Here is a 62972-nt window from a genome sequence, read left to right on the forward strand (position 1 = left end):
TAAAAACCATGTCCATGGTGCATGTTGAAACTCTTCTTGACTTCATAAGGAGTAATATTTTTTGGTTTTTTATCTGTTAAATTACGCTCTTTACTGATATTCAAGTGTAACTGCCCGTTGAAGCTGCAGTTCTGTGTAGCAGCCTGGTAAAACCTGGATTTTGACTGCATGGGCTGGACAAATCCCAGTCTGTAGGATAATTTGGCAATGAATTTTATGTGGCAGTCTTGTAGTATTATAATGTGACTCCTTATTTTCTATTGTCAGAAAGAAAAGATGTACAGCTTGTAGTGCACTACTCTGAGTATTAAATTAGCTTTTTTGTATCTATTTAGCAGTGGAATTAAAGTAAGTTGTGCATTTGAAAAAAAACTATTTTCAATCTGACTTTTAAATACTGGCTCAAGTTAATAATAAAAAGTATTTTAGATGTACTCTTAGCTCATTGAAAAAAAAAAAGTGCTGATGCTTGTGGATTAAAAAAACAAAAACAACAAAAAAACCCCAACAAAACAAAAAAACCCAACCACATGAGGGGGTTGTGCTTTTGGTGATTGTGATTACAATAGAAAAATAAATACTTGGAAAACTTAGGCTGAAGTTCTTTTCCTGACATTTATTCTTATTGGGCATTGGTGTAAGTAATTTTTATTCCACTTGACGTGTGTTTTTTTGGGCTGAATTGTAAAACCTGTGTGCATCCTGAGTCTCAGTGAAATGAGGGTGATAAAAAGATGCTGGCGTGGCAGTTTTCCCTCCGCCTGCTTTTCATCTGGAGGGGAACGAGGCGTAAATGTGGCGTGGAACCGTCTCTGCTTATCTCGATGCAGGAGCTGTCCCACCGAGGGTCTGCCTTTGATATTTTTCCTCTCCTGGGCAGAAGCTCTCTCTGCAGCGGGGGTTGTCCTCTCCTGGGCAGAAGCTCTCTCTGCAGCGGGGCAGCCCCTGCTGTCTGACCAGGCTCAGTCTGGGGCAGAGCCAAGCTGTGCCTTCGCTTTGTGCTTATGAAGGTTAAATCATTTGAGGATTGGCTATGCTCCAGCATCTTTGCATAATTTGAACCCTTCTCTGTCCAGAAAGAAACATGCAAGTTATTTCAAGTCGCTGGGATAGAAGCAAAAGCTCCACCTACCAGGTTGTGGAGCAATGTGGGATATGTTGCCCTTACCTGCGAGTTCCCACATGGTGCATGTGTGGCTCAGGTCAAGGCGCAGCTCGGAGTAGGGCTGGTGGCTTCCTCTTTGTCAAATGTGGCACAGCTCGGTCTTTCCTCCACCTCTGTTCTCCTGGATCCTGCCCCTTGGCTTTTCTTGCTGGGACTCTGCGCTGCTTAGAAATTCTCAAACAGCTCCTTGGCTCTGCTTTCGCTATCTCTCTTACCCTCCTCCGAGCTGGTTGTCAGTTAGGCCTTTACAAATGTGCCAGAAATGCCACGTAGACAATTTTGTGTGTTTGTGGACCCGGCATGTCTGCATCAGCCTTTAGTAGAGAATAATCTAAATGAGTAACGTGTTCCAACTTGCCTAAACAATAGGGTTTTTTCTGTCTTTGTGTAGGCATTTTACACATTTATAAGACTCATGTCCATACCTCTGAAGCAAACTTGTGCATAATTGTTCTGCAAAACCTGTTCTAGAATCTGAAGCTATTTAGACTCTTCCCTCCAAACATGTTCCTTACAACACAAATAATATATTGAAGAGTGAGTGTATCGGTATGGCTGTTCCTAAGTTATGGAAAGAAAAACCTAAGCACCATTAAAATACTGCTCAAAAGAAATACGGTATTTCCATGCCTTGTGCAAAAGTGGCATTTTTTTAATGAGTGGAAAAGTCTTTTTAGTTGGGATTTGATCCTGGATATTGGTTAGACATTCAAATAAAACACTTACTGCTCTGTACAGCAACGTCCAGGATTTTGAGGGAACTTTGTCTTGTTTCTCCATTAGGAAGGCCAAAACGAGAGGCAGTGCTGAGCCAGAAGAACCAAACCAGCTTTTAGACGCTGTCATTTTTCTCGCGCAGTTACTGGGGTCTCTGGTGAGAAATGGGTGGTTCTGAGCCTGCAATGCAGTTTTATGCCTTCCTTAACAAAGGGTCTGCTGGGAGCAAAACTTGCTTTATTCCCAGTCTGGGGATTTGTAGGACTTTGACGTGTAGCCCAATTATAATTATGTTGGTTTAGTTCCCAAAGTGGATGCTCTTTATTCTCAAAGAGGCCCTACTGCATGCAAACAGAGTACTGAAGGCTCTGAAATGTTAGCATTTGAATGGGTTTGGCTTAGCTTTAAAATAAATATCTAGTGGATATAGAGCTCTGGGGAGTGGACTAAAGCAAATGGAAAAGGTGAATTAACTGGAAGTTGTTCCGCAAGGCTGGGTTAATAGAGCCCCAGCACATCAACACAGCGGCGGATGAAGTCAAAAGAAAGGGATTTTGATAGTTTGTTTGTATTTTGAGGCTGTTGGAAGTGAAGTAGATGAGCTTTGGAGGCTGCTATTCCTCCACAGAGTCCCCTTCTCACTGATCTGGCTCTGCAGCATCAGTCCTTGTATGGCCTTGGTGAGTCTCCTGTGGGCACGGGCACTGCTCCCCCAGAGAGTAGGGAAAACCATTCCTGGCCATTTGCTGGTGTAGGGCAGCCTTTAACTTGCAGATTTTGAAAGTCTGTGATGTTTGTCTCATGGTACCTGATGGTTCTTCTGAGACCTGGTCGAAGAAATTGCCAGATTCACCCTTTATAGAGGAAGACTTACAGCTTTTCCTGGCCATGATGGACAATCTGGAAGGAGAAGCAAGTGCGCTTCTTCAGGCCTGTGTGTGCCACAAGATGACTGAAAGCAAAGAAAATGGGCAACCCCTGCTTTTTCTGGGGGGGGAGGGAGCCCAGCTCACAGCTTTCGACTGCCTTCTGGTTGGAATGCTGGGGTTTGGTCGGTCAGGGTGAGTGGAGAAGGCTCTTTGCTTCTTGGTGCTGCCTCCTTGAGAGTAGCACATGGTCCTTTCCCTCTGTGCTCTTTCTGCTCCTGAAAGATTCATAACAGGATGGACTTTGTGGGATTATGTGGTTGTGGGACTTCACAGCAGTTGGGGAAATGGGAGGACTTTGTGGAGCATCTGGGAGAGCAAAGGAACCTCTTTCAACAAGCTTTGGAGGACGCCTGAAGGAATACTAGGCAAAGAGAACCACAGAATTGGAGTGTAGGTAACTGCCTGTAGAAGTGAGACTGGAACCAGCCTGGAACTTGGAGAACTGCCATGACTGCCTTTGGGTAGGGTCTGCAGCTTGGAATTCAGATGCCTGCGAACTGGAAGCGGCACTGGGCTTGACAAAGCTTGATGGGTGAAGAACCCATGTGCTGGTAGTGAAGGTCTCCTCTTCTGTCAGGCCTCTCAAAGGAGAGTCTGGAGAACCCAGACGGATGAGTATCCGTCACAAAATAAGTTATTGCTTATCAGCTGTTAATTGGTGCTGTTCTGCTCTATGTGTCCACTTAGTGTTTCGTGAGTATGGGTAAAGCAGTAGCTGAAAACACCTCACTGGGATCTCGGGTGGTGTGTGGTGGTATGTCTGTGCTCTGGTTGACGTGCTGGCTGGTACCCTGTAGTGCTGTGGCACTGTGATGAGGTTCTTAGAAGGGTCAGCTCAGAAGAACTGATGGAATCTGATTGTGTGTTTGACATGGGACTGTCCTACCTGAAGAGTTCCTGGTAGCACAGGTACCCTCTGGCAGGGTGAGGAGTCGGGGTTTTGTTGGTGGGAGGTGTGAAGGCTGGGGGGGGCCTTGCAGCCTCCCCCGTGACCCTCTGCAAGATCAACTTTGAGGTCTCTCAAAGGAGTAGGGCTTGGTGAGCGTCTGCAAATTCTTGCATGAGGATTAAGCATGCACAGAAGAGGTTTCTTTCTAAAATGCTGAGCAATGTTAACATGAAGGAAAAACCCCCACCCCACATCTGCAAACAGAAGGGGATGATTAGCTGAGGGTTTGGTGTGCCAAGACCATGGAAGGATATGAAATGTATTTCTCTGTTCCTCGAAGTTCTGAAATATTTTTCCAAAGATGTTAAGGCTTTTTTGAGAGGATTGGTCTTGTTTCAGCCCCACAGGTGTGTTTGGCTGTATGCAAAGTGAGGGATTCCTCTGAAAACCAGCACGTTGCAGGGTAAAGCTGGTGTGTGAGCACGGGGTGTAAGGGAGGTGGGCCCTTGTCCTTGGCTCTGGAAGGTGCTTTGGGCAGTGCTTCCAGCTTCTCTGGGGCTCAGCTTTTGGAGTTAGAGCCTTCCTGTAACAAGTGCAGAAATAACTGTTCATTTTTTAGTTTTATGTTCGCCCTAGCTTTCTGCTGAAGGTTTGTGTGTCCTTTGTGTGGTGCAGAGAGATGTGGCAGTGGCTCAGGGCAGCTTGTCACATAGAACACTCTCAAAGTACGTACCTCCATTGGATGGAGATGTCTCTGAAATGTGTTAGTTGGGGTCTTGGTGCAGCTTAGAGTTCTTACCATAATGGTTGTTGGGATTATGCTGATACGCAGTCATCTCCGGCTCTAACAACCAGAGAGAAAAGCATGCTTAATATGTTCTTTCTGGGTAATAACTCTTGGTCGAGAAGGCTATGGTAGCCTGTGTCAGGAAGCAAACCAACACCAAAGGAAAAAAATGAGAGTTATATGGGCCAACTGTGAGTTACAGTTTAGTAGGGAAGTAGGTTTTCTCACCTGGTAAGAAAAAAAAGTGCAGTGGGTTTTCTGACATAGTATTGGGTCAGTTTCTTGAGACATTGAGGAAATATTTAAGTATCTAAACCTTAAAAGGAGATTCTGTTGATTCTCTGATCTTGAAAGGCCACTTTTCCTATAAAAAACAAACAAACCTGCAAAAACATGTTTTCTCTGTTGCAAGTAATTTAAAATGTTAAAATAAATTAACATAGTAAAGATTTTCCATGTAAAACATAAAAAGAAAAAAAGGCATCTGATTTTACTATGAATTGAGTTAAAATCTAGAAAGCTAAAACTTAGACCTCTGTGGAAGAATTTGAGGAAATAATGAGATTTTAATCTCTGAGCTGACCCAGCCCTGAAGCGATGCTGAGATCCTGAAGAAACAGGCTTCACCTCTGCTGTTGTGCATTTGAAGTATAAAAGTTAAAATTAACCTAAATGGATGAACTGTTTTGGGTTTAGTTTAGTTTAATTTGTGTTTTTGTTTGCTTGTTGTTTATTGTAAAGGAGCACAGTAAATGCTAAGTAAAGTTAATTAAACACTCAGCCCAGCTGTGTAATGAAGGTGATTTAGAGGTGATTAAACCCTCCCTCCCAATCCAGGACATTTCAGAGATTCCTACAAAGTTCTTCAAATCCATCTCTCCCAGTTGGTGGGGACTGGTGGGTGGCTGTGACTCACGGCTGTTCCCCCTCCGTCCCTCCCAGCCTGCCTGCCCCATTGCTCTCCGCTCTGTTACTCCATGACTTTTTGTGTCTTTTGCCTGAATTCTTGGGGGGGGAAGCAGAGATTTGCAGCGGTAGCTCTGGGACTGTCCTTCCCTGTCACTGCAAGCCAGCACAGCACGCTCCTCACACAGCAAAAAGGCATCTTCATCCCTTCCACCCCCAGTTTTCTGAACAAAACTGCCTTTTTTCTGCCTCTTCCTGTTAATCTTAACAACATGTTCATTTATGTTGGACAACAATTAACCTTTTCTTTGGAAAAGAACAAAAAATAAGTGCAAAATCAGGTGTGAAATTGGTTATTTAAATTGTGACTCAACTCAGTAGTTTAAGTCACTTTGATCAACTTGGAAGGATTTAAATGTGTACCAAAACCTGAAATGAATATTCCACCTGTGCAAATATAAAATGCTGTTTAGAAAATTTCAGAAAACCAGGTAAAATTCCAAATGGTGTGGGTGTGTGGTTGTTTTTTTTGTTTGTTTTAACCTTGAATTTTGCTTAGCTTTTTTTTTTTTTGAATCGTTATGCTCACACAATTACTCAGTAGGGTTTATTTTGCATTTCTGTTGCTATTTTTTTCCTGGTAGAGATCCAAAGAAACTTGCATCCCGAGTAAGGAATTCCCTGTTCAAGTGGCTGCGGCAGAAGGGGGGTGTTGGATATTCCTTCTGTGGATTTATCCAACGTGAGCTGAGAAGGGTTGGGGGTACGAAGTGCTTTGAAATGATGTCAGTGTCATTTTATGCATTTCTAATATTAAGGTTTTGAATTAGAGGGAGGAGACAGGAGGAAGGCGGTGAAGATGGAGCGAAGCCTTAAAACAAGTATAGAAGGTCCAAAGAAACCTTTACCCTTCTATAAGAAAGCTTCTCTGGTGCCAGTGTGGGATGAGACAGCCCCTGGAGCTGTGGTGGGGGGAACTGGAGCAGTCTGGGCAGGGTGGAAATACTCTCTGTGGTGCTAAAACAGTTCTGGGCAGCGTTACCCGCCTGGAGCGGGTTGTGCAGACGGGCTGGATTTTCAGGTGGCCGGGGCTGGCTGTCTCCGGGGAGCGGTGCAGACCTGCACACATCCCTGGCTCCTGCTGCCCTCCCCAGAGCTGCTGCTTTGGCAGCCCTGCCCCGGGAGCTTTACCACAAAACCATTTTGAAGCTGTTTGATTTTTTTTTGCAGTCCGGCTGGTGGACAATTACTCAGTAGGGTTTATTTTGCATTTCTGTTGCTATTTTTTTCCTGGTAGAGATCCAAAGAAACTTGCATCCCGAGTAAGGAATTCCCTGTTCAAGTGGCTGCGGCAGAAGGGGGGTGTTGGATATTCCTTCTGTGGATTTATCCAACGTGAGCTGAGAAGGGTTGGGGGTACGAAGTGCTTTGAAATGATGTCAGTGTCATTTTATGCATTTCTAATATTAAGGTTTTGAATTAGAGGGAGGAGACAGGAGGAAGGCGGTGAAGATGGAGCGAAGCCTTAAAACAAGTATAGAAGGTCCAAAGAAACCTTTACCCTTCTATAAGAAAGCTTCTCTGGTGCCAGTGTGGGATGAGACAGCCCCTGGAGCTGTGGTGGGGGGAACTGGAGCAGTCTGGGCAGGGTGGAAATACTCTCTGTGGTGCTAAAACAGTTCTGGGCAGCGTTACCCGCCTGGAGCGGGTTGTGCAGACGGGCTGGATTTTCAGGTGGCCGGGGCTGGCTGTCTCCGGGGAGCGGTGCAGACCTGCACACATCCCTGGCTCCTGCTGCCCTCCCCAGAGCTGCTGCTTTGGCAGCCCTGCCCCGGGAGCTTTACCACAAAACCATTTTGAAGCTGTTTGATTTTTTTTTGCAGTCCGGCTGGTGGGAAGCTGGGCGTTTCGGGCTGTGTACTGGGGGTGGTGGTGTGATGCTGGTGCCGTGAGGGGAGCTGAGGCCGCGGTGAGATGCCGAGCACAGGCCATGGAGCACAGCCTTTGCTCAGGACTCACCTTCCCAGCGGTTCCTAGCCCAGAGCTGCCTGATGCTCCCTGGCTTGCGTGAGGCTGTCTGCCCCTGGCCGTGCGGGGCTGTGATGGTGGCAGGACTTTGGAGACCAGAGGGGTGGGTGCAGCGGTGAGATGTGCAGTCCCATCCCTGCTGCAGGAGAGCTGGAAGGGAACACACAGCTGCAGGTCCAGAAATACATGGCCCTCGTAGCAGCTGCAGGTAAGAAGACATCCCTTACAAGGGCTGCTATTCGAGGATCTGCTGTCAGTAGTCATTTATGTCCGTGGATCAGTGTGAACTTGTGTCCAGCAGCACTTGTCTTCCCCAAACCCAGCTGCTGTGGCATTGAATGGTCGGTGTCGTTGTGAGAGGTCCCAGCCCACTGGCACCCGCTGTGCCCTTCTGAACCAGGCAGGAAAAAAGAGAACAAAAAAAGGTGTTGATCCCAGCTAGAAAAAAGTAGTTTGAGATCGTGCACTGCACTCACTTATAAAAGCTACTTTAAAAAGAAATAAAGAAGTGAGAGTGGGAGAGGCCGTGGGTTGCTGAGACTGACCCCAGGCTCCACATTCCTTCAGCTGCAGGGTAGAAGGAGGAGATATTTCAGGCACTGGCCAGTATCACCTCAGTTAACTTCTCTGACATTAGTACAAGTTCAGTGTGATCCTTCTGTAAGCAAGGTGCTGATGTCTGAAAATCCTCTGCCATGTAGTGTACGGGGAGTTCTAGTGCAGGAGGGGTGGTGACCAAAAGGAGAGAGCGTGGACGGGAAGGCGGATGCACAAGCGAAGGATGAGGGAGGCTCCAGAAAAGGAGTGAAAATAATCACTTTGAAGGATGTGGAGTGAGTGAAAAGGATCATGGTGTTAGCAAGGGAAGAGAAAAAGAGGAGAAATCTAAGGGCTTTTTTTTACTTAAATGATTTCTGCCATGTAACTTTGGCAGGTAGCTAAATATCAGTTTAATGAGTTGTTGTGAACTAGGTATTAAGAAAATGCTGTGTTACTCTTCTAATTCAGGAACATTCTGGGCAGAGAGATCTTGTTTGATTGTATAAATGGCTCTTCATGAAAAACCAACCTGACCAGCAAGCACCTTCCCGCAGTAGCACCTCTCTGGTTGGAGAGTTTCAAACTGTACTACCCTGTCTTCATCAGCTGTGCCCTGGGAATCCCCGAGGTGCATTAGATGGTCTTTTCTGGAAACTGGGAGCAGGACAAGAAGGAAGTCCCTTCCATGAGACAGCAGTAGGACAGTTTGAGCCCAAAGCTCTCGTACACATGAATGCCACCTTACCTGTGTCCATGGGGAACGTTACACCAACAAAAGGCAAACGGCTGTTGCACAAATCACAGGGATGACTTTTATTTGTACTAGCTCCAGCTGTCAAGTCAGTTGGTATTATTCAGTCAATTCTGGGAGTTTTGGAGATGTTTTGGTAACTTCTGTGTTTATACAGCCAACTGACAGGAAAGTAATGTATTAAAAGCATTGATAAAGAATTCATTTATTTGTCTCTCACGTGCTGGCAGGCGCCTGGCTCTCTGGCGTGGTGGGCTGCTGCCGTGGGGACTGGGCACGGGCGGTGGCAGGGGCAGTCCTGCTGGCAGCACAGCTGGGTCTGTTGCTGGGTGCTGTGGCTTTTAGTCCTCCTTCCTTTTCAGAAGGGAAATGGCTTGTGAGGTAGTAGGTGCCTCTGCAATAGGCAGCAGCTGGGTGCGAGCAAAAATCTGTGAAAGCAGCGGTGATTTCTAAAGTGCTACCTGGAGGGTTTTTGTACGAATTCAAATCGCCGTTTGAGCGTCTGCTGTCGCTGCTTCCCCAAAGCTGGCTGGGGCTGTTGGCATGAGGTCCCTGCGAGAAGCTGATGGTCAGTGCTGTGGACTCTGTTACACGTCTGTACGGTGCAGGGGCTGGCACTCCCTCTGCTCGCAGCGCGGTGGGTTCTGTTCAGCAGCAGCTATTCCAGCGGGCATCCTTCCTCTGTCACATCCACGCTCTGCTGCTGTAGGGACCTGGGATGTGTGTGTTGGTTGCTCCTGAAAACACACACTTTATTCTGCATTGGTCATTCACATTCGTTCTTCTGCATTGGTCATTCGCATTCATGCTGTGGGATGCTATGCTGAAATAACCCTTGTGTTTGGCAGCACTGCAGCAGCTCCCTGCGGCCCGGGACTGCACACTGTGTAACCTGTCCGGGGGGGCCGTGCCTTACACAAGTGGGAATTGCTCCTCTGACAGCACTCATCGCTTAGCGCATCGCTTGGCGTGGCTGGCACTGCAGGGAGGGACAGGGGGATGCTTCAGGGACCCAGGATGAGGGTCACAGGCAGCCCCCCGCTCCAGGAGCCCTGGGTGGTGGGTGGAAAACATCTCTGCTGTCCTGCAGCCCCCATTACACTGAAGGTGTGCCTGCCTGGGGGGCTGGGGGCTTCCTCAGTGGGGGGAGAAGGTTGGCAAATGAGTGGGAGAGCAGTTCTTTGGTGGTAAGATGTTAATTTGTTGTTCTCTCCAGTGTGATAGCTGGTTAGAAAATAACCAGTAGTTGTGACTTCTGTTAATTAACTACTAAGAGTTAAGTAAGTGGTGTTGGGAAAACCGGCCTGTGTTTGTTTGGCATGTCTTTCCCCAGAGAAGGCTGGTGCTAGTTGGTACATGCTGGGTTTCTGTGCACGTCTGCAGCCTGGTTTGGTGTTTTCCCTCTCTATTGATTTTCATGATGCATTGGAGGTGATCTAAGCAAAAAGCACACTTAGATGGCCCTGAGACAGCCGCCTGTTAAAGTGGGACGTTTCTGTGTGCTGAAACGGCGCCAGGTTCTTTTCCATCACTTTATCAAGTAACACACGCCAGTAATATTTCTGTATTTAATTTCCTTTTCTAGGTCACTGGTATGTCACCTTTGTTGTGTTCAGAGAGCTGTGGTAAATTCTTACTCTGAACTTGAGTATCAGTTTTGTTCCTGTTATTTTTCTGATAATCCTTTTTGAGGTTATTTTGAAGTGGAAAGGGCTTTACGTTGTGTTTGGGAGCCCGTGTGAGAGCCTCCGCTTCTCTCACTAGAGCTGTTTTGGAAGGTACGTGTGGGAAACTTGGATAAAAGCAGAAACCTATAAAGCTCTGGAAGCTGCTGTGTAGCTTTTTCCAGTTTTAATCTCTCTCTCCTCTTTGTATGGCAGGCTGAAGTTCCAGATGTTGTTTTGGCTTGGAGATAGCGAGTGAGGGAAAAATAAGCATTGTTAATGTTCGCAGAGTCAGACTGGCTGGGTCTGTGCTGCCAGGGGAGCGGGAGATAAAGGCTCCATTAGTGGTGCACACGCTGCCGCAGGAGCCAGTAAAGCACCCTGGCTTCTCTGCAATAGGGCTGGCGGTGCTCGGTGCCCGCTGCAGGGTGGGCAGCTGGGGTTCTAAAGGAAAACTAAACATGGGCTTACTTGGACAGCAGTGGGGGTTTGGTCGGGTGTGCAACGCCCCCACACACCCTTTTTTTCCAGTTAAAGTGATTTTTTTTTTTAGCCCCCTTTCTTCTTGGACTCCTACTGGTTTACCTTCTGTACTGACGGTGGCTGTTGGGGGGCAAAGCTGGGTGCAGGGATGTCAGGAAGCTGTGTTTTGGGGGGCAAATGGCTCTTAACTACAGCGGAGCGCTGTCTCAGAGCACCGGTGTGGGTTTTGAAGCTCATCCCCCCAATGAGCTCCATGTGCTGAGGGTCGTGGGGCAGTTTGGGCACCTAAGGGCTGGCTCCCTTCTGGAGGCCACCAGGCTGCTGGTCCTGGGGTGACCAGTGTGCTCCAGCCTGGGAAGGTCGTGGCCCGTTTGGGATGGCTCTGAGCCACCTGTGGAACCAGCAGCTTCCCGGGAAGGGACTGGCTAAACCCACTGTGAAGGGAAACTGCTGAGATCCTTGGTAGGAGTATATATGGTGGCCAGGAGTGCCATTTCCTGTACTAGTCTGAAGGTTGTATGTATAACAGTCTATCCTTTTTCCATGTTATATTAAATATATAAATACGCTGTGTCCTGTGTCTCTGCCTGACCTGTTCCTCCTGTCATGCTTATTGCTAAAATGTATGAGCAGTTTATTTTTAAATGATTGCTGCAGTTCTGTGTATTTCCTCCTTAATATTTTTTTTTCCTCTCTTTCTGTTCCTGAGCCTGGTGAATTGTGGTTCCTGGCCAGTGGGCTGCTCCCCCCGGCCTGTCCCTGTGCCATAGCTGTCCTTCGGGGGTTTCTGACCTGGGTGGGTGGCTGTTGTAAGAATTCTCAGTTCACTCGTCGTGTTTAATACCATAAAGCTAAAAGTTGGTAGTGCTGACACTGCCCGGGGTGGGTGAGGACAGTGGACACAGCTCTTCTGCTGGCTGAGGTCTTCTCTCTGCTGCTTGGGATTGGGATAAATGTGTCTGTGTCACAGTGGGGATAATTTATTGAAATGAAGCTTTGGCTTTGTGTGGGAGGGAGGGAGGGGATCAGTGTGTGTCCGTGTAACAGAGTAAGAGATACCTGGAGCTTGGACAGCCTGAAGCCAGTGAGAGCATGTTTCCATAGGCCAGGATTGGTGTGAATTAACCCTTTTTGCCTTGTTTTTGCCACAGAGGAGGGAGTGTGTGCCTGGAGCTGGCAGGCTGCCCCCCCTGTGGTTGTGTAAGCATTGCCTGGCACCCCAGAAATCCCACCCTTGGGAATGCCAGGGGACAGGGCTGCAGGAACAGCTTCAGCACAGGCAGGCTGCTGCCCAGGTTTGCAGGAGGAGGGTACAGCCCGAGAAGCGGGTGCTGCTCCACATTCCTGCGCCCGCTGCCCCGGGGCGTCTCGCTGCCGTCTCGCTCTGTGGTTCCTGACTCAAGCCAAGCCCAGATGTTTTCATGCCCGGTCTGGCCTAATTTCTGAGAATCACTTTGGATGCCTCAGTCCATTTTATTGTGGTTTCCTTAGCGTCTCGTCCAGCTGAAGCTCAGATGATTCCCGGCCTAATAGAACACTCACAGGCAACATGGCAGCTCCTGCTTTATCCCTGAAGCCCTGTCCCTGCTCGCTTCAGAGCACCTGGAGTTAGAGCCACGCTGGTGAGAAACTGGGGGTTTCTGTTGCCATTTGTCTTTGAGGGGAAGGGTTCACAGCATGAAACTCAGAAGAGTCTCGTCTTGTGGCCAGGAGATGGGTGAAAACTCTCTTGAGAGATTCCTGCCTTGCTGACCACTTTGGCTTTCCATTTCCACTGAGCAGCCATAAGGACATGGAGACCTTTTCATCAGTACTATCGTTTGTGCTGACAGGTTGATGACAATAACTATCCAGGACATCCAAAATTTTGTTCTTTGGGCCTTTCACAATGCTTTTTACCCCTTTCACAGCAACAGTTTCCATAAAAGGTCATTTGTGGGAAGCATATTCACTCCTTCAACTTGTATATTCTCATCTCATAGGAAAATGGCTTTATGACAAATACTTCCTGATGTTAGAAAAAAAGGAAAGTGGTGTGGTCACCTACTCTGTATGAACAAGTGCCATCTTGTATCCTATTTCGAATGGTCTCTTCCTCCATCACTTCCCATAGCGAGGAGGGCTTTGACCCTTCTTCAGAAGCAGTTGGTGAACTTATTGTTGACTTGTTGTCTTCAGTCTTCTAGATTAACAGTCATGGCTGGATCTCTCTGTGGAGATGTTGAGCCCCGGAAATGGCCGGTGGATGTTTGTCATAGTCTCACTTCAATCAAGAGAGTATGGCTTCATTTCTACATCATCAGGGAAAAGAGCTGCTCTTAGGCAGTTGCTCTACAGGCATCCAAAGCTGGGTTTGTCTGTAAAGAGGATTTCAGCTTGCAATTTACTTCACGTTTGCAGCTAGGAGTATGTGCAAGGTCAGCCACGGTAATTTAGCTGTTAAACAGTAATTGGATTGATTGCTTTTGGCATCTGTAACAGCAATTAAAATAAAAGTCTGGGTAAATATCTGGAGCAGTTTTCTGAAAGTACACAAGCACAGTCAGGTTTGGCAAGGCCATGTGAGATGTGTGAATTTGAAAGCTTATAGCTAAATAGGTGGAAAGGGAACACTTAGAACAGCTCTGGAAAGATGTCAGAATTGTATATGTTTGGAATGAATTTGCCAATGGGAGAGGTGACAAGATGCCCAGTGATTAGACAGAGGGCTGCATAGTGTGGTGGTGATGAACATAGGGTAGTTCCGCTGCCAGGAGGGACACAGAGGTTTGCCGTGAGATCAAGATGGACGTGGCTAGAGCAGCAGCTAAGGAATGTCAGGACAGAGTAATCTGAAGAGAAAAAGGTAAAGCTGTGGTGTGAACAGCAGCACAAGTGACTCTGAGGTTAGTATCACTGGTGGGGGACACAGAAATACCACTGCAGAGGTCTAGGAGGGAGAAACCCCCAACCGTTGGGAGCCTTACTGGCTCCTTCCACTCAGCTCTGAGGTACCTTCATCTGAGAGCCATGCCTGACCCCCTGATGTTCCGTGTCCCGATTTATCAAGGTTCTGTACACCTCTGCCTGGCAGCATCCGATTTGCATTATGCCCGTGGAAGAAGAGAGGTTGGAGACCACCGTGCCTGTAATAGAACGTGCTTTTGTCTGCACTTTGTATTTAAGAACAAAATAATGTGGCACTGTCCTGTCCAAACAGGCAAAACCAAATTGTAGAGCAATATTGTTCAAATGCTGTGGTGGTGTAATATAATCTCTGAAGAATTTTACTTTCTTGTGCAGCAGGGTGTTTCCTTCTTTTCTGGATTGCTAATTGCATTTGGCTTTCTGGACTCCGAAGTAATAGTTAATGAAAGAATGTGATGAGATGAAAAGACTCAGCGACATGTGCCTATGGAGCGTTAGGAACTTCTGTTCTCAGTCTGATTGTTCTAAAAATACATTGTTGATTTGTATTTGGCTTCCTTTGGCTGCTGGACGTTGGGGAGCAGCTCAGCTTTAAGCCGTGTTACCTGTCCCGCTACCTGTCACTTAACCTTTCCCACTCTGTAGCTCCTGAAGAATGCTGTTCCAGTCCCAGTACAACCAGTGGCTGCTGGGCTGGTGGTGTGGGGCAGGATCTCCCCATGTCCTTCCTCTCCCCACAGCCACCCCATGCCGTTCCTCTGCACCCCTGGCTCCTCTGCATGGATCGGGGGGCTGTTTGCTGGGTCACACGGCAGGTATTTTATTCTGCCAGTGCGATGACATGGATTTTAAAAAAAAAAAGTTATTTTTCTTCAAAATACCAGGAGTTGTGTTCTGATTAGGATGCTTGGGCTGAGGGATGTAAGCAGAGTATTCCTGTGGTAAAGACCCAGTGAAAATAACTGTGGAGGTTTGGATTTCTTTCCCCAGGCAGGCAAAGGATTAGTGCTGTGCAAAGGAGGGTCCTGGCTGGGGGTGAAATTCCAGCGCAGATAAGGGCTGACCTGCAGCTCCTCGCTGGGCTTGGCTGGGAGGGATCCGGCTGGTGACATCACAGCCTGGAAATAAAAAGTGTTTGTGCCTCTCCAGGTCCCTGCGTGTGTGAAAACACAGCACTAGACTGTAGTGAGACACCGCTTAATTAATGCACCTGTAGGAACTAGGCTGCATTTTTATCTTTCAGCAGGGTTTGCCAGCGTGAAGATGGTCTGTAAATGCCGTTCCCATTGTATAGCCAGGCCCTGGCTTCTCTACTAAAGGGAAAAAAAATACCCAAAACCCACAAAACCAATCCAAGGTGAAGAGATGAATATTTAAAATTTGTGTAAAGAAAATCCAGGGGAAAACCAGAAAAAAAATTAACATTTTTTGAGGAAACTTAGGATTTTTGTTGGTGAGACTGAAGCTAAAGTTTCGTTTTCAGAAATGTTTGTTTTGTGTTGGCTGAAGTGTTCTGTGAGAACCTTTTAACAGGCAATCTGTGTAATATTTGAATAGTTCATAAAAAGCGTTTAAAAATCCTGATCTTGGATGACAAGTCATTGATCTTATGTAGACAATAACTTCCACCGTCTCAGCTTTTTCTGCTAATAATGCAGTTCTGTGGCAGAGAGACAGCAACCTGTAGGCCAGGGGGTGGTGGGTACGTCAGTGTCTGTCCACACACGCTGCCCCAGCCTTGGGCTCCCCTGGGGCTGGAGGCAGGGCAGGGCTTGGTCCCTGGGCTCAGTCCAAGGCCATGGTGTAACGTGTTTGACCATGTGGGGCAGCTGCCCCCTGTCCCTCAGCCTGCTGAAGCTTCCCCGGGCTCCTCGGGGTGCCTGGGCTTTGAGGAGCAGGATGGTATTTTCAGTTTCCCCAGGGTGGTCTCGGGAAATGGGCAGGAGCCGGAGCTGGGAAGGGCTTGGCCAAAGGCAAGTGAAAGTGAGGAGGAAAAACAGGAGCTTTGTTCTGGACTGGAAACAAAACAACGAAAAGAAACAAACATGGAAGAACGTTCTGATGAAAATGCTTCTTTACTTGGCTGATTGTTAGGATTTTGCTTAAAAAAGGTATACTTTATTTGGAGAGCTAGCGGGGAGCATTTAAGACCCTGCCGTCTCTTGCGGATTCTCTTGTAGGGACTGAAGGTGTGTTTTCACTGTGGTGATTTTTTTTTTGTATTATTTTTTGTTAGGGCTTTTGCTGCCACTGAAGGGCTGCCTGTCTCTACCCCAGCTGTGTTCCCAGCCCCCTGCCCTGCCGGTGCTGGCAGGGTTGTGCCGTGGGCTGAGCCCTGCACGTGTGGTCACGGTGTGGGGCGACGGGTGGCCTGACGTGGGTCACACCATGGCCAAGAGGAGGGGCGAGCTCCTGCCCAGAGCGGTGGCAGCGAGCTGGGGACACGGCTGGGTGGCCGGTCTGGCACTGCCAGGGCTTAGATTGCCCCAGACTGGTTGTGAAACCCTAGCCTAATAAAACCTGAGCGGGTGTGGGTCAGACGGGGTGCCCTTTGGGTGCAGGTGTGAGATCAGCTCCCTGCCTCTGCCCGTAGTTGTTGTTTCCGTCACCTGTTGGGACAGACGCCCAGGCTGTGACAGAGGCAGCGCTTGACAGGCGGCTGTGAAATGCCTGACAGTGTGTTCCTCCCCAAACTCCTTCCTCACATACTGCACAGATCACATCCCCAGTAAATAAAGCATCGCTGGCTGGGTGGAAGTCTTGAAGGGAGAGACTGAGTAAGTTGGAAGTGAGTAGTGGTTACCGTGTGCGCATTGGCTTTGGGTGCTTATTTCCTTTTTCCTAAAGAAAGCAGAAACAGCTTTTTCAGGCAATTTCTGATAATGTGGCAGTTGGAAATACTTGTGTTCGATTCTTATTCACAGCAGGTGGATAAGTCCAGGTTTTCTGTTTAGATTAGAGGAGTTTCTCTGTTCATTGGCAGTGGTGTGCTGGGACCTGCCAGCAGACACTGCCTGTGACAGGCTCCTCTCTTGCGGCAGGATTTGGAAGGGGTGTTGCATATGCCCAAGGCCCCGGCACAAATGAAGTCACCAGATGTTAGTGCTTTGTGTGGGCACTTGGAAGGGCCGTAGCAAAGCCAGGGGTACCCACAGATGTCTACAATGGCGCTGTTTTGGTGGCAGCTACAGAATGCAGGTCTCCCCTCCGGTAGGAACTGTCTGTGCCACGTGTAACGCCTGTGGAGCAATGAAATGTATGTACTATAATAATGTAACATCTTTGTTTATATGTGAAATATGTGAGAAGCCATGATAATTCATGTGTATCTAACAGTATTTGGAACTGATACGGGCTGGATGCCTCGGGCACGCACACTGTGAGGTGAAGCTGGTGCACACTTGGCTGGCTCATGACCTGCTTACAAATTCCCATCTCTTAATTTGCCCGTCTAAATGAAACCGTGTGTAGTTGGGTCTCTGCACACGTGGGATTGCACACCTGACTCCCAAGCTGCTGGCAGGGGTGGCCCCATCAGTGAACCATACGCTGTGACTTGCAAACGGGTGTTTTTAAGGGATGCTGCTGTGTGCGGGCTCCGCAGACGAAAGCTGGTCCAGGGTGCGATGTTAACCCTTGGTAGCTGCCTCCTGGTGAATTTATTTACCCTGCAAAGCAATTAATGGTATGGAAAGATACATGTTTGGTTTCAAAGACAACAGGAAGCTGCAATATGTATTGGGATTTTCAGATCAATTTAAAAATGTCTGTGCGTGCTTCATCACTTGAGTAAGCCACCCCACATCAGGTTGCCCAAGACACCTATGTGGATGCCCGGACACAATCCCGATTTTACACTGGGGCTTTCTAACAACAAGGCTCTCCTGCCTCCTTCAGCCATACTGGGGGGTTCTGCTGCCCACGTTTGAGGTGGTGAGCCCGCCTGCTCACCAGGGGAACCTAATGTGAGTTTTGGTGTCTGCTGTGTGTCCTGGGCCTTCTGCTGGTTCTCCGGGGCCTACCCCTGCAGTAGCCCTGGGCATGGAGCCCTGCTGGCCCCTCTCTGAGGAGAGGCTGTGTCTGTGTGACCATCCTGCCCCGGCCTGGCACTGCTCTGCCCAGGTAAGGGGTGTTCTCTCTTGGAAAAGCGCTTGTGTTGTCCCTCTGTCACCATGTGTCTGTTCCCCACCCCGACGTTGTGAGTGTTCTTTATTTGTTGTCCCATGTGATGCCATCTCTGCAGTTGGTGTGTCAGCTGGAGCCCTGGGGTGACAGCATAGGCAATAAATGGATTCTTATGGCATGTGTCAGGACGGAGACCAATCAGGATTTTATTTCTGTAAGTGATTTTATTTCTGAAGTTACCTCTTTATTTAAGAACCGAGGCAGCGGCTTGGCGGGAGCGTGGTTAGAGCTCCCAACCTCCTAAGGAGTGACTTCCATGATGTTTTACAGTGTATGGGCTGTGTTCCTCCTGGTGGCTTTATTCTTACTCGGCAGTGTCGTGGCTCTGCAGTGTGTGTGAGAGGCACAGGAGGACCAGGGTCTCACTCCCTCGGCTCTCTCTGGCGTTCTGGCTCCGGAGGTGCCGCTCTCTCTGGAGCTGGAGCCTTTGGAGTGTGTCTCCAGCGCTGGGGGCCAGCTGCCAAAGGGGGCCGGGGGCTGCCTGCCACCCTGCGCAGCTCTGGCAGCAAGCGTTGGCCTTGAAGAAAGGAATACCCATGGTTGCTGCTCTCTGCCCTTAGGAATGCTTTTGTGTGTGCTCTCCTCAGGCTGGTACTCAGTTTGGGTGAGTTTCAATTAAAAATAAAAAAAAAAACAAGCTGTGAATTATTGCTTTTAAAAGCACATCTTTCCTTCTAAAGACACAGCTGTAGATGAATTTAGCTTGTGTGTGGCTATTGTGGATGGCAGAATTGCAATCCAGTCGTATGGATGTTTTCTTTTGATAGAAATCTGGTGAGGTACATGCAAAATATGTGCAGCCCTGGGGCTCCTGGCGGGCTGCCACCGGGGCTGCCAGCGATAGTGTGGGTGCTCTGATCTCATCGGGGACGTCTGAGCTCCTCTAATGGTTCCTCTGCCCATGTCTGCGTCACATGGAGATGAAGCGTCATCTCCAGTTTCTGCACTAATTGGGCTCGCTCTTCTGTCTGGCGCAGCCCTTGCTCTGGATTGGGGAGGTGGTGGTGGAGACCAAACACAGTGTCCCAGCAGCCTGTGGTGGTGTTGCTGTGGTGGCTCATGTCCTCCTGTCTCCTGGCCCTTCTCTGCCCTGTGGCCTGTGGCAGCACCGATCTTGGTGGTCCCTGCTGGGGCCTGGGGTCTCCCTCCCCTCCACGTTGCTGTCAGGCCCAAGGGAACGATTTGGCAGGAGACAAGTAGCTTTCTTGGGAAGAAAAGAGAAAGCAATTCAGATTTGGTATGGAAGTGGAAAAGGCATTGGGGTTTTCAGGGTAGATTATTTAAAGTGTTGGGACTTTATGAATGCAAACTGTTAAGAATTTCATCAGTTCTTGTGTCTAAAACAATTTGTTGTGCATCTGTATGTTGTTGGGTATTCTAACCAAGTATTCTATCTGCCACGCGATATGCTTATTATTGAACTGTTTCAGAAGTCTAAACGAACAATGGACTCCTCCTTTGGAATCCAAAGCTGGCTTTGGAGTAGATACCGTCCCACTCTGGAGCTGGGTGCTCTTCACTGTCTGCACTTCACAGCAGGTTTGTCAGGAAATCTGTTAGTTCCACGTTAAAGGAGACTTTTCCATCATCATCTAGAGCAAGTTTCAGGTTTTCTAATTACATGCTTTTGTAGGGAAAAGTTAAACCCAAACAAACTTCTTCTTGGTGCAGGTGGGTGAGGTGCAGAGACAGGTACCCTGTGCCCAGCTTGGCCAGGGTGCCAGGAGAGGCTCGGGGGGCTGGGCTGAGGAGGCTCGGGGTGCTGGGCTGAAGAGACTCGGGGTGCTGGGCTCCCAATGCCCTCTGGTGGCTACCACCACTGTGGGATGGCTTCCCGAGCTGCCCCACACCATGGCAAGGTTGGTGTGTCTAGAGAGGAACGTGCCTTTTGTGTGTTGCTTTCTGGTTCCTCTTTCTTTATCTGGATTAAATCCCAGCCCTCCTCTTTGGTAAAAGTCCTCGTGGATAATAACTGGATATCTTCTGGATCTCTACATCCATAGCAACTTGCTATCGAGTTTTATTAAAGAGTTTTGTTCTTTACATTGAAACTTACATTTTCTTCCTCTGTAAACAAGTAGTAAGTGGAAGAGATGTTCTTGCTGGTGTCGCTAGAACCAGATTTTGATTCTTATGTATTACTAATAGCTTTTTAAAAAGTAATTTTTATTTTTTTTAAGCAATTTTTATTTTTTTTAAACAGGGCTTTTAAACTTGTCCGGTGCTGTGCCTGCCGTTTGCAGCTGAAGGCGAAGCAGCAGAAGCCCAGCTGTGGGGTTGTGTGGGGTTGTGTGGGGTTGTGTGGGGTTGTGTGGGGTTGTGTGGGGTTGTGTGGGGTTGTGTGGGGTTGTGTGGGGTTTCTGTGCCCCCACTCACAGGGTGCTGTGGGAACACAGGTGGCTACAAACCGGCGCAGGGGTTTGGAGCTGGGGCCAGCACTGCCCTGTCCCGGCCCTGTGTCCCGCAGCCGCCCTGCTCTCCTGCATTATTTTTAACTGCTAATTCCACAGCAGCAGGGATGGCATTCCCGAGCAAAATGGCAACCGGGCAGGGACAGTGACACTGCCCTGGCGCTCCAGCAGGATTTCAGCTGGTGCTGGGTGACGGCCTGGGCTGGAGCAGACCTGGCCTGAGCCCACCTGACTACAGCAGGGATGAAGGACTTGACGTGCTTTTAATATAATGAAGGGTTTATTTGCCATTTTTAATTTTTAGAGTGCTCTCAAATAATTTTTGAAGGAAAACTGAGTATTTTGCAGTGGTCAGAGGCTCCTTCCCTGCTCCGGTCCCCCAGCCCCGGGGGAGGTGGTGTCACTGGGCTGTGCAGGGCACTTGCCAGAAGCCCCAGAGCTCACCGGGTCTGCACGTACATGGACAGGACTGGAGTTGGCCATAAGTACATGTGGGATGGGGTTTTTATGGGTCATTCAACTGGCCCTTCTGAGGGCACTGGGCAAGCTGTTCCTGGTCTGTGCTACAGGCTTAAATATGTTTAACAATAGATTTGCTGTGATTTCAGGTGCGTTCCTCAATGAAGGAGCTTCGGTAGGCTTTGTTGCAGAAGAAGTCTGAGCAATGTTTTGGATGAGGGATCAAGAGTGACTGTTGTCGTGGTTTTGTGGCATTTTTGTTTATTTGATCTCTTTGGTGAGGACTGGTAAAAATGCTCCAGTTTGTTGGTGCACTGCTGCCTGTCCCAGCCTGTGCTGGCTTTGGCCTGCAGCGCAGAGGTGGGCTGGGGACGTGTGGGACCAGAGGATGGGGGATGACTTTAGCACCCCGAGTGTGTTCCAGCTCCCTGTCTAGAGATGGGAAGAGGTCACGGCGGGCCAGCTCCCACGGGAGGCTGTTTGCCTCTTCTGGGGGGCACAGTTTGGGTTTCCTTGCTCCTCCTCCCCCTGAGAAACATGGACAGAGGCTTGTGTGTGTGTGTGTGTCTATATATTTATTTACTTTTTAGGGAATTGATCTGTTTGAAAAGGAAACAAATAGGTATGTGTGACTTGCAGAGTTTTCTTGGTTTCCATAGTGTTTTCTGCTTCCTGTGTTTCAAATTCCAGTGCTCCGGCTGGCTTGGGTCTGGTGTGTGGGTCCTCCTGTGCTGGCAGACCTGCCCCCAGCCCTTGTGGGCAGCACAACCCTCTCTGCGTCAGCAGCAGTTGAAGGTCTTAACCCACCCTATGTTGTTAAATTCACTTTTTGTCTCTTGTAAAGCCCTTTTCCTTGTGCTGGGTGTCTCCAGTGCCGGGGGGCTCCCCGTGCTGCCTGTCCCCTGAGTGCTGCCCGGCTCCTCACTCCTTTCATGGCTGAAATCAGCGTGTCCTGCCTCTGCTCTTTGGACCCTCGGCGTGGTGAGGGAACAGGGACAGGTCTCCTGAGCCACCTGGGCTTGTGGAGTTCCCCGGGTGCGGTGCGAGGCAAGCGCTGGGACAGGCTGCTTGGTGTGGGGGGGCTGTGGGGGACGGGGTCGCTCCCTGTCCCACAGCCACCCTCCCTGGAGCGACGGACCCCCCCGAGCCCACCCGGAGCACTGAGCAGCTACTTGCTCCCCGGGCTAGTGTGCTGCTGCTTTGAGCTTCCATAGTGGGTTGCTCAAGGATGGTGCTGTGTATAACTGCATTTCTCTGCCTTTCCAGCAGAATTGCAGAAGGTTAAACATTGGCACGTGTTAATAACGCATTGACGTGTATCAGGAACGAGGAAGGCAAAGTTACTGGGTGAATGGGTGTTTGAAAGTGAGAGTTTCACTCGGGGGGGGGGGGGGGGGGGGGGGGGGGCGGGTGGTGTGTGATGGAATTAGCAAATTCCGGAGTGGAAAGTCTGCTGGGGTGGGGGTGGTGAGCGCTGCCTGATCCCTTCTGTAAGGGTGAAAACTCTGAGTTCAGAAAGTTTTTGATCATTGTAACTGATGGTGAAGCGATTATTGAAATGTTTCTCATATTCTGCAAAACAAATCCATGTCAGGAAATATAGAGGTAAATGGTGTGGCTTTTGGCACCAAGCACTTAAGCAGCCAGTTAATGATTTGAAAAGGCAGCAACAGAAGGTATCTGAAAGAAAAACGGCAATGTCAGATTTATTTTAAGTTTCATCTGCTTCACGAGAATTAAATCTGGAAAATGAAGACAAATACTTAGGCGTAAGAAGAACGGCCATCAGTGCCTTGGTCAGGGAGAGCAGCTTCACTTTGCACATCCTACTCCTGTGCCTTTGACCAAAATGTAATGGCTGTGCTTGGGGCAGTCCTGCAGCAGCCGAGCAGCAGGAGAGACAGCCCTCGGAGGGCTCCAGCCCTGCTGGTTGGGCTCTGTCCCAGCGAGGGCTGAGTCTGCTTCATCTCTCTTCCTTGGGAGTAGGGATCCTTTAAATGCAGGATTTCAGAAGCTGCAGAACAGTTTCTTTCTGGAAGCCTGTTAAATAATTGTTTCATGGTAAAAAGTGGAGCTTTTATTTTCTTGTAAGGACCAAGTATCCTGGAAAAGATTGGAAATACACAAGAGGATTCACTCATTCGTTGTTGTAGAGGGGCCTGTGCCTCCTCTGATCCGCTGGGAACAGCCTGTGCTTTCACCCAAGCTGTAGTTACCTGTCTTTGGCAGTGGGGAAGTGATGCTGGGCTCTTGAAAGGAAAACCTTTGGAAAAGCAGCTTAAAAGCAGTGTTTTCCCTATATACAACTTGCTCGTTTTTTCTTGCTGTCTATCAATGGTTTCTGCTGCTTAGAGAAAGTTATACAGAGTTTTCTGAAGTCTTTTCTATTTCCCTTCAAAGCCCAAATAATACACAGTTTTACACACCTTATTTTCAGTTCACAATAATTTAGCTTCTTAATACGTGGTGGAAAGAACATATCTTCCATTTTGCGTGCCTGCTTGGCACTGAAGGGGTTGATGTTTTCCTACCAGCATGCTTCTGTACATGCACTGTAGTTGTATGTGATGTTTTTGTGACTCTAGGAAAAAAAACCAAACCTGAACAGTTTTAAGAAATTGCAGTAAGTGAGTTTTATAAATGAAGGAAATGACTTAGGAATCAAGGTGCAGTAAAAAGGAGAGCAATCAACCCTCCTGGTTCTGCCTTCTGTATCGGGAATTGATGGCTGAGGTTGCTAGCACTGATTTTGGGGTGGCTGTGTTTTAAGACAGCAGTGAAAGTGTGCACAGCCCTCACGTCTCCTCTCTTTCCCCAGCTCCGCCATGGCCCATGGAGTCCTGCTGCTTCCCCTGCTGCTGCTGCTGGCCTTCCCCTGCCCCAGCTGCCAAGGTGAGTGACCTGCATGGGGGGCTCTGCGGGCCCCTCTCACAGAATCACAGAATCTTCTAGGTTGGAAGGGACCTTAAAGATCGTTTTGTCCAACCGTCAACCTGACTGACAAAAATAGACACCCACACAACAAACAAGGAGCATCATCACTAAACCAGACCTCCCAGCACTACATCAACCCCTCTTTTGAACACCTCCAGGGATGGTGCCTCAACCACCTCCCTGGGCAGCCCATTCCAATGGCTGATGACCCTTTCAGTGAAAAAATTTTTCCTAATATCCAGCCTGAACCTCCCCTGGCGCAACTTGAGGCCATTTCCTCTTGTCCTGTTTCCTGTGACTTGGGAGAAGAGACTAACCCCCACCTCTCTACACCCTCCTTTCAGGGAGTTGTAGAGAGCAATAAGGTCTCCCCTCAGCCTCCTCTTCTCCAGGCTGAACACCCCCAGCTCCCTCAGCCTCTCCTCATAAGACTTGTGCTCCAGACCCCTCACCCCTCTCTCGCTTCCCCGGTTCCTCTGGGCACTGAGAGCTTTGCTCCTCCATTGCAGGCGGCTTCCAAGGGTGTCTGTTGCCCGTTTCTGTACAGAATTTGTAGCCTGCGTGACTGGTGTGGGTCTTGCCAGGGGGCCTGGGGAGGGGAATGGGGAGCCTGGTCGGGCTGGCAGTGACTGAGCTGTGTAACCAGCAGTTCCTCGCCCCTGGGCCGAGGACACTTGGATCATAATTCTTCAAAGCAATTATTTTTTTTTTTTCCTCTGGGGAGGCTCTTTGGAGTGTTTAGTGTGGTGTTGGGTAACTTTCCCATGGCTGCTCCAGTAAGGCCTTTGGATCTGGAAGGTGACTCCTTCATACATTGTTTAGGGAGCTGTGTGCACACAAAGGTATTATGACAGCACATGAAAGATTTGCCTCAGCAAAAAGGGAGAAGGGTATTTGCACTATGGAGAGGCAGGAGTGGTGCATCTGAAGGTCTTCTGGATGTTTTGGGAGGTGACCTCCTGAAAGATGCATCCTTGCTACTTCGCAAACAGCCTTGTAAAAATGTTGGATACAAGTCTTCTGCAAATAACTTGATTTTCTCAATTTCAAATTTTAAATGACTCGAGAGGTGTATCTAGCGTTTGTTACAGCATATTTATGTTCTTTGGTATTTACCATGTGAAATCTCTTCCTGAACTGCTCTGCTGAAGTGCACTTATTTTCAACCGTTGCCGCAAATAATAAAAGGCGGAGTATATCAAATGGAATGTCAGAATGGATTAACAATGCATGGGGGTCTAGTGGGTGACTTCAGTCATGTCTATGAATAGGAAATTGAGACAAAACTTAAAAAGGGAGGAATGTTGGATGAATGTTTGGAGGTACATGAAACTGCTAATGTTAGGTTTGGTAGCAGTTACCATACTGTACCTTATCTCTGTTGAAGTGCAGCTATCTGATTCTTGAAAATTTTTTTCCAGCTTTTAGAGCTGCTTAGATTAAAAATCTTAAACCACCTTCCTTTCATATCCTTACCATGAAGAGCAGCAGCTGTAGAAGAGAAAGGCAGGAAGGCAAGGTGCATGTTAAAGTCTGAGGTTCTGGTCACTGTCTCTGGTGCAATGAGCAGACCTGCCCCTGTAGAGCTGTGTTACTGGCTGTCCTGTGGGCCCTTGGGTTGTAGGTCTTCAACCTGACTCTGCTTAAACGTAGGTTCTAGGGCTTTAACGTTAGCTTTTTATTGAAATGATGCCAATAAGTGAGCAGCAAGAGAAGAGTTACTAAATCTATGTCGAGGTTTTGTTTCTTTCCCCGCTGTCCGTGATGCTGAGAGCAGAGCTGTGGGACGGTGCCGTTTTCCCGGCTGCCAGCCAGCAGGACAGCTACAGAGAGCCCTTCCCTGTGCGTGCCCTGGAGCTGCCGTGCCCAGGGAGAGCTTGGCCAATATTGCTTCTTAAAGAGCTCTGTGCTCGGGCCTGCACTTCTCTCCCACATTGACAGAGCTCCCGTAAAGGAATGTGTAGAAGAGACAGAAATAATCTCACTTTGCTTTTCTTCTCTTGCTTTATTCCTTCCCTTCTCCTCCCCTTGTGCTTCCTATGGGGAGTTTTCTTTTTCTGTGAGCGATTACTTGTCTAAGGCACGTGAACAGCCCTGCTCTTTCCCCTTCTCGTGTTTGCACTAATGATGCTGTTGGGATTCCTTAGGAAATAGTTCCCAGCTCCCAGGCTGGCTGTAGAGGAGTGTTTGGGGAGGCAGGAATACCTCGTGGAGCCCTCGGCAAATCCTCCTCTGTGTCTCTTCATCCAGGTTTTGGCTTCCTCAGTGATCAAACAATGGGAGAAGTCGGGGCTTTGTCCCTTGAGCACCCGAGTGCTGCTGAGGAGCCAGCAGCCTGTGGCAGGGCTGAGGTGGGGGCCCTGTGGCGCAGCCCCCCGGGTTTGGAGTTGATGTTTTGGGGGAGAACGGTTATTTTGCCTTCCCTTTGCACAAAATAGCAACAACAACAAAAAGGCACAAAGCCTTCTGATCCCCACTGTGTATTTCATCCCAGATCGGTCCATTTCCTTTCACTGGGGTTTGGACCAATTTGGTGTTTTTTTGCATTTTTGATGAGTGGAAAAATGTCTGGGCATATCTTTGGGTAGCGTTTGGGGGCAGACTCTGACTCTTCCTGTGTTGCCTCTGGGCTTCAGGAGATGAGAGTAAACATGATTTAAAAAAAAGAAGCGCAGCCCACAACCCAACCCCCAAAAAATCAAACACTGTGTAGAATCCTAAGTGCAAAAACATGTCTCTTCCCTCCTTCAGTGTCCAGAAAATCCTTTTATTCTAAAGGTTTATTGCAACACTTACTGCTGTGTTACTTTTTTATTAGCCCTGTAAAGTGGGGAAAGAGGCTTTTCTTCATTTCCCAAGAAGCTAAACCTGCTTCCGAAATAAAGTAGTGCCTGTGCCTCAGAGCCCGAGGTTTTTCCCTTGCCAGCCCCAGAGCCGAGTGCTGTTTCCCGATGCCAGCCCTGGGAGCGTGGTGCCCGTGCCCTCTCTGCCGACCGCCAAGGTGTCGGGGCCACGTTTGGCTCCGGCTGCTGCGGCTTCCCTGCCAAAGGCAGCCTGGGCCTGGGGACTGGACTCACCCTGGCCAGGAAGTCTTTGGGGGCTCTGGTGGCCCTGCTGGCCCTGGGAACAGCCTGACCCCTCTCTAGTGCTGGGGGGGGGGGGCTGCCCCTCCACCCCCCTCCCAGCTTTCCCACACGCTGCCAGGGGCTGTAGCACTGGGGCTTTCTCTGGTTCTGGGGGGTTTGTGACATGGAGAACAATAATAAGGCTGAATGGCTGTGTCTTGGTGCTAGATAATTCAAAGGCTTTTGTTAAATTAATAAATCCTATATAAACTAAATTATTATAGGCTGCCCAGAGAGGTGGTTGAGTCACCATCACTGGAGGTATTTAAATGTTGGACAGATGTGGCACTTAGGTACATGGGTTACTGGTGGCCTGGGCAGGGTTAGGTTAATGGTTGGACTCCATGTTAAGTGGCTTTTCCAATCTAAATGATTCTGTGATTATTATTATTATTATGGCTGTTGTATAATGCTCGTTACTGTGTGCCTTAAGAAAGAGAAAATAAAACTCTGAATGGAGCAGTCATATCTACAAGCTTATTACTTTCTGTTTCCCTGAAACGGCTAAGAATCGTGAAGGGAAGCTAAGCACCAAAAAAAGCTGTCTAATGTACAATTAAATGGACTCAAAGAGACTTTAATTTTTCCAGGTCTGCTTGCCTTCATCTTTAGTTTATTATGGTATGAAGACCCAGCAGATGCCACCCCTTGCCCCAGTTGTAGTAATTTAAAGGATACTGCTTGCTTTTAAATGTTTGAGCCTTAGAGCATGAAGTCTTTTTCACGCTCCTGGAGATCTCGGCAGCTCTCCGAGCTGAGCTTCCCCTGTGGTTTGTAGCCTTTCTGGTTGGATGTGGAGGTTTTCCCCTGGAGGGGGGGGGTCCCAGCCCGGTCCCAGTAGCGGGTGGATGGAGGAGGTAGCCCCCGAGCCCTGGGCTGGGAGCCGGCTGCCGCGCGTGCCGCGGCCGGCCGATGAGCACAGTGTCTGTGCATGCCGAGTATGCGGCCGGGGGGGAGACTGCCCGCGGGGCTGTGCGGCCGGGGGGAGCTCCCGGGGGAGCCCCTCTGCTCCCTCAGCACCCAGGGTCACCCCTTGGGGCTTCCCCGTGCTCCCCTCTGCTCCCTCAGCACCCAGGGTCACCCCTCGGGGCTTCCCCGTGCTCCCCTCTGCTCCCTCAGCACCCAGGGTCACTCCTCGGGGCTTCCCCGTGCTCCTGGCCGGAGGGCGAGCGCTCGGACGGAGCTGTGGCTCTCTGCCCTGTGCAGTACGAAGGCACGGTTAGGGGGAAGGACATGGTGGCAGGCGTTTGCCTCTGTCCTCCCTGGCACCCGGCTGCTTTCTCCAGCCCCGGACTAAGAGGTCTGCTGGTCTTACGTGGGTCATCCCCCCAAGGCTGGACATGCTGTGTCTGTGTGGTCAGGTGTGCCAGGCTTTGTCTGCGGGGTGGGATTCTGTCCTGCCGGGAGTAGGGAGTGGGGCTTGATCCTGATGGGTCCCTCCCAACTCCAGATATTCTGTGATTCCATGGAATTCTGCAGGGGAGGGTGTGCAGTGGTGGTGGCAGCTGGAAGGAAGTGATTTGATATTGTTAAAGCCCTGCTTTAAAAGGTACATGTGATATAATTGGAGACGTTGTCTTTAGAAAGAAATCTGAGACTTTTACAGTATATGTTCTTACTTTTTATTGCTTTTTTAAAATTATGTCAATATTTGCTGACCATGTCACATAGTTACCACAGGCATTTTTTCAAGCCAAAGGCAGGTGAAGAAGCTGTGTTCCAGCGGTGCCAATAAGAAAAGGTGGTCAAGCACCTGTTGTACGACCTGTTTCGATGGAAAATGAATGGCTCTTCTGAACGTGAAGAGATCACCTCAAGATTAAGATGTGTTCCCAGAAACATATGTGGTGCATTTCTCCTTGGAGAGAAGAAGTTTGGTATTTCCCCAGACAGTTAACAATGGCTCCAGTCCGAGAATTGGATATAAAATATAAAATAAACCAGTACAGATTATTTCACGCAACCAGTTACTGAACTTTGTGTAGAAGTGAATAACTTGTCGTTGTTTCCTTGCTTCTGCACGTTTCCATCACTGATTGGTGTCCTTGGGGTGTCCCTGCGGGGTTGGGGTGTCCTGCAGGCAGGGTGACAGCTCCTGACGCACGGCACCCCCCAGCTCACTGGCTGGAGTGTGGGCTGTCTCGGTTCCTCTGCTGTTGAAATACCTGGGTAATTGGAGTCAGCTCTCTTAATTGTTGACTTTCACAAAGTGAATAAGCAAACAAAATAAAGGAGCTTCAGTTTTGACACTTTCATAATAATGAACTAATCTGGTAGTTAATGAGAAGTTAATGCAAATCTCTGTGTCTTTGTGTGGACAGTCAGATTTTTGGGTGTGTGTGCACGATGAATGCAGCAATGAGCCTCTGCATTAGACACAGAAGTAGGTGCAGTGAGGTGTTGAGGGGCTGGGGGTATTTTGAAGCCTGGCTTCTCACCTGCCCGTGTGGCCGGCAGGGTCCATACCTCGCTAGCCGGCCAGCCTTGATCCCTGCCCCTGAGCTGGTCTCCTGCAGCCTCTCAGCCCTGTTTCACTGCTGCTGTTGGGGAAGGAGAAGGAACAGAACTTGATTATAGCATTGTTTGACATATTTTTTTTTTCTCTTCTTTTTTTAAAGTTCCACAAAATTAGCAAAGTTATTAATTGGTACGTGTATGACTGGGATCGTGTATGCCAGTACTCGAAATCAATGTGACAGACGCTGTCTGATTTCAGGATTCTCTCCCTAGTTTAGTTTTAGTGGCTCAAAAATGGAAGATCCTATTTGTGCACTTGTTCATTGTGGGAGGGGAGGGAAACAAAGCGGAAAACAAACTGCGTTATATTCCCAGTGGGCAGACTCTAATGATAGGCTTGAAAAAGCCCAACGCATGGTATGCCCAGCTGCTATTTTAGGAGCATCCAGTGTTTTGTGGCTGGAAATTTTTCTTGTGTGTTAAAATCAAAAAAGAGAATGTAAATATGAGTTAAGTTGCCATGCACTTGTGTGTATGTGCACAAGGGATGTGTGTGACACAGTGACTTGTTCTGTCCTGCCCAGCCGTGCCTTTTCTGAGCAATGCTGTGGCTGCGTGCCAGCACCTGCATCTTCAGGGAACTGGGGAGCTTCCAGTGCTCCCCATTAGCTGGCTGGGAGCGGTGTCTTCTCCTGCTGAGCCTGGAGTGACCCTGTGCCACCCCTGAAAGTGGCAGTGTGTAGGGTTCTGCCCCGACAGAGGGCTTGTCCTGGCTGGGCATCTCTAGATGTTTTCCTGAGGATGCTTTGGAGTTTAATTTCCTACTTTATACATTTTCTGGGAAGTTCTTCCTGTTGCTTGGGCTCTAGGGCTGGAAGGGAGGTGTTGTACCTGCTGGTGGTCTCTGCTGCTTCTCCCTTTACCTCCTGGTTACTCACTCCTAAGGTGCTCCTCAAAGGCCTGTCTCCCTGGGAAAATTTCTTCAGACTGACTTTTTGAGTGAGCCAGTTACAGCTACCCAGGATTTGCCAAGTGTGCCTGCTGCAAATTTAAATGGCCTTCATTGGATTTTGTTAAATCCATTTCCAGAATGCTTGAGAATAACTATTTCCATATAGAAATATAACATGGTGTAGCAAATCTGTTGTAAATTTACACCGTTTAAAGTTTTTTTCCCCTACGACTGTGTGTGATGACCCTCCCAGGCTGTGTGCCCGGCTGCTGAGGAATGGCACTGAACTCTGGAGATCTGAGTGCCTGGAGGGAGCAGATATGGCTGGTATTTCTTTGATGGTGCAAGGTCATACCTTTGCCTTGCTGAAGGGGCTGAGTTAGTATCGTTAGCTCCTACTTGGTGGTTCTGCAGCACCAGCTGCAAGTAGTATTTCTTCCCTTAAACAGGCTTTATTGTCTAATGATTTCGTTATCTCGATATAACTGAGGCTATTAAGAATACCACCGTGTTTTGTTCCTCAACTCTCCCCTTTCCCAGACAATGAACTGAAGCTAAACATGGTCCACTACGAGTGCGTGTGCGAGGGCATGTCCTGCGGGAACGGGGACCGCTGCCAGGGCCAGCAGTGCTTTGCCTCCCTCAGCATTAACGACGGTGCTAAGGTTTACCAGAAGGGCTGCTTCCAGGTCTACGAGCAAGGGAAGATGACGTGCAAGACGCCTCCCTCTCCCGACCAAGCTGTGGAGTGCTGCCAGGGGTACCTCTGCAACATGAACATCACCGCCCAGCTGCCCTCCTCCAGAGGTGAGGGGCTGGTCTGGAGACAGGGAATTCTGAGAAGGAAAAAGGGGTTGGCGTTCACCTGGTGTGGTGGGAGCCAGGGCTTCAGTGGGAGCTGAAGGGTTTAACCAGTGCAGCAAGGCCCTGTCTGCGTGGTTCCCCACCTTGATGTCCACAGGATGGATGCTCTGCACTGCTGGCTGGGTGGCAGGGGTTCAAGCACATAGTGGGGGTGAGTTACAGCCTCACAGGGAGCTGCATGGTGGCAGGAGGGGTTTGTTCTCCAGGGATGGGGCTGTTCTCACACCCAGCATCCCGGGTGTCAGTGCACACACAGCTCCAGTGTCACCACCGCTCCCTCAGACAACCTGGCTGCCAGGTTAAATGTTGGTGTCAGTGCTCTTGGTTTTAAAGACTTTCTCTGGGAATTCGCAAATTCATTAATTTTTTCTCTTTCTTCCCTCCCTCCTCCCTGCCCCCCCTTCCCTTTTTTTTTTTTCCCTTCCCCAGGACAAACGTTTCAAGGAGAAGCTGCAGGTTACAGCATGGAAACACTAATCATCGTTATCCTGGCTCCCGTGATGGTGCTGATAGTTTTCTCTGCAGTCGCTGTGCCGGTCATCCGGAGAATACAGAAAAACCACATGGAGAGGCTCAACTCTCGGGATGCAGAGTATGGGACAATCGAGGGCCTCATTGCCTCCAACGTTGGGGACAGCACGTTGGCAGTGAGTAACCTCTGTGTGTGTTTGTGTGGAGAACCTGGGGGAGCTCTCTGTGCTTCCCAGCTCCCCTCCTCTACCCTCCGGGCATGGCCACATCCATAACAGCACCTTTGCTGCTGGGGGATGCCACTCAGTGCCAGGACTTCTGTGGTGACGTTCCTGTGCTCGCAGAGCTGCAGTTTAAATGGCATTTAACCAAAAGATAGCCTTTGGAGGTAGAGCTCCTTTGACCTGGAGAGCTGCCGTAAGCTGTAGTCACGCTGCTTACCTCCCTAGAAGCAGTGTCTAAACAGCAAAACAGAGTATTAACCCTGATTGTTGGGTAGCCTGAAGTGATGTGAAAGGTGTAAAAATGTACTGCATCTGTGGTATGTGAAAGACAGCCTGGAAGGTTGAAAGATGCTATGGGGTGGAGGGAGGAGGAGGAGGTATGTTTGGCTTCTGAAAACTTCGAAGCTGTCTCCCATGATCTTAGTGTGTGTGTATATTTTTTTTAATGCCTTTGTCAGTCTTTAATTAGCCACAAGGCTTGATTCTGTGTAACTGTTTTAAAACAGCTGGTTTTGATGCCTTCACCACCAACTAGATGTGTGCGCGCCCCTGTCTTTAAGCATTGACTTCCAGCTTTTACCAGCTCTTAACTCTTATCTTCACAAGACCATTCCTGTTCCATTTGCAAACCTTTTGCACTTCACCTCATTTGATGTTACTCGGAAACAATGATAAAACCTGAGAAGAATGAATCAAAATTCTTTTCAAAAGAAACTGGGGAAGTCACAAATTGTAAAGGCTTGGTCTAATGGAGCTGTTTGTTCCCAGCTGCCAGACCCTCTTAGCTCTGTGTTCCCTGCTCTGAGTGCTGGGCGTGGAAAATCACTATTGATAGTTCCTTGTCTCTAAATGGGCATCTATAAACAGTCAGTCTCTTTTAAACTCCAGATTTTTCGTCTCCATTGTGTGTTTTAAATCGCTGGTTTTGTTACACATTAGTTTACATTTAGGATTAGTCTCCATAGTGTAACACGTGCTTAAAGTCCTCAGCTTCCTAATGGGGAATGGAAAGAGCTGTGACCTCTTCAAATCTTGTTTTTACAGTTGCTGCAGATAAGTTTGGGTTTGGGGGTTTTGTTGTTTTTTGCTTTTTTTTTTTGCTTTTTTCCTCTGATAGAAGCAGGGGGGAAATGAGCTTTCTGATTGTATTAAAAAGTGAAATAGCAGTCTCCTGTCAGTCTTAGATTATCTTTTTCTTGAGCACTCACTGAAAAATTTTTAGGAGAAATGAGATTTCATCAGGTCCGGTTAAAGCCCAGAAGTGCAGTTTGGAAGTATCAGAAAGTGGATTGTGCTTATTCTTTTTTTCATTCTGTTTTCCTTTGTAAAGAAAAAAGACTCCAGTAATGCCGTTGTTAATGCTTTGCACTAGTATGGAAGTGCTAGCCAGAAAAGTAGCTGGGTATTAGCATTTTAAAAGGCTAATAGGATTTTAACATTCAATTAGAATCTCACTCGTGTTTTATAAGCTTACAGTTCAAAGTCTGCTTTCCATTCTCTAAAAATACCAGAAACTGATAAAAACTTGAAAGAGAGACCTTATGGAAAATTTTGTGGAGTATCAATGGCATGTGTGGTGTGGGTGCTGCAGGTACTGCTCCTGTCAATCTTTGTTGTGACGCTCTTTGCAGTTATAAATAACTGTACCAAACCTGAGCAGCTTGGGCCAGAGCTGCCCATGACTGGTAGCTACCACACAATGACTTCTCTTTTTCACAGAATCTGGCGTGGTTCAGCCACTGCAGGAAAGGAGACCTAGAATGAATTCCGTGGGTGTTGTCAGAAGTTCTAATTTGGGACAGGGACGTGAAGTTTATCAGAAAATCCCTTCTGTAGGTTTTCAGTAAAGCTGACTTCCCTCCCCGTGTTACTTCAGACAAAATGGTCAGCTGAGAACAAATTGTGATTAAAAAGGTGCTGGAAAAGCAAGTTGTGTCATAGGAATTTGTTGGTTTTAGCTGTCTTATCATTTCAATTAGAAACCTTGTCTAATTAGAAATTAGCCCCCAGGAATGCTCAGAAATAAATGCTGGTTTGCTTTCTGCTAACTGTATGGCAGAAAGTTTTAACTATGGAAGTCAGAGAGAGAAAGTTTATTTTTTTGAGGTGGCCCAGATCATTGCAAGATTATTGATACTAACCTATTTGAAATAGGTGACAGACACAGAATTGAGAGAGCATAAGCTAAGTGAGAAAGGAACAAAGTGCTGAAAAAGAGTGGAATTTCACTACAGAGGATGGCTTGTGGGCTACGAGTGAGCTTCCAGGCTCACAGGCAGTAAATTTATTGTCATTTAGTTATTAAACAAAATACTTTTTAAACAAAATGATACCATAATGCCGGATAAATGATAGAGACAGAATAAGACGTCTGCAAATGAACCAGTATTGCACTGGTTTGCTGTTCCTTGTTGTGTTTGTAGCACACCAGCAGAAGGTGATTCTGCCCAAGTTGTCACTCCCCTGGCAGCAGTCTCCTCTGTGCCTGGGATGTTCTTTGAAGCGGTAAAACTGTGCAGAGCACGCTCTGTCCATCGGGATGGTGATGGTAATGGTAATGGTGTGTCTCAATCCTGAGTGCCCAAGGGGCATCACCAGAGCCATTGAGATACCAGTGAGCTTTAACTGAACCTGCCCTGCAAAGTGTTGTACCTTTGCGTATTGAAACAGAGGAAAAAAAATGTAATTTCTCACAGGTAATAAACTTCTGCTTTTCCTTTTGCACAGGATTTATTGGACCATTCCTGCACATCTGGAAGTGGTTCTGGACTTCCTTTCTTGGTGCAAAGAACGGTGGCTCGCCAGATCACACTTGTGGAGTGTGTAGGTCAGTGTAATCCTTGTTCACCTCTAGTGCCAAGTCTTGGTAACAACTGTAGGGAGAGGGCTTTAGGTACTGTCACAACTCACTGCTCTTCCTCAGTTGCCTGTATAACGGCTGGAACTCTTCAGGCTTTGGCTTATGGAACAGACTTGGGTTTGGAAAGGGAAGGGAAAAAATTCCTTCCAGTCTGTGCAGAGGAGAGGGGCAAATACCATCTGTGCTTTATGGTTGAGAAATTTAAGCTTTGTTCAGTAAGGTGATGTTAGAAAATCCAAACAAGCCTAGTTAGTGTACTTTGTGAAACAGACACTTCTTCATTAAGTGGTGTTCAATTAGAAAGCTTTAGAATTAGGAAAAGGATCATCTGGATTTGAGATCTGGAGTTGAACCATCAGGCAAAGTGGCTCATACAGCATTTACAAAAACAAACCCAACCCAACCCTGTGATTCTGAGCCATTGGGGTGGGAACCAGAATGGTTTGTCACTTGCTCTGTGCTGAGGCTTTGGGACTGTGCAGGAGATGATGTGCTGTTGCTGCTCTTTTTCACCCTGAAAGAGAGAGTCTCTCCAGTAGCTCTTCCCTAAAACTCTTCTGGGTCTTCTTTTTTTTTTTCAGGATTTCAGTGTTAATTTTAAGGATCCATTAATTTTATTTTTCTCCGGCATATATATATTAATGGAATAGTGTTAAATTTGGGTTTAGTAATTTTAGGAAGCGTCTGGGTCAAAGATATCCTGAGGTAGTAACAGTACTTACCACTGTAAAGTGGTAAAAAGCATATGGAGGGGGCATCGAAGTACATCAGTGGGATATTTGGGCCATGGCTGCTGAGTTTGTCCTACCACCCAGCCTGTCCTTCTGTCCTGTGAAGACTGCTAGTTGACAGCTTCTACTGTGGTTTTTTCCCCCACCAGGAAAGGGCCGTTATGGAGAAGTTTGGAGGGGTCAGTGGCAAGGAGAAAATGTTGCTGTGAAGATCTTCTCTTCTAGGGATGAAAAATCCTGGTTCAGGGAAACTGAATTGTACAACACTGTATTGCTGCGGCACGAAAACATTTTAGGTGAGTAAGGCAACCGTGTCCATGTGTCCTGGAGCAGCTGGTGGAGAGGGGAGGTGATGGAACAGTTCACTTACAAAGCACTGCAGGTTTGCCAGGGGTCTTGCAATCTGTGAGATCAGGCTCTTGTGTTTGTGATAAATAGTTGAAGGGACATTTTAAGGGGGAGACTTGCCAGGAGGGTGCTGAAGCCCGAGTCTCATCTGGAGAAGGTGCCGTAGTGACCATAAATCACTGTCCTGCTGCAATATTCAGGCAAGCAGCAGTCAGCCAGAGTAATTCACTGTGTAGAGGAGACTGGAGGTGCCACAGACACACACGCTCTGAACCCACCCCTGCAACTCTCATTGCGGGGCAGCCACAGGGCAGAAGATACTGGCATGAGGTGTTGGGTGGACAAGGTCCAGTGGACCTGTGTGTTGCTGTAACTTCAGTTCACCTGGGTGAAAAGAAGGGAGAAAAACTGGGGAGGTGTTTATAATGAGACTGAAATATATTTGAATACTTTTCCTTGTGCAGTATGAATCCATTACTTCCTTTTGTTTGACTGTTCTGAGGGTCAAACTAAGCTCCTTTGCTGTTAAAACTTCAACTGTAATTGCCCTTTTATGATGCGTCTCACTTCTGTGGCAGTATGGAAGTATAAATATGGAAGCGCAATAATTTTGGATCTTCTGTGTCCGTTGTACCTCATGTGCTCAGTTCTGAGAGCTTGGAAAATGGCTTTTTTTGTGTGGTGAGCCATGGCTGAAGTTTAAGCAGCCCCTTTGATCCCTGGTCACCGTGACCTCCTTCCACTGGTGTGCCACCTCGACAGATAAAAGCAGCAGCGTGTGTTTGAGTGCTGACATCCCTCACCAGCGATCTGTCTGTCTGCAATCAGTTTTACTGGGGCTCCTTAGTCTTGTTTCCTGCCAGAGACTATTCCTTGGCTCCATAGCTCACCCTGCTAGACGTTTGTCTAATGTTTCCTCAAGCGGTTCCTTTGTTACTACAAAAATAACTTGGTGCCCTCCTGAAATGTGAATTATTGAACTTCCCTTCCCGAGAGAGCAAGAAACTTGGCTGAAATTACATTACGTGTTTCCCATGTTCCTCTCCCTGTGTTTAGTCTTTCTTGATAACTGTCAAATTTGTTGGCTATTTTATAGAATTTTTTTAGATGTGATATTAAACAATATCGCAAATTACACAAGTGTCACATTGTGCAGAAATCTGACTTCAGGAGAGAAAGGTAGTGGGTGTTCTTCCTGACAAATGTCATATGTGGGCTTTTAATAAACATGATTTGTTCCTCCAGCTTGGGAATAAAACTTCTGTTGCTTCCCAGCTAAAGCTGTTGGGGTCAGCAGGGTGTTGATGCACAGTCAATTCAGAGGTGACAGGAAAGGGAGCCGCTCCTGAATTTTGGGTTCAGGTTTAAGACACATTTTGAAAGCTGTACTTGAGGTTCATGAGTTTCAAAGAGAGATTTTCTCTGTTCCTTTGTAGAAGATGGTTGTGAAATACAGCTGTGATGCATAAAGGCTCTCTGCCTCGCTTCAGCGTGAAGTGAGCTGCACACCCCTTGAGATGTAGTATTTGAAATGGAAGAATGGCTGTTCTCTGGGTTTTGGTGCTGGAAACTTCTCCACCCCTAAGTCCTTCAAAAAGAAGGACAAAAAATGAAGAAAATCCAAACTTTTTTTTTTATAGTATGTGGTCCTAACAAGTAGTTGTTTGGTGTGACTGGCAATATATACAATATATATTCTTCCAGAACGTGTCAGCTCCTTTTTCATCATGGTGCTACCTGCAGTCTGTTTTCAGCGCAGTGCAGTCGTGGAAAAGTTTTAATTAAACAGAGTTTTAAATTGCAAGAGGGGCCTAGTAGTATTGATTCTTTCCTTGAGGGAGTCTTGAAGGAACTTTGTCATTTTATTATGTTGTTTCTCCTTTTCCCCACGTCTCTCCCTAGGTTTTATTGCATCTGATATGACTTCCAGGAACTCTAGTACCCAGCTGTGGCTGATCACCCACTACCACGAGATGGGCTCTCTGTATGACTACCTGCAGCTCACCACGCTGGACACGGTCAGCTGCCTGCGCATCGTGCTCTCCATCGCCAGCGGGCTCGCACATTTGCACATCGAGATTTTTGGAACCCAGGGGAAGCCTGCCATTTCTCACCGGGACTTGAAGAGCAAAAATATCCTCGTCAAGAAAAATGGGCAGTGCTGCATAGCAGATTTAGGTGAGTTCATTTCTGTGCTAACATACCCGTTGCATTCCTGCAGAAATCAAACGTGTTGGATAACTCAACTGTAAAAGTCTTCAAGTAATCTTAAAATAAGCGTCCGGTGGTGTGATGCTCTCCTGGAGGTGTGTGACAGCCACTAGATGGCACTTACAACTTAGAAATGCTGCTCTGCTGCAGAGGAGGTGCAGTGCAGCCTCTCCGGCCAGCAGCACATTGAACATTTTGGACTTTTTCTTGGGCTTCCGTTGTTAAATCCCATTCGTGGATCCCAGAGGCAGCAGTTCTCAGGCTTCAGTTCATTTCTGAACTAATAAATGTCCTTCCACTTGCACTCTAAGAACTGTGTGCTTGCTGTCCCAAGCTCCACGGGTCCATCCAGCTCCAGTCTTTTGCCAGATAATGCAGAGGTGGCTCTTGGTGACCAGCTGGTTTTGGACTCTGAGCTGGTGGATGCTGAGAAGCAGCTGCCCAGTGTGGCTCCTGCATACTGGGGTGATGTCTGACTTATCTTTTTTCTTTTCTCTGAAGACAAGGGAGAAAATAGCTAACTGTGGTAGAACAGTAGCACTGGGGAGTCATTGCCTGGACAAAACAAGTATTGGGAAGTGGGATTTTTTTCAGTTGCAGTTCCATTGTGTAGCTCCTATCACTTTTGCCTGAGGGACATGAGAGACACACAGGGAAAACATGAAAGCCTCACATCTGGGCTTATCTAAACTTGCACAGGGAATGGTTAGTAAAAAATGGAACAGTAAGTTGAAAATACAAAACTTCAGAGATTGGCTTTTAAATAAGCTTGTAGGTCACACTGAGGAGGGGGCAGCACATACTGGCATTGACTGACGTCGCACTAATAGAGTGAAATCTACTACGTTATTTATCTAGGGGCTTCAGGTATTTGAGAGATTTTCTGAGAGAGCACAGCAATAAACATTTCCCAGTTTCTGCGGTGCTAAGATAGTTATTTTCTTAAAGGTGAACTCCTCGGGTGTGTATCTGATACTTCATTTGTGCCCTTCCTGTAAAGGAGAGTTACCAAAGAGTTTTTCTTCTGCCATATATTCATGCCCTTTTTTCCTGTGTAGCTTTGGCTCTTTTTCCTCCCATGGTCTCCTCTGTTTTTCCAACACACAGTATACAATAAAAATGGCACTTTGAGACTGGCAGATACGAGCTGATGGAAGGATTCACTGCCGCTGCCCAGAGCGAAGCTGGGCCGGGGTTCCATGGGTCACAGCAGGTTCTGGACTCAGGATGTGCCTGCTAAGAGTCGGTGTCAGCTCTGAAAAAGAGGAATCAAACAGCTTTGTGTATCTTGTACCTGCCTGTCCCGCTGCCAGCCTGGGTGCCGCAGCGTGGCTTGGGGCTCGCTGTGCTCCTTCTGGCTGGCACCAGTGCAGGAGCTCTGTGAGGTGGCTGTTGTCCATCAGCCAGCTGGAGACCAGCATCTCCAGCAGCAGCCCAAGCCTCCAGAGCTGCAGTTACAAAACCGGCTGTTTCAAATACCTTCTAGCTAAGCAGAAACGGCGCGATAAAGTCCAAGGATGGATGTCAGTCTGGCTGCAGTCTGTCAGCACTGTGGAAAAGTTCTGCCCCTCCAAAGCAGTTCACGTGCACAGGGACAGGGCTTAGTTGAGCAACCTCAGAGGAGAGGAGGATAACACTTGTACCAAAAGGAGAAAAAGGCCAGCCCTCCTCCTGCCCCCTCCTTCTCCTTCCGTGGCCATACGGAGCCAGCGCTGGTGTTTGTAAGGAAGATGCAAAGAACACTGACAAAATGGATTTGCTCCGTGTTTATTCCCAGCACATACTCCAGTATCCCAAAGAGGACTTCTTGGTGTCTTGAAAACCAATGTGTTTCATCAGTTCATAGTCCCCTCAAACTTTTTCTTTTTTTTTCCCTTTTTAAAGAGTTAGTATATTACAGAAAGGGCTTCTCTGGCCAGTAGTTACGGTCCCCTATGTTAGATGTGCCCTGAGATGTCCCGAGGCGCAGAGAAGCAGTGCGGTGTCTGCTGCCGGGCTCTCCTGGGCAGCGCAGATGCCACCACCGTGGGGACCCGGTTACAACACTGCTGTCCCCTCACCCTCTTGCAACACGCTCCGGTTTGTAGCGTGGGGGACGTTGACTTCATCCCTCGGCCTTGAACCTTTGACCTGTCACTCCATTGACTGTTTTGCCCCGGTTGGATGCAGTATTGCAACTTTTATCAAAGCGTTCTCCAAAGTCTTGACGTCTTCAGAGTTTGCCAGGAAATTTGTTTTCTAACCTTTGTTTCCAGTGTGCAAGTTGTGGGGTTTTTATATATTATGATCCATACATATTACAAATTAACTTAAACCTAGACAAATACATAAACATTTAAGTGTGTAAATATGTTTTCTCTGTGTGTGTGTATATATATATATGAGAGACAAAATATCTTTTTGTCTGGAGAGCAGGCTTTCCAAGCTATCTCCTCAGCAGCCATGGGGTCAGTAGATGGCATCTTCCTAGAGGTGCCATGAGCAACTTCTTAGCAGCTTGAAATTACTTGAAGTGCATTTAAATTGTAGAAAGGCGTTTTCCAGACTTTTGTTACAGTGAAGTACAGACTCTTTTTGGAAAGAAGAAAAAATAATGATATGGTGAAAGGTTAATTTTTTGTGGGACTGAATTGAAAAGCTTTTTAAGTTTTCTCTAAAATAAACTGAGGTTAAATGTAAATAGAATATGTTATTCTTACAAGAGTTGTTGAGGAAATTAGGGAGAGTTTGTGTCGCCCTTCCTATTGCTTGGTTGTGTCATGCACCTCTTGCTGTTCAATTTGTAGGCGCTCTGTTTACCATGGCTAAACCAGTACTCTCTGTGTTTCCAAATTTACAGTAATTTAGTCCCTCACATAATGTTCTTTGCTTAGATGTTTAGTAATTAGTAGAAACCAGGTAGAGTGGTTTTGACTGACTCATTTTAGATCAGCTTGAGGATGTTTATTTTTCAAGCTACTGCAAATACGCTGTTTTTTTATTTCCCAGCTTTATTTTTTAACTTGTGTGTATCCATCATGCAGTGTTTTTCTTCTCTCTTCCCTGCAGTTCGGATATATCCACCTACCCAAAAGTTCTATAAATAAATTTGAATGCTGTGTAAAATTGTTTTCTTCCAAGTAACAGATGTTGGGCCTTCTGTGTATACGTGCCTGGAGCGCTGGTGACATCCAGTGGCTGCAGAACACTTAATGACAACATTTTGCAACAGTGCAATAACATGCTTAATGGTAATCCCTGGGGAGATAATTGGTCTCAGTCCATGGCCCCAGAGGCTGTTTTCGATAGCCGGTTTGGGGCTGACCCACCTGGGCTGTGGACAGTTGGGACTCTGCTCTGGGCTCCTTCTTTGTGAGGAACTGCCTGATGGGTGTCACTGCTCGCGTGGAATTTAAGCAAACGCTGCTGTAGTTTTAAAGGGACTTAACAGAGATGTGTGTTTTTTCTGTCCCTCAGGCCTTGCAGTAATGCACTCCCAAAGCACCAATCAGTTGGACGTGGGGAACAACCCCCGAGTGGGTACCAAGCGCTACATGGCCCCGGAGGTGCTGGACGAGAGCATCCAGGCAGACTGCTTCGACTCCTACAAAAGGGTCGACATCTGGGCCTTTGGGCTGGTCCTGTGGGAGGTGGCCAGGCGCATGGTTAGCAACGGTGAGTACTGGGACTCCTCTGCTTGGCTGTGGAAGGGGTTCACAAATGGTAATTCATGGCAGGAAAAACAGAATAGGTAAGATGGGCAGTAAGCACTGGACCTGCAGAGTATTTTGCCTCCTGACCCGTTGCTGCCTGTGCTGAAGCTGTTGGTACGTTGGGTACGATGGCTGAGCCTTGCTGTCGCTTCTGCTAAGGCTCAGAGTCCCCTGTCACGTCCTAAATTATGATGAGAAGTAGTTCATACCAAATAGTCAGTTAACATTTTAAAACATAAAGTCTCTAAACTTTTTCCGTGTGTCATTAAACCATAGTGAATACTTCCAGGTGGCTGTTTCTCCTGACGGCATCTGAGGAGCAGAAAGAGAGTATGCAGAAGTAAAGAAGTGAAGGGATCAGAGCTGAGGGATGCTCTTGGCTTTACCAAGTGAAATGCACTCACAAAGCAGGACTCAAAACGCAGACCTGCTGGGGAGAAGCCCCGCTGCACCCTCTGCTGCAGCGCAGCGTTGCTGGTGTTCCCTTGGCCAGGGAGTTGGAATTTGGCAACCTTTAGGCTGGGGATCTCTTGGTGTGATTTCTTCTTGTGCCTGTCAGTTCAGAAGTCCACTCTGACTTCTGGACCTCAGGTCATGCTCTCTGGACCCAAGGGGAGAGGGGAAGGCAGATGTTCTTCAGGAGTGCCTGGGAGCACGATGGTGGCAGGGCTGGTGCCTGCCGAGTGCCTGCCAGCTTGGGGTTCCTTGGTGAGAACGACGGGCAGCAGTCAGCGTGGTGCACACTGAGGAGCTGAGGGGGCTTGTTTTGGTGGCTACAGTGAGGTGTAACACTGAGGGCTTGTGGCAGCAGCTCTGGTTCTGGTGGGAGCTCTGGCACTTCCCTGGTGTTGGTTCTCATGGGTTATCTCCCCTCCCTTCCCCAGCCCCAGCAGACGAGCAGGTGTGCAGCAGCTCTAATAGCAAACAAATATTGTTATTCTATTGAAGTACTTGACTTCTTCAAATATGAACCTTTTACTTCATCTGTTAGCTGTTGGTGGCCAAAATGATGTAACTGTGAGGCAGCCAGTTGTCTCCAGAGACACTGCAGTGAGGCTTGTTATGAGAAGGGTGCTGGAAGGTGGCTCTTCTGAGAAGATTTGCAGAGCTTCCAAGCGTACTATGACACTGCCTGGGGTCTGGGGCACTGTCCTAAGCCTCTGTCTTCTCTAGGATATGTACAGAGTGCTGGGACAAAGCTGACTTGAGGGTAGCAAGATGCATCAAGTAGGCTGAGGTGGCTAATTTAAGTCTCCTTGTAGGCCTGAGAGCTTGCTGTGATAGCTCTGGGGAGAACCACCATGGGCATTGCTCTGTGATGAAGAGAGCAGGTAACCCGTGCAGATGGACGGTTGTGTTGGTCCATGGTGAGCAGCTCCTGTCTTGCTGGCGGTGGTGACGGGACTGGCTGCGGGAGCAGGAGGACACTTCCATAGGCTTTCTGGTGACCTCGTCTGCCTTCTGTCTGCTGCTTGATGGTGTAGGCAGCAAAAGGCATAGGTATTCTTCTGGTACAAGAGAGTGAGTCAGCTGAATCACAGAGTGGGACGGGATGGCAGGTGAAGGTGTATGTGGCTGATTAGGGCGAGGAGGGAAGCCTTGGGAGTGCATGGTGTCAATTTTTCCGGCGCTGTACTCCGTGTGTTGGCACATGTGTGCCATGGGCACTGATCAGGACTTGCTCCTTGCATTTCCCAATATCTGGAGAGCTCAGGGTTGCAGTTCACGTCAGTGAGAGTGCCTTGAGAATTGAAGCTGTAGCTTCATTGTTTTCAGTGCAGTTCTGTGTTCTGCACTTTGTCTCGACAGCCTGTGGGCACTGTAGTTCACCAGGTGCCATAGTGCGATGGGTTTACGGGGCAGGGGTTGGATTCAATGTGCAAGGGGTGATGTTGCACGGGGCTGCCTGCTCACTCCTGGGAGGTGGTGTCAGTCTGAACCTGGCAGTTGCCCTGTGGTGACAAACCTTCACCTGTGAGCTTTCCAGAAGTCTGTTTGGTTTTCATTGCCAGTCTCAAGTTTTGAGTAGTTTGTCTGGACTGTGGCTTGTCACAGTGCTGTTCTGGAGGCTGGGCATCCTGTGTGGAATATTGGATGTCTTCACAGAATCACAGAGTACCATGGGGTTGGAAGGGACCTCTGGAGATCATCTAGTCCAACCTCCCTGCCAGAGCAGGTCCACCTCGAGCAGTTTGCAGTAGGAAACTCCTTAGCCACAACCAAGAGTACTTGTGTATCATCTTTGTGCTGCAGCAGGAATCGCTCAGCATTTCTCTCTGTATTTGAAACGTGTTTAAGCCTCCAAAGCAGTATTTTACCCTCTTTAAAAAAAGAGCAGTGCTTGCTCCTTGTGGAGTGCTTGGTGGGTGCTTTTGGATGTGCTCCCTCCTCGCGGTGGAGCATCCTTCCCTCCCTGGTACCCGGCTCCTGCAGCTCTGTTCCTGAGGGAGCTTCTCTGCCCTTCCCAGAACTGAGGTCTTGTTTGATTGTAATAAATAGCAGCTGGGTTAATAAATAGGGCTGGGTGGGTGCTGGGTCTCCCTGGGACCTTGCGTTGCTCCAGCAGCTCCAGTTGTGCCCGTGCGGGACAAGCTGACGTGAAAGTAACCAGCATCAAAGGTGAAGGAAACGCTGTTGTGTGTGTCAGTTCTGGCTGGTTTGAGGAGCAAAAAGCCAGAAACTCCAGGGGGGGAAAAAAAAGATACTATATATTGTAAGTTCCAGAAGTCATCTAAACCTGTGGGGAAAGCGGCTGGCTGTGGATGCGGGGTCTCCTCTCGGGGGGCGGGCGAGGGGAGCGTGGCACAGGTCGGTGACAGCTCTGCGCTGGGCCCTGTGGGTGAGAGGTTGTGGGGCTGGCTCCAGGGCCGGCGGTGGGCGAGAGGTTGTGGTGCTGGCTCCGGGGCCGGGGTGGTCCCTGGGGCATGGCGGGGGCAGATCGGAGCGCTCGGTCACACTACTGGAGGAAAGGCTGCACCCGCCGCCTCCCTGCCTGTGCTCCATGGCTCTCCAGCCAGAAACCCTCTGCGGCGACAAAGAGCACATGAAAATAGGGAATTAGAGCCAGACTCGCAGGATAAGGGTCACCTGGAGTCCCCAAATGACCCAGGAAATGTTCTCAGAGCCACAGGATGCAGCTCCCAAGCTCGGCATTTGACTCCTGTAAAGCCTCTGCTTTATCCGAAAGGGAAGCACAGGGAGCGTGGATGCACAGGAGGCTTCTTGTGTTCTGGAGCTCTCACCACAAACTCTACTCTGTGTGCTTTGGGAGGCAGGAGGAGTGTGAACACCCGAGTTCAGCCCTGTTGGCGATGTCAGGTGTGTGCAATGAGGAATTGCTGGAAGGAGGAGGGTGGGTGATGCTTCTTTACATGGGATGCAGTCTGTGCTTTAGCGTCCCTGTGCTTGGGGACAGCACAGGGCAGACCCTGGGGGCTGCTGGGGAGCCTGGCTTTCCACTGCCCGGCTGTCTTCTAAGGGAGCTGAAATCTCCTGAACACCGTTCCTCGTTTCGACTAGCCACCACAGATAGGGATCTACAGATTTCTACAGAGGATCTATGGGACCTTCATCTCCAACAGAACAAGAAAACTAAATCCCAGCCACTGTAGTGATGTTTGAGAACCTCTTTTCAACTTCAGTATATCCGAAGGAACAGAAATTCTCCCGGAGTTCCTGTGCCCTGCCTGCAGGACAGCTGCCAGCCTGCTAAAAAGCAGGTTTAAGATTGTTCTGCCCGTGTTTCACTGGACACAGAGGGCCTCGTTTGCTCGGGGTTTTTCCAAGCTGCTGACCCAAATGCCTTGGCTTTTGGAGGCTGCTTTTTAAATTGGCTTCCTAAGAAAGCTGGGCTCCCTATGGGTCATTTGTGAGCTTAGTCCAGTGCTGAAACAGCAGTGCTGCCTGCCTGCCTTCCAGTAGGCAAAAGGCTTTTTAGCCTGCCAGTTCTGTGGGAGCTGGGTGACAGGCTGTGAGAGCACACACACAAACTCCTTTTCCAGCACAGAATCCTAGAAAATGCCTGTGGACACTCAAGTGTTTGCCTTTGTGATGGCGTGTGCTGCCAATTACCCTGGGTATTCCACTACTTTAATAACGAGAAACAAAATTACCTGAAGCACCAGTATGAAGGTCTGTAGATGCTGATGTGCTTATTGGGCTCTTTCAGGAATCACACCACCGTGTGAAGAGCATGGTAAGCTACTGAAAACCACAACACATGCTTTATCTTTATATTGCTAGTAGAAATCCCAGTTTTGTGGTAAAACCTCCATGTGCTATAAAAGATGGCCTTTTGGCAAGTGAATTTATTTCTCGTCACGTCAGCTCAAGCACCTACGAAATACAGATAGTTCTTACTTGGTGGAATTGTAATACGAGCCAATCAATCAACATTTTGGGTAGAAAAAGCTGTTTGATGGGTGCTTGACACAGTGGTGCTAACTTCTAGAAGATTTTTGTGCTGCTCAGACGGCTGGGTCACCTTTCTGTGCAGGAGTGCTGTTTCACTGCCACAGTCATTAATTAATGCCTCTCTTGTTTGTGTCCCACCAGGTATTGTGGAGGACTATAAGCCACCCTTTTATGATTTGGTTCCGAACGACCCCAGTTTTGAAGACATGAGGAAAGTGGTCTGTGTAGATCAGCAACGGCCCAACATTCCCAACAGATGGTTCTCAGACCCTGTGAGTGGCTGCAGGAGACACCAGCTGACCCTTCTGCTTTGGGAAGCTGTTGTCAGTTATCACTTAAAATTGAAACAATCTCAATGCTGCTTGTCGGGAGTGTTATCCGGACAGGTTTTTGGGAACATGCTGGCATGGGCCTTTTATCTTTGAGCAGGAAGGAGAAGCAATAAGCAAGCTTACACCTCTTAAGTCTGAGCTATTCACAGCTCAGCCTTTTAGTAGCATGACTTAACAGTAACTGTTTTCAAGCTGCTCTTCCTGGGCTATTATTCTCCAAGGGGAAATTTCTTTAAGGGTAAGGTAACGTTTCTGTGGTGTAGAAGTGTGCAGATGTAGGGCAGAATAAGGGACAAGGGGCTGTTGTGGCTTTAGGAAGACCAGTGCTGAAGTTTATTTTTCTCCTTCAGAATCGGTCTGGACTCTCCAGGTTGACCAGCTGGGAATTCCACCCAAAGTCTCTACCTCCTCTGGCTTCCTTCACTGGCCTTGCAGGAGCCACTTGTGTTGAAAAGAAAGTCTGTAGAGTGTTTGCTTAGAAAAACCCCAAAACTCCCATTTGTTTAAAACTATGCTAGCTCCTCACTCAGCCAGCCCCTTGTCTGGTCATTCTCTTGGTTTAACCAATTTATCAAACTTGGGGTTTTTTCCAGCACTGGAAAGTTGTATGTTTGCTGGACAGCAGTAAACTCTCTGTAGGCTCTGAAAACTGGGCATTAATAAGGCAATAAAACCTTACTGTGTTAGTGCTTAAGCCAATCCAGTGCTTTCTTGGCTGGTGATGTGTGCACTTACACGTGTGTTTCCTTTTTTGTTCTTTTCCCAGACACTAACATCCCTTGCCAAGCTGATGAAAGAGTGCTGGTACCAGAACCCGTCAGCGAGACTAACAGCCCTGCGAATCAAAAAGACTTTGACCAAAATTGACAATTCCTTAGATAAACTGAAAGCTGACTGTTGACCTTCTTCTCGTGGTGCTCTCCTGGAGGAAGGCAGGTCTCTGGCCCAGGAGCAGCCTGGCTGGTGGCTGACAGGAGCAGTCCCCATGTGGCAGAAGCTCTTGCCGAGCCCCTGGCGGGGACACGTTGGACTCTGCTCAGTGACTACGAGGGGCATTTCACCGAGGGTCAAGCTCTAAGGACTCACCTGGATGTACTGTTGCAAAGGTAGTGGCCTGAAGGAAGACAGAGAAATCCTAAGACAAGATCAGGGCATTAAATAATGGCTTTGAACAGCTTTTTTTTTTTTCTTTTTATTTCTTTTTTTTTTTTTTATTTCTTTTTTTTTTTTTTATTTCTTTTTTTTTTTTTTATTTCTTTTTTTTTTTTTTATTTCTTTTTTTTTTTTTTATTTCTTTTTTTTTTTTTTATTTCTTTTTTTTTTTTTTATTTCTTTTTTTTTTTTTTATTTCTTTTTTTTTTTTTTATTTCTTTTTTTTTTTTTTATTTCTTTTTTTTTTTTTTAATTCTCCTAATCACTCCCAGGGTGAACACGTGGAAGTGGTAAATTTTAATCAGCAATATTGCCTGTGCTTCTCTTCTTTATTGCACTAGGAATTCTTTGCATTCCTTACTTGCACTGTCACTGTTAATTTTAATGACATGACTTGCCAAAAATCGGATTGGCTGTGTACTACATTGATCTATGCCTGAGTAATAGGAAACGAATTTGGTAAACCGAAAATGTAACTGTCAGATTTTAGCTGCATTTTACATGTGTACTGATGTTTACAATAATGCTGAACATTAGGAATTTCTCGTTTATACAAAACTTGCAAATTATTTATTACTAGTGCACTTGCCAGTTTTTTAAACTGTAAAATAAGTGCATAAAGTTAAAGCTTATTTTTATGTGGCCTCTTTCATGATTTCTTACACAGATGTTTTTGTAACACGATATAACCTGAAGCATAAGTTGTTTTCTGTATTATCATATTACAACTCGATAGTCACATTTTAAGTGCTTCACATTTGTAGGTGTGTGGTCTGTAACATATTTTCAGTTCAAATACGGAACATATATATAGCCATTACCCACATGACGTTGTGTCTAGTATCTTACTGATCTAGAACAGGAAAGCAACGGAGGAATTAACTAGAGTTTTAGGTCATGAATGCTGTGGGGAAAATGCATTTTATTTCTTCTAAGCTATATAATATGCATTTAAACTCTGCCAGAAAAATAACTATTTTGTTTTAATCTACTTTTTCTATTTAGTAGTTATTTGTATAAATTAAATAGAATGTTTTCAAGTCAAACAACAGAGTGTTTTACTTCTGTTACTGCCTGTTAGCAGCCGAGAACCCCTTTATTCCTGGGCAATCTCAAGACCAGGACAGTAATGGGCCCTTTGCTCCTGTTTGCTCGCTGGGTAGGACCCTTCTCTGGGGTTCCCTTCTGTGCTTTAGTCTCCAGGTTCTGTGCTCCTCTTTCTCTGTCACGTTTCCTTCCCAGCCCCAGTTTCCCACATCCTGCTCCAACCAGGTGCCTTTCTTTTTCTGTGTCCCTGGTGCAGAAATAGCAGCCAGGTTTGGGGTGGGCACTGCTCAGGGCTGAGACTGTGTGGTACAGCAGCTCTGCAGGGTGGACTGATGTGGTACCGGTTGCTGGGTCTCTTAATTATACTTGATGAGGATCTGAGCACATCCAGCGCTGCAAAAAACAATAGGAAAAGCGGGATCTGATTAGTTTTTATGGTTAGTTGTGAATAGGAACTCAAAGGCTGGGTTAGCCGGGTGTGTTCCCGTTTGCTTTAAGGATGTGATGTGTGGTAGGCTAATTGTTCAATCCCTGCAGCTGGGGAGGAACAGCACCTCAGCAGTGACCGGGGGAATCACCCTGCTGGGCTGAGGGCTCTGTGTGAATGGCAGTCACTGGTGACAGTCACAATGCAGAGAGCAGCTGTGTCAGCCCTCCCTCTGATACCCACTATTGCCTGCAATTCCTCGGTCCTAGGGGCCTGGCACATGCACATGTGTGGGTTTTTCACCTGTATTTATATGATGGAACAGGTGATGGTATTTAAAACAAATGGGAAGTGAAGCTTGTGCTCGGAGGTGAGGACAGTGAGGATGTCTGGGCAGAGAGGGGAGGTGGCTCTGCAGACAGACGGGGACAGAGGTGAAGGTCAGTGTGTAATGGGAGTTTAAGGCAGCTGGGTTGGTTTTTCCTGTCGAGTTTTCCCATCTCCAGCGTTTTCCAGTGCAGGTGTTGGAGGGGAGAGACACCCTGCTGGGCTGGTGATGGATGGCAGTCCTGGCCACGCTGGCTGAGCTGGTGGTGCCCGTCTCTAAAGCTGCCTGCTGAGTCACGGCCTCTCGCTGGCCCCAGGGAAGGTGGTCGTGATAAATGCTCGATCCATCTCTTCTCTGGGCTGTAGCATCTTCTGGAAGGTGCTGTGAGGAACAGCATGACTTCAGGTTGGAAACAGCTGTGTGTGTATATGGCACACATAGGTGTGTGTGTTTGTGTATATCTTGGTTTACTCTGCTGTCTGTGAAGGCGCGAGGTCTCCAGCAGCAGCGTTGGGTGCCCCTCGGGGTTGTGGGGTGCTGCAGGAAGGAAGCCCCCAGCTCTCCAGGGGCTGTCCCAGGGACCGCTGCCTTCTGCCCAGTTCAGGTGCAGACCTGACTGAGGAACTTCACCAGGAATTAAAAGTGGAGTCCTGGCTCTCCTTGCCTGTAGAGCGGGGATGGCCAGCTGAAGGATAAAGGCACAGAGCATCGGAACAGCCCGGTACCATCCCCTTTATCCCGTGTTAGGTAAAGAGGATTACCCGTTTGAGCTGCTGGCAGGGTAGGGCTCCAGGCACTCACCCGTGTGCTGGGCAAGGTCGTTTGCACTGGTGCTGCTGCTGGCAGCTTCCTTCTGCGCATCCCAACATCCAGGGATTATTTCAAACAAAATTCACATTCATGCTGTGCTAATGAAGGTCCGGGCTTTGACTGAACTCTTCAGAATATTAACTATTTTTTTTTTAATTAGGTGATTGTTTGGCAAACTTGAATCAAGAAAATTGAGTGGAAAATAATCATAAGTAGTAATTTCTTTGCAATGACTTAGGGATAAGTCACTTGTCGCTGCGCTTTTCTAACATGTAGCTGCTACTGAGGAGAGTTGGGGTCCTCGCTTTCAAAAAATAGCAGGACCAGCATTGTTCTGAACTCCTGGGGACTCTAGAGCACAGGGAACGGTGACACACTCCCTGGCAGCCAGTGGAGGGTTATCTTGGTCTGTGTTATTTTACCTCATTTTCGAGTTTTTGGATGGTCATAGGAGAGAAGGTGTTGCTGCTTTTCCCCCGGGGTGCCCAGGCTCGGGCCGTGGGGGGAGATTCCCCATGATGTGTGTGAAGGTGACAGCCCCGTCCCCTGCGCTGTTTTCCCAGTGTGTTTATTAACAATATGTTCCTCTGGTACCCCCATAAAATCTAATCTTCTGAAGAGATTTGGAATGCTTATATGTATATATAATCTGCTGCATTCAGGGCATGGCTGCATTTATTGCTATGGAGATGGCACAGGCTGTCCCCTGGTGGGAGCTGGGTGATTCCCACCTCGGGGGGGTTTGTGCAGCCGATGAGGGTGTGGGGTGGGTCGTTGGTGCGGTGCCTGCCCCTGTGCTGGAGCCACAGCCAGGAGAGCCCTGCCTGGAAAAAACAAGTGAAATGGTTCCCTGGTGTGAGAGCAGCGCTGTCTGCCACTCAGCTGGACACGGGGCGCCTGCCGGGTGCAGGAGGAAGGGTAGGCACAAAACTTCAGGTTTTGGGGCAGGGAAGGTGGTTGGTTTTTCTTTGGGTTTCTCTTTTTCACGTGCAGAAGGCTTGTTTATCCGGTTAGTAGTGGGGTGGGAGACCGCCTGGGAATACTGGGTGCTGTAGGCTCCAGGGAGACCTTATAATGGCCTTCCAGTGCCTGAGGGCGGCTCCAGGAGAGATGGGGAGGGACCCTTGATCAGGGAGTGTAGTGATGGGATGAGGGGGAAGGGTTTGACCCTGAAAGAGGGGAGATGGAGCTGAGATGTGGGGAAGAAGTTCTTTGGTGTGAGGGTGGTGAGAGCCTGGCCCAGGTTGCCCCGAGAAGCTGTGGCTGCCCCATCCCTGGAGGGGTTGAAGGGCAGGTTGGAGGGGGCTTGGAGCAACCTGGTGTGGTGGGAGGTGTCCCTGCCCAGGGCAGGGGGTGGCACTGGGTGGGTTTTAAGGTCCCTTCCAACCCAAACCATTCTGTGGCCCTATGATCCTTGGTCAGGAACAGGCTGCACTTTGGCCAGTGTCCTGGAGACTCTGCCTGATGCAGCCCGTGGCCAGCAGCTCCTGGCAGTGTGGCTGCAGGGAAGTCCCCCAGGGCTTCCTCCCACTTCTCTATCACTTCCTTTGCGGACCTTCTGTGCTGGAAGCTTCCATGAAAAATCCTTATCAAGTCTTCCAGAATTTTGTTTATTTACCTGGATTAAGCTATTTTGATAGGGAGGGACAAGGAGGAATTCTCTCCCCCCCCGGGCACAATGTCTGCTCTGCAAAAAGATCAGTCTTTTTGTGGTGGTTGGTGTTGGGGAGGGGAAAGAACGCTGTTGGAGGTGCTGTTCCAGTTAGAGAGAGAACACAGCTGTGACAGATGCTCTCACTTGGCAATAGCACCTTTGCGTTGTCCCCAGTTGGAAGGAGAAAACCCACCACGCTCCTGGTGCCCAGAGCAGGAACCCATTGCCAAGACACGAGTCGAAGGGTGCCAGGAGAAGCAGCAAAGTGCAGCCCAATGTGGTTTACGTCAGTCTCAGCCCCTCACGGAGGAGGAGACCGAGAAGGACCTCTGGTACTGCTGGAGGAGAAGCTGGGACCTTCTCCGTGGGAAGTGCAGTTCCTCAGTGGTTATGGACTTGTCCTGCAACCTCCAGGCCCTGTGTGGTGGAGAGCCGTGAGGAGTCTGCAGGAGGGAACTTCCAGGGGTTTGGGACATCTGCTTGATGGGTCAACCTCTTCTGTACCAGCCTGGCTGCTCAGAGATCCAGGAGCATGGTCCTCTTGGGGGTGGTGGCCCGTAGCACCACACGCCAAAGTGCTACCAGCTGTTGGATCTGGGAGACATGGTTGGTGGGGATATTTTTTTTTAAAAACAGAAAAGGTGTCCCCCTTCCTGCCAGCGTGGTGGCTGTGTGCTGCTCTGTGTGGTGGCCGTTGTCCTGGCAGCGCCCGGACTGATGGAGCTGCCGACTCGCAGGTGATGTGAGGTGGATTTTAAAAATCCCCAGTAATGAGTATGGTGTCTGTCCAGCTGCTGTCCCCACCCAAGCACTGACCACCTTTCCTGGGGCAGCCACTGAGGGTTTCCCTGTCCCAGGAGCCCCTGACTCCCAAAATCAGCAACATCCATTGGCATCCATCCAGCGCGTGCCCCTGGGCTAAACCCTGCTGCTTTCGGTGAAGGAAAAGCTGGTGCCGCGTTCGGCTTCAGCGCCTCAATTTGAATTCTTCCAGTAGGCAGCTTGCAAAGCTTAATTTTATCTATTTTTTGGTGGCTTTCACAGCATATGGGAGCCAGCAGTCTCTGGGCTGACTGACGGTGGTGAGGCAGGGCTCAAGGAGAGGATGGTCACAGCCTGCACCGCTCTCGGGTCAGTTCCGGAGCCAACGGTGCGCTTTGGTTGTTTCTCTCTATCAATTTAAAGATGTCACTGTGCCTTGGGGGAGTGCAATTGTCACTTCTCGTCAGCCAAGATGTGAAAAACCAAGACCTAAATTGAACATTCTACCTGGTTTCCATGTTTTTCTCATCGCTCAACTGCAGCAAGAGCTCTTAAACGCGCTGTGCCAGCCTGGGGTGTGGGACCTCCCATGGTGGGACTCGATGTGCCATGAGCCTTTGGCCCAGGGGGGTCTGTACACTGCCCCGGGGGCTTCCCTGCCATTCTGGCTCCTCGACCCCTAACTCCCTCCCGTGTCTCAGGAATTGTCCCAGCAGAGGGATGGTTTCTTCTGGCCGTGCCCACCTCCCCCTTGTCACCTGGAGCTGCTCCTCTGCCTTCTTGGGTTCGGAGAAGAGCTGCTCACTGGCCACAGGGAGCTGTGCCAGGAGGAAATGGGGCTTAGCGAGGCCAGGGACTGGGACTTCTTTTCTAGAAGACATTAAAACCTGCAGTTGTCATCTTCTTTTGATCCTACAAGGTTGTGACACACTTGACTGAAGCTCGATGGTGGTTGCTAACTAGATTTAAGGACTTTGTATCACACCCATCTCTTCCCCCCCAGGTCTCTGCAGCATCTCCTCCGCTTTTCACCACCCAGAGAATCCCCAAATGTCATAAATATTTCAGATTCATGGTGTAGATCTCTTTTCATTCCTAGAACATTCTCCTGGAAAATGTGGAGCCTTAAAATATGGTACCTACGGGAGGTGGTGAGGGGCGGCGGGCTGGTGGGTGCCAACCAGGGATTTGATTCTAAAAATCTGCAAAACCAGCATATTCTAAAAATCAGCTACCGCATTGCACTGTCTGACCCCAAGAAAGAGAAGGTGTCTTCAGCACAACTGCTGAAAGGGAGGAAACTGAAAGGCCTGAGAGGCAGTTCATAAGAATAGTGGAACTGCCAGGGAAGAAGAGCTTGCCATGACTCGGGGTGCAAAATAAGGGGGGAAAAACAATGCCTTTTGTCTACCTATTTACCCTGGTTTGATTAATTACCGTGCGTGGATCTCTAATGCACAGAGTTAAAAATAGCTTCATATTCATCGTACTGTTGAGCCATCAGCGACGTGGAGCATGGGTGATGGTTCCCTGAGGGCTCAGGACCCCCGTTGGAGGGTGTCACACTGGACTGTGCAGCCACCGGGAGAAAGCACCGTGAGGTCCACGCCACTGGCTTCCAACTGACGTGGAAAAAAGCCCGAAACTGGGGCTAATTTACTATGTCAAGTCTCTTGTAATGAGGTTGTGTGTGAATTTAAAATCCACAACTACCCACCTTCATTAGGAAAAAGAACATTGATAACAGTGAAAAAGAGAAAAAAGACAGTGGATGGTATTTTACTGTTTGTAATTGCCCACTGAAATGAGATAATCTTAAATTGGGTTTTCTCTGCAAGCACCTTGTTAAAGAATTGCCTGAAAAGGATGCTCAGTGTCGTCTTCTCTGTTGTATGAGCATCTGAAATCAGTGGAAGCCGTCGGGGAAGTGCTCTGGCCTTTCCTTTACTCCTTCCCCTTGTTCCCTTGGCCGTCTCCAGCAGCCACCAGCCCATGGCTCACTTCTGCTGTTCCCTGCAAGTCTCCTCTCACCTCACTCCCCCAGGAGATGGCTCTGGACTGGGCCACCAGCAGTTCCCCATAGGAGATATCCTGAATAAGCCCCAATGGCCAGTGTTCCCCTCCGATCCAGAGCCCAGGGCTGATGGTAGGAGGGATGGGAAGACAGGATGAGCGTGTTCTTCTCCACAGCAGCACAGAAGTGACTATGGGGACACCACTGGAGGAACATCTCTAGCAACCATCCTACTCTGAGCAGTGGTCTCTACTGCTGCTCTCCCCTGGGGGTTAATGGCTGGAAGGTGAAGTCCTTGCTGTGGTGGGTCAGGCACAAGCTCAAACACTGACCTGACCTTGGTTTGTGCTTCACATTCATGGTACCTGCTCTGGGTGGACCTGCTGTGGCAGGGGGTTGGACTAGATGATCTCTGGAGGTCCCTTCCAACCCTGTGTGACTCTGTGCTTCATACCTGACGCTGCAGGAGGTGCAAAGGGGACCCAGGAGCAGGCACCCAGTCAGCAGCATCGTCCTGCCCGGGCTCTGCCGCAGTGTCCCCTGCAGCCACCCTGGTGTCCTCCCCTGGCAGCACTGCGAGGAGCAGAGAAGCCAGGGTGGGTGAGGAGAAGGTGGCAGCATCGGTGGGGATGGGGAGAAGGGAGGACGCTGCCAGTCATCCCCACAACAGAGGTAAGGAGCAGTCCCATTAGAGAATGAACTTTTTAATTACGCTAATGCTTTGGATGCTTCTGATGTCTGGAAGATGCTAAAATGTTCCCAGAAGTTCCATTATTACCCTCCTCGTCAAAACAGCTCCCGCTCGGATTGATGTGAACTTTTCAAGAGATTTATGGGCTGCTGTTTAATAGGTTTCAGAGCTGTAGAAAGCAGCGTTTTCGGAGGGGGGGAGAAGCGTGACTTGTAATTGTAAAATGGCCCTTGGAACAGTTTGGGAATTTTTTGACACTTTGTCTAATTGCCATGATCAATTCTATAATGTTATTGCAGAACCGTACCATTCTGATGGCAATTTTTGGAAGGTGTCATCGCGTTTCTGGATGAAGAGAGCAGGAGAGGGACAGAGGGCTCCAGCGCCGGGACGCGGATGCGGGGGACAAAGGTGAGCGGTACCTGCTGCTCCCGCGCTGCCCACGGGCTGCCTTTTGTTTTGCTTGCACAAAATTTCAATAGGTCTTAGTTCTGTCCTGATGTGGAGCAAAACAAATTACAAAACAAAATTCTTGTTTTCCAGCCAACCCTAGAAGTACTTCCAGTTGGCAAAGGTTTTTATGGTGTTACCCATTTCCAAAGACTCTTAAATCCCCAGGATACACTATTTCTGGCCTACTATGAACCATGCCATGCAAACAGCTAACTCGGGAGCACATTTGCCTCACAATAGTGTAGTGAGTTTTTTTTTTTTATCTCCATCCCTTGTTGCTCTTTTGTTTTTCGCTAGCGTTTGGTGTGTCAAAGGCCTGACGAGGATTAGAGACACAGGGTGAAAGATCAGTGATGGAGAACTGGGGACCCGGCCTGTGCAGCATCGCTGAAGCTCTGGAGACCCAGTAGGGGTGAGTAAGGGGCTCTCCCCCCCTCCTCTGCCCCCAAGGCTGATTTTCAGGGGGTCCTGAAGCCCACGGCCCATCAATGTTCTGCCTTCACTCAGGTGTCTCAGCAGGAGCTCCTCTCCTGGCCGGGGTGTTGGGAGGTGGCACTGACTGCTTTGCGTTCTTGTTCTGTCCTGATAGACACAGAGAGTCCTGCTTTTAAATTACAGCAGGTCAATTTAATTCAGGTTGTTACCTTTTCCACTCTTACTGCACCTCAGAGAGCTCCCCACACTCCTGGCTGTAGAGTTAAGCAATGATGATAATCTTTGAAAAACAGAAAAAGGCCAATGTTCAGAGTGTGAACTTTGTGAAAAGGTATTTAAGCATATATATGTCGTTGCCTTGGCAATGGGCTTTGTTCCGTGCTGTAGGAACCTCAGGTACTTCCCAGGCTGGGCTGAGGGCTGGAGGAAAACCAACACGGAGATCTGAGTGAGGGGCTGAGGGAGCCCCGGGGGGTCCCGTGGTCTGGGGTGGGTCTCTTGGTTTTAAAATTGGTTTCAAAACAATTTAAAAATCTAAACAGCTTGTAATTCTGTATCGTAACAGTTATAATGACATTTATTTACATGAAACTTACTGAAATGCGTTGTTCTGGATTTCACAGACATCATATAATGTGAAATATAACAGTGTGGAGTGCCTGGACAATCAGTTTTTAAGGGCCTAGGTGGAAACAAAAGGTATCGGGTGTGTTTTGAAGACACAGGTTATTATCAGGATTAAATCATGCAAACGGGGCCTTGTTTAAAACGGGTAGGGCTGGCAGCGGGATGCAGGGAGAGGGATGGAGCGTTGGAGCCGGCAGCGACAGAGGGATGTGGTCAGTGCTCTGACACACTGCTCTGCTTCCATAACTGCAGATAGACCTGAGGGAGGGGAGAACAGGGAAAACTGGTCAGGTATTTCAGTTACACTGCCAATATCCATATTCTAAGTGATGGGGATTGGTTTGTGTGCACAGGCCTTCACGTTCCTGTTCTCTAACAGCTGTGTGCTGAGGTCCCCTGGGAACTCCCCGGCTCTGGCTGAGAGTTTCTGCCACGTGGCTGTTCACAAACAATCTTGGGTCGTGGGAGTTACTCAGTCTGTCCATCCGTTACCCTTCTAGGGCTCTTGGGAGTGTTCAGGAACTGAAACCTCATGTGTAGCCCCAAAGGATGAGGGATTTTGAGCCCTAGGTGCTGGTGGGGTTCCCTCGGCTGGGTGCACAAACCCCATGGGGTTTCCATGTGGGACTCCATCTCGGAATGGCAAGAGCACACGTGTACAGGCTCCTTGCAACTAAATGCAAAGGGAATACTGCAAACAAGGGTAAAAGCAGACTGGCCCTGGGCACCCCCCTGCACCCCCAGGTCCCCGGGCAGAGCTGAGGGTCCCTTCCCCTCTCCTGAGCACGATGCGCCCGGGGGGTGGGGGCTCTGCCTTTTCAACTGCCTGCTTGGGGACATAATTATTATGAGTTACTCATCAGTTCCTCGGCAGCGCTGAACTCTGCAGCCAGGCTCTTGCACTGGTGTGTTTGGGGAAACAGTCTCTTAATCTCTGTGCATCATCCCAGCCTGAGGTTTTTGGTTAGATTTGGTCCAAACAAGAAGTACATTTATTGATGGGGGCTGCCACCGGGTTTGTAGAGGAGGAGGGGTCACGTAGAACTTGGCGGCTGCATAACTGTAGTCATCACAGAATGACCACTGCACAACTTACCTCTGTGGCTGAGGGACACGACCAGAACCCCTGACTGCTGGCAAATAATTTATATGTAATTATAATATATACACACAAATAATTATATTCTCTATGGGTTTCTAGGGTGCTCATTTTATAAACATCTGCTTGAAAATGTGTTCTAGATCAGCCCTTGCTTTTTGGAAGGAGTAGAGATTTGATCTTTTCTATCTAATAAGTTATTAATTGTAGGTAGCATTTTGTGGACCAGATCTGTTTAACCCCAGTATGCCTCGTGGTATCCAGGAGTAAATCTAAACTCACACACGTACGTTACTAGGGAAGGTGGGAAAGGGAGGGGTAGGAGGGAAGGGATTAAGGTTGTACAACACATAATTAAAATGGCAGCCTTACTGTGGGAGGGTTTCATCATTTCAATGTTATATATATATATATATCATCTCAATACATATATTCTGGATTGTCAAGAAAAAAAATGCAATTAGGACAGTGGATGTAAGAGGGAAAGGAGATTCTAAAAATGCCCCAGCCCCGAAGCCAGGACGTAGAACAAAATAATGCTTGGAAACGCCCTCAGTGTCTGTATTACTCAAGGAAAAATGTAGATGCAGCTAAAAAACTGTTACTATGGGGGAAGGGGGGGCAGGAGCAGCAAATTGCAGACTGACAGCTTTATAAGCTTGTAACTGAAGACTCGGGCTCTGTGTTGCCCTGTTTGGTGTGCAGTCTGCTGTGGGCAGGGTGTCCAGGAGCAGGGTTTCCAGGTATTTACAGCCTCGGCTCCTGCTGCCGGGCCGGGCGCTTCGCCTTCCTGAGGCTCAGGAGCATCTGCAGATTCCCCTAATGGAACCCACAGTACATGAGGGACAAACTGACTGGGACTAATGGAGCCTGATTTCGGCCCCGCTGGTGGGAGGGGGGAGCGTGGCTGTGCCCCTGTGCGTGGGGCTCTGGGCAACAGCCACAACTGGTGGGACAGGAGCGGTAACGAGGAGCTGGTAATTAGCACTCCCTTTCTCCCTCCCCGGGCTGTGCTCCCAGGATGGGAATGATGAGGGATGTGTGGTTTGGGATGCTGGGAAGGGCTGCGGTGGCCGGCGGGGGCTGACTACATGTCCCGGTCCCTTGGGGGGGTCGGGAGATGCTGGAGGCAGAGGACATTGCACGGGCAGAGCTGCATCCCTGGTGCTCGAGGATGGCTATGGGACTGAACATCTCTGATGAGGACAGGCTGAGGGACTTGGGGCTGTTTAGTCTGGAGAAGAGAAGGCTGAGGGGGGATCTGATCAACGCCTATAAATACTGAAAGGGTGGGTGTCAGGAGGATGGGGCCAGGCTTTTCTCAGTGGTGCCCAGGGACAGGACAAGGGGCAATGGGCACAAACTGGAACATAAGAAGTTCCATCTCAACATGAGGAGGAACTTCTTTGCTGTGAGGGTGGCAGAGCCCTGGCAGAGGCTGCCCAGAGAGGTCTCCTTCTCTGGAGACATTCAAACCCCCCTGGACACGTTCCTGTGACCCTGCTTTGGCAGGGGGTTGGACCAGGTGGTCTCCAGAGGTCCCTGCCAGCCCTGACCACTCTGGGATGTTGTGTGATTCTGTTGCTTAACAAATCCTTTCCTGCTGAAGCCAGCAGCATCGAGGACCTCTCTGTGATTCAGGGACACCCTGACTTGCCCCCACTCTCACCAGCAAAGCCCATTTCTCTCTGTCCCCCCGTCTCTGCTGGAGACTCTGGCTGTCAGTGCTGGGGTGGTTGTCACTGGCTCCCAGGTTGTTGCTGGGAACTGTGTAGGGGTGTTGCTGGGAATTGCTTCCCGGGCACCCAGCGCTGGGACAGGGCTGGTTGTGCCCCTCAGAAGAGAAGTTCTGGCCAAACCCCTTGTGGTGGGAGTGGCTCTGGGCGATGGGCCAGGTTTCCAGATGCAGCACTGGGGTCACACCAAAACATGGTGCTGGGGTTCTCCTCGCCCTCACACACCGAAACGTGGTGCTGGGGTTCTCCTCACCCTGACACACCGAAACGTGGTGCTGGGGTTCTCCTCACCCTGACACACCGAAACGTGGTGCTGGGGTTCTCCTCACCCTCGCACTCCATCACATGGAGTTACATGTTGCTATGGGCATCACCAGCCCCCGGGTACCAGCTGTCCCCTCTCTCCCCGGGGCAGGGGTGAGCGTGGCTCTGGAGCTTGCCCCGTGGTGCGTGTGGGCAGGGCCCTTCCCAAGGCTGTGAGACGGAGGGGAAGGAGACGGAGGGAGAAGGGGCTGGTGGTAGATCCCCGGGCTCTGCTCCGTGGTTGTGGGGAGGGGAGGAGGTGTGGAACGCTCTCCCTGCTGCTCCCTTCCAGCGCCTGTAATGAAAATGGACAATTTCACAAGAAAAGCCTTTCCTTTCTATTTGTGTAGTGAGATAAAAAGCACATTTGGGGATGCTATTAAAATAAATAGCTGACCACTTTTTAACATCAGAAATGTTTATTTCAAAGCAGAATGGACATTCTATTAAGACCTGTTTTTTGGCCAGTATGTGTGCTGCAAACTTCTGTCTGTAAACTTTGGTTCTGGTTCCCGACAAGCACAGGAGACACTGTTTTCTTCATCACTTCTGTGATCTAGATGTGTTCTGTAGGTATATTTTATTTTATTCTTACTGCAGAATAATTTTGACTCCTTTAATTACCCAAATCATAATTATGTCTTCCTTCGAACAAAATGCAGAAGTAATAACTACATGCTCTGAGCCAGAGAGGAGTCTGAGCGAGATACATTTACACCTTCTGGTAGCGCTGAGCAAATGAAATAAATTATTTGTAAGTCTTCAAAAGGAAAGAAAGAAAATGTGGATTTGCCAAGAGTGTTGTGTTTACCTCGTTTTTGCAGGGCGATGGGCAGCGGGCAGGTGCTGGTGAGGATTTGGCCATCCCCACCAGGGGTGGATGCGCGGGGGAGTGCTGGGTGGATGGGGGCTGTGTGGGGGCCGTGGGCAGAGCACAGTGACCAACTCCTGCCTCCCAGAAGGGAGGGACTTCCAAAGCTTTCCTCTCTTATTTTATTGCTTTGACACCCAAACCTGCATTCTTTTATTTTATTAGATCTTGGCATGTCCTTTCTAACCGCTCTCCATTATCTCCAAAGCAGTAAGGCAGAGGATGTGCTGCTGTGCTGGGTTTCGGTGTGACATTGCACGTACCTGTTTGCTATGGAACAGTCAACACCTTGCACTTAATTGTAATAGGATGTTATAATTCCCATTGCATTTAACTGATGGGGGGGGGGACACGGCAGCCCTGAATAACTTCCCTGGGTGTATTTGGGTGGCAACTAAAAAAAAATAAAAAATAGAATTTGTAGAAGAGCAGCTTTTTTGGGATGTTATTTAATGGCTACTTAATCCCAGGCTGCTTGGATTTCCTCTTTGTCATATTTGTGCCTGGGTACAGGTTAATTTATTCTCTTCCTAAAAGCATTTAGTCAAATGATTTTTGCTCCCGAAAGAGCAGTGCAGAAGCACAGAGGGAGTGATGTTGATTAGAGCACACGAGATAAACACGTAACAGAATTCACAGAACAAACCCACGACACTGGAACAAACAGAAACCCCTTTCTGTTTCTCTCAAAATGGGGTTTGCTTTGCTGGATCGTGAGGTGGGTATTTTTTGGGGCAGAGGGAATCCAGCCCGACTTCCTCGCTCCCCAGGTGAAGGCTTCCATCCCTGATCTTGTTTCTGCAGGGCTGGGCACCCCTCCTCTGGGGTATCTTAGAATTTGGTGAGATGTGCTGAGGTTTTCCCAAGCAGGTGATGAAGGAGGACCCAGGGTTGTGGATCCCAGGTAGGGATGTCTCGGAGGGATGGAGCGGGACCATCAGCACCTCCAGGCACTTATTGCTCGCTGTCGGCAAGTTCTCCCTCAGGTTATTGGTGTCTCCACAGCCTCCCCCTCCAAGCTGAACCGAGTCCTAAATTAATTTTCCAACGTTAGCAGCAGCAAAGCGTTGGAGTGCGTTGAATTCCCACATCCCAGGCCCTTCTGAAACTCCATAACTGCACTGGGACAGGGCACTGGGACAGCCCTGGCTCCTATGCTGCGGGGGGGGCTCAGCTGTGACCCCACAGCAGAGACTCATCTGGGCCTAGAGCGAGTAAAGACCTCGTGAACATTCAGTGTTGTCACCCTGAATAAATACTTAAGGAAAATTACATGAATAAAGTCAACTGACAGTGATGATTTCTATTTTTTTTTTTTCCTCCCCCTTCCTTCCTTTCCCGTTCCAGGCATTTTAACTCAGCTCTGGAAGCTCTGCCAGGGAGCATGGACACAGCAGGTAGAACCAGGTAGGCTGCAAAAGGCTGGTTTGGCAATTGTATCTGACTCCAGTGTTTATAAACCTGGAAGTTACAGCCAGGAAATCCCTGTCTAGGGGAGTCTAAAAGGCTTAACGGAGACGTTCATGATACTAGTAAAGTATTATGGGGCAGTGATAAAAACCCAGAGCTGTGTCTGGTGACGTGTGGGGGGAAAGGGGGCTCTTGCTGGTGTTCTTACTGTGAAACAAATACAGAGACATGGAGCATGTGCAGCACCTTCCTGAAGGCAATTTAGATGAGAGTCTGCTCCTCTCACGCCTTCAGAACAGACTTGATTGTGTCTTGATTCAAATTTAGTTGATTTTGTGCTGATACCTGTTAACTATCACTGAGGCTTCTGGGTGTTACAGTGGCACGATGGCTCTAAAAAATGTCATGGTGGTTTGTAGTGCTCTGGAGAGCTTTTGGGGTGCTCTTCCTCTCCAGGCTCCAAGGACATGGTGGGGGGGTCTCGGGTCTCGGTACGGAATAGATCATAACGAGATACTGATGAAATGCTGAAAACAGTCCAGAATTTGGAAGATTTGGCGTAGCCTGATGGAGCAGCCCAGGGAAAGGTGCCGAAACCCAGTAATAATAAAAGTAATGAATTAAGAGCTGAGGAGGAGCGCTATTTGGGGCTATTTTTATATCTATCTGCCGCTAAAACTTCCAGAAGGGTGCAATGCCCCCCCCTCCCCCCGTGCAG

General features: G+C 48.6%; 1 protein-coding gene across 1 annotated transcript; it reads left to right on the plus strand.

Moving 5' to 3' along the window:
* Nucleotides 1-23639: 23639 nt before the first annotated feature.
* On the plus strand, nucleotides 23640-47634 carry ACVR1 (activin A receptor type I). The gene is made up of 9 exons (XM_014966546.1): nucleotides 23640-23713; nucleotides 30830-31096; nucleotides 31583-31800; nucleotides 34576-34675; nucleotides 35589-35735; nucleotides 37690-37965; nucleotides 41455-41652; nucleotides 46245-46375; nucleotides 47202-47634. Exons 1-9 carry the CDS (start codon nucleotides 23647-23649, stop codon nucleotides 47334-47336), a joined length of 1539 nt encoding a protein of 512 aa, XP_014822032.1. The 5' UTR covers nucleotides 23640-23646; the 3' UTR covers nucleotides 47337-47634.
* Nucleotides 47635-62972: the final 15338 nt, after the last annotated feature.

This window comes from Calidris pugnax, unplaced genomic scaffold, assembly GCF_001431845.1.
Source record: "Calidris pugnax isolate Ruff unplaced genomic scaffold, ASM143184v1 scaffold48, whole genome shotgun sequence".
Classification (NCBI taxonomy): domain Eukaryota; kingdom Metazoa; phylum Chordata; class Aves; order Charadriiformes; family Scolopacidae; genus Calidris; species Calidris pugnax.

Coding starts and splice junctions, on each gene's coding strand:
- ACVR1 (XM_014966546.1), top strand. CDS start 23,647: ATGGCCCATGGAGTCCTGCTGCTTCCCCTGCTGCTGCTGCTGGCCTTC. Junction 31,097..31,582: donor CCAGCTGCCCTCCTCCAGAG/GTGAGGGGCTGG, acceptor TCCCTTCCCCAG/GACAAACGTTTCAAGGAGAA. Junction 31,801..34,575: donor TTGGGGACAGCACGTTGGCA/GTGAGTAACCTC, acceptor CCTTTTGCACAG/GATTTATTGGACCATTCCTG.